Source organism: Lepidochelys kempii, chromosome 27, assembly GCF_965140265.1.
Source record: "Lepidochelys kempii isolate rLepKem1 chromosome 27, rLepKem1.hap2, whole genome shotgun sequence".
Taxonomy (NCBI): Eukaryota; Metazoa; Chordata; order Testudines; family Cheloniidae; genus Lepidochelys; species Lepidochelys kempii.
Genome location: NC_133282.1, coordinates 6679158 through 6740105, shown reverse-complemented (window position 1 = coordinate 6740105; position 60948 = coordinate 6679158). Strand labels below are relative to the sequence as shown.

Here is a 60948-nt window from a genome sequence, read left to right as displayed (position 1 = left end):
CCTTTCTCTGGAAGTGATAGGCACTGTCAGGACAGGACTGTATTCCTAACAGCCCAATAGCACCTTATTTCAATGTGACTAGTTTGGAATGTGAGAAGGTGACCCGTCGCTTCCTAGCTTATGGCTGCCTCTGCTGCTTAGCCAGCGGCCTTAGCCTAAGCACAGGGCCTCAGACTGTGACAGTAAGAGAAGGCCCTTACACCAGCAGACAGTGATTTTTATTCTTTTTTTTATACCTCTAGAACTAGCCAAGTGATAAGAATACACCTAAATTCTTAAAGTACAGGCCTTTGCAGACAGGCCTGAATATCTATATCCTAACACCCACATCAATGAGTAGCCGGGGTAATAGTCAGAGGGTTGGATAATCCTCAACAATCCCTCCATAACGTCTCAGATACAGGCCCCTGGCAGGCAGCATACCTCCCAGGACGCCATGTCTGGGCAACAGATGGGTGCCTCCGTCCCCTCAGAAGAGAGTCATCAACTACCACTACCCTATGTTTCCTCCTGGGAGTAGTGGCTGCGATCCTCCCAACCTTGGGGGTACATGGCTTCGCCTCCTCCTCCTTTGGGGGTGATTCCCCATCACTCGTTGCCAGGGCAACATAACAGTTTTCCATCACCAGGGTGGGGGGGTTGGGAGTAGGGGTGGAGCACTGCTCGCTGCCAGAAGTAACCAGCAGCCAGTGTCCTCCCTGTGACAGAGCCATATCCTCCTCCCCCAGTAGTGTGACAGAAGTCCTCTGTAGCTGGATAGCTTCCTCAGCCTTGGATGCCTTCACATGAATACTCTCCAGGAATTCCTCCTGGGCACGGATGCTCCTCGGCCTAGCCACTTCCTCCTGTAGCTCAAGGAGTGTCGACTGTGTGCTGCAGACAGCTAATAAACCCGACTGCTTTTCCCGCTTTGTCACTGCACAGGCTGAAGGTGGGGTGCCTTGCTGCCTTGGGGGTACAAGTCTCGGCCAGGTGGCCAAGGCAGGGAGCTCACGGTGCCCAGCAGGGGTGCTGACGGCTCCGAGGTTTGGCTGAAGGAGGCGGTGAAGCCCAGGAGCTTGCCCTAGTGACAGGGTGAGACCCTAAGGGAGCCTGGCACACTGAAGGGGTCCTCCCAGGGATTGGTCCAGAGCAGGACGTTGTGGGTGCAGGAAAGGGCTGTGTCACGGTCCCTGTGAAGCCGGTCTGGGCAGGTGCCCTCCCGTTTGCTACCTGACTCCCTGAGTTCTGCCCCTGGAGCAGGTCCTGGCTGGAGCGGGGAGCAGGGGCTGATCCCTTGAGTTCATGCAGCTCCAATCCCTCCTGCAGCATCATTATCCCAGGGGAGCAGGCTCCCAGGGGCGGCGAGATCCGAGGGCCCGGGGCCCATTCAGTCACTTTCCTGCCCGGCCCCAGCGCTTCCGCCGGGGTCTCTCAATCCCCTGGATGGCGCCGCCGCCAAGCCAGCTTGGAACCGCTGCCCGCTCTCCGCTCTGTTCTCCCAGCACCAGCCGCTCTCCCCGCCGGGCTGCCTCGCAGGGACTTTCCCCCGCTGGAACCGGCCCCGCTGCCGGGCGAGACCCCCGAGGTCCCCCGCCCCGCCGAGCCGGGCTCCGGGTTCCTCTCTCGGGAGCTGGAGTCACCGAGCGTCACGAACCCCCCTGCGCGGGCCCCACCCGCCGCCGGGCCAATCCGGGGCGGAGCCGCCGCTCCCGCCCCCCCGCAGCCCTTTGTTCCGCCGGGGAGCCATGGCCGGGGCCGGGGGCCCAGCGCGGCGCCTGCTCCGGCCCCGCCGGTCGCGGGGCAGCGAGGTGGGCCGGGGCCGCGCGGCCGGGGGCAGATCCGGGGTCACAGGGGGCCTCTTGGGGGGGGCTCCGGGAGCAGATCCGGGGACTCTTGGGGGGGCTCTGGGGGCAGAACCGGGGTCACTGGGGGGCTCTGGGGGCAGAACCGGGGTCGCTTGGGGGCAGATCCGGGGTTGCTGGGGGGCTCTGGGGGCAGATCTCCCCGCGCTCCCCGCAGCCGGGGAAGTAACGGGGTGTCTGGGGCCAGGGGACGGGACGGGGAACGAGCCAGACAAGCCCCGATGCCGGGACAGAGACCAGGGAGCGTCCACACCTGGAGCACCAGGGGTCGGCACCACCCTGTTGCCGAGGGAAACTTGACAAAATCACCCTGCTCAGTGACGGACGGACGGGGGCTGGGGGGAGGGTTATGTCATTCGGGTCATTCAACGTTCCTTGAAAAATGACCACGGACTTCGACATTTTTGTCCCCAACGCTTGTGTCTATGTAGGGCCACGTTGCTGGTCCCTGGTGAACGCTGCAGGCAGATCAGGTCACCCCATCTCCAAAAGATGTTTGAGAATTGGGAAAGGTGCAGAGAAGGGCAATACAAGTGAGGAGGGGCATGGAACAGCTTCCCACTGGGGAGAGATTGAAAAGACCCTGAGACTTTCATCTTGGAAAAGAGATAACTGGGGGGGAATATGATAGAGGTCTATCAAATCATGGATGGTTTGGAGAAAGTGACTAGGGAAATGCTTTTACTCTTCCTGCAACACAAGAACCAGGAGTCACCCGTTGAAATTAACAGGCAGCAGGTTTAAAACAAACACAAGGAAGTACTTCTTCACACAAGGCATAATCAGCCTGGGGAGCTCGTTGCCATGGGATGTTGTGAAGGCCAAAAATACAACTGGGTTCCCGCAAAGACATTAGATAAATTCAGGGAGGACAGGCTGGTGAATGGCTGTTAGCCAAGATAGTCAGGGACATGCCCTCCCCCAGCTCCAGGTGTCCCTAAACTCTGCCAGAAGCTGGGACTGGATGACAGGGAGTGGATCTCGTGATAATCGCCCGGTTCTGTTCATTCACTCTGAAGCATCTGACACCAGCCACTGTCAGAGACAGGATACTGGGCTAGGTGGACCATTGGTCTGACCCAGTATGGCCCTTCTAATGTTCTTATGTGGGAAGAACAGCTGGAGCTGGGGATTGTGGGGCTGCTTGGGTTTGGGGGGAGTCAGAGCCAGACTTTGGGATCAGTTGGTGTGAGGGGTCTGTAGATGGGGGAAGTTCAAAGCTGGGCCTTGGGGGTGTTCCAGTGTGTGTGCAGGGGTCAGAGCTGGGTGTTGGGATGTGTGTGGTTTGGGGGGATATTTGGTTTGAGGGGGTCCATGTTCAGATCCAGCACATTGGGTATGTTGCGGTTGGAGCTGGGGAAGTTAGAAAGGAGCATAAACTCTGTCAAATGAAGTGTAAAAATATAATTAGGAAGGCCAAAAAAGAATTTGAAGAACAACTAGCCAAAGACTCAAAAAGTAACAGCAATTTTTTAAAAAATATATCAGAAGCAGGAAGTCTGCTAAACAACCAGTGGGGCCGCTGGACTAGTGCTAAAGGAGCACTCAAGGACGGCAAGGCCATTTCAGAGAAACTAAATGAATTCTTTGCATTGGTCTTCACGGCTGAGAACGTGAGGGAGATTCCCAAACCTGAGCCATTCTTTTTAGGTGACAAATCTGAGGCACTGTCCCAGATTGAGGTGTCATTAGAGGAGGTTTTGGAATAAACTGATAAACTAAACAGTAATAAGTCACCAGGACCAGATGGTATTTACCCAGGAGTTCTGAAGGACCTCAAATGTGAAATGGCAGAACTACTAACTGTAGTAGTTAAATCAGCTTCTGTACCAAAATCAGCTTCTGTACCAAATGACTGGAGAATAGCTAATGTGACACCAATTATTAAAAAGGGCTCCAGAGGTGATCCCAGCAATTACAGGCCAGTAAACCTGACTTCAGTACCAGGCAAACTGGTTGAAATTATAGTAAGGAACAGAATTGTCAGACGCACAGATGAACATAATTTGTTGGGGAAAAGTCAACATGGTTTTTGTAAAGGGAAATCATGCCTCACCAATCTACTAGAATTCTTTGAGGGGGGTCAACAAGCATGTGGACAAGGGGCATCCAGTGGATATAGTGTACTTTGATTTTCAGAAAGCCTTTGACAAGGTCCCTCACCAAAGGCACTTAAGCAAAGTAAGCTGTCATGGGATAAGAGGGAAGGTCCTCTCATAGATTGGTAACTGGTTAAAAGATGGGAAACAAAGGGAAGGAATAAATGGTCAGTTTTCAGAATGGAGAGAGGTAAATAGTCCCCCAGGGGCAAACCTATTCAACATATTCATAAATGATCTCATAGAATCATAGAATCATAGAATATCAGGGTTGGAAGGGACCCCTGAAGGTCATCTAGTCCAACCCCCTGCTCGAAGCAGGACCAATTCCCAGTTAAATCATCCCAGCCAGGGCTTTGTCAAGCCTGACCTTAAAAACCTCTAAGGAAGGAGATTCTACCACCTCCCTAGGTAACGCATTCCAGTGTTTCACCATCCTCTTAGTGAAAAAGTTTTTCCTAATATCCAATCTAAACCTCCCCCACTGCAACTTGAGACCATTACTCCTCGTTCTGTCATCTGCTACCATTGAGAACAGTCTAGAGCCATCCTCTTTGGAACCCCCTTTCAGGTAGTTGAAAGCAGCTATCAAATCCCCCCTCATTCTTCTCTTCTGCAGGCTAAACAATCCCAGCTCCCTCAGCCTCTCCTCATAAGTCATGTGTTCTAGACCCCTAATCATTTTTGTTGCCCTTCGCTGGACTCTCTCCAATTTATCCACATCCTTCTTGTAGTGTGGGGCCCAAAACTGGACACAGTACTCCAGATGAGGCCTCACCAATGTCGAATAGAGGGGAACCTGGGAAAAGGGGTAAACAATGAGATGGTAAAATTTGCAAATGATACAAAACTATTCAAGTCCCAGGCAGACTGCGAAGAGCCAGAAAAGGATCTCTCAAAACTGGGTGACTGGACAACAAAATGGCAGATGACATTCAATGTTGATAAATGCAAAGTAATGCACATTAGAACACATAATCCCAACTATACATATAAAATGATGGGGTCTAAATTAGTTGTTACCATTCAAAAAAGAGATCTTGGGTCATTGGGGATAGTTCTCTGAAATCATCCACTCAGTGTGCAGCGGCAATCGAAAAAAGCAAACAGAATCTTGGGAATCATTAAGAAAGGGATAGATAATAAGACAGAAAATTTCATGTTGCCTCTATATAAATCCATGGTACGCCCACATCTTGAATACTGCTTGCAGATGTGGTCGCCCCATCTCAAAAAAGATGTATTAGAAAAGATTCAATGGTTAGAGGTATGGAACGGCTTTTGTATGAGGAAAGATTAATAGAACTGAGACTTTTCAGCTTGGAAAAGAGACGACTAAGAGGGGATAGGATAGAAGTCTGTAAAATTATGACTGGTGTGGAGAAAGTAAATAAGGAAATGTTATTTACTCCTTCTCATAACACAAGAACTAGGGCTCACCAAATGAAATTAATAGATGGCAGATTTAAAACTAACAAAAGGAAGTATTTTTTTCACACAATGCACAGTCAACCTGTGGAACTCCTTGCCAGAGGATGTTGTGAAGGCCAAGACTATAACAGTTCAAAAAAGAACTAGATAAGTTCACAGAGGACAGATCCATCAATGGCTATTAGCTAGAATGGGCAGGGATGGTGTCCCTCGCCTCTGTTTGCCAGAAGCTGAGAATGGGCAACAGGGGATGGATCATTTGATGATGAGCTGTTCTGTTCATTCCCTCTGGGGCATCTGGCATTGGCCACTGTTGGAAGACAGGATACTGGTCTAGATGGGCCTTTGGTCTGACCTAGTATGGCCGTTCTTATGGTTGTTTGGGATGTGGGTGGGGCTGGGGAATATTTGGGGCTGAGGTTTGGGCTGCACCTGGCACTTCACCAGGGTGTCCTGTGTCTTTCTTGGAAAACCTGGTCCCGCTCTCACTGCCCCTGAGATCTTCCTCACTGAGGCAGAACTGTATCTGGCAAGAAAGTCGGAGTCCCAGGAGTTCTGCACAGGCATGTGCAGTGCAGGATTTGACCCTAAAATCTGAAAGCTCTGAGGCACTTTCGAGCAGTTTGTAACATCCCACCCCGCTTCTTCCAGGAGGCACCGGGAGAGCATCTGGCCTGTCTGCAAAAAGCCGAGGAGGAGAGGCAAAGCGCGGAGCTGCTGGTAGGTGCCCAGAGCCCCTTTCCCCTCAGGTTTGTCTGGGACCAGAGTGCCCTGAGTGACACCAAACGCAGGGCCCATCCAGCCAGCCTCAGACAGGAAAGCATCCCCACTGGAGCCCAGGGAGGGGGCAGGGTCAGACGTGGGAGCAACATGATGTGTTTAGGGTCCAAGAAGCTGCTGGGCAGGAGAGTGTCAGTCTGAGGCCTGGAGAGACCCAGCCCAAGGGCTGGTCAGAAATTATAGTGACCAGGGTTCCTTTCTAGCGCCTAGGGGAGACGGGGGAGAAGGAGAGGAAATGTGGGTGGGCAGAAGAAGAGTTTGGTTGAGTGCAATTTGGTGAGGTTTTGGGAGAAAAGCCCCTCCTGTTAGCCATGGACAGCTCACCCCGCCCTCCTTCCTCCACCCTTCCTGGCCTAACTGAACTCCCGTCACCCGCCGCATCAACAGTGTGTTCTGGTAAATAACTCCCCCATCTGCTGGGAGGCACAGTTCTGATTCTCCCCTCTTACCAAGCTGCCCTCTCCCTGGGTTGCAGAAACAGACTGAAGCTGAGCGGCAGAAGATCGTTGCGGAGTGGAAGGAGCTGCGAGGGTTTCTGGAGGAGCAGGAGCAGCTCCTGCTGTCCCAGCTGGAAGAGCTAGTCAGAGCCATTGTCAAGAGAAGGGATGAGGGCGTCTCCAGACCGGCTGGGGAGATTTCCCTTCTGGGAGGGAAGGGGCAGCAGCAGCCGAGCAGCCAATCCCTACAGGTCAGACTGGCTTATGGCAGTGGTAATACGCTGCTTCTCAGCCCTAGACCCCAATGCACCTCACAAGGTGGGGTCAGGGACATTATCCCTATTGTACAAAGGGGAAAGTGAGGCACAGGACGGAGCACGGTCCTGCCCACAGTCACACAGTGAGTCTGTGTCAGAGTCAGGGATGGGACCTGGGAGTCCTGGGTGCTCTAGCCCCAAGACCGTCTCTCCTGCCCTGTAAATGTCTGTCTGCATTTGCACTTTGAGGGTGAACTTCCCAGCCCACCCTCCCCCCGCCAGGCCCAAGGTCCCATGTTGTCCCAGGTTGGTGGGTTCAGTGGTGTGAGGGGACTTGGGGGAGCTCTCAGCACTAGGGGGAATATTCTCTTCCTGTAAAGTGCCTGGGGAGAGACTTTCCCCAATGGTGACCTCCTAGCAGGGACTTCTGGGGTTGCTGGGGGCAGATGTCCCAGCTGTGGGGGAGGGAGATGTCCCAGCTGTTCTCTGAACGTGAACCCAAGTGTCTGAAATTCCCCAAATACCTGGGGCTCCAGTGGTGACTCCCCTGCAGACCAGGAGGCCACCCCAGTCTGGGACAGGCCCATTTACAGCCTCTTCTTTCTCCCCCTCTGCAGGGTGCAGGATGCACTGAGAGCAGGTACGTCCTGGGCTCCATTTCCCGCGTTCGATTGGAAAGCGATGGTTTAGAATTGGAATTCCACTGCCGACGGTGCTTCCCCCGCTGTGACACACTGGCTGAATGCCTGAGATCACGTCTTTCCTTAGTGGCTGCCTCAGGACGGAGAAGAGCCTCTTACTATCTGACAGCTAATGAGGGCTGGCAAACATAGGGCCTGTGGGCCAGACCCAGCCTGGCTGGTGTATTTATGTGGCCACGTCACGTGTTCACAGTGTGCAGAATCTCAGCTTCTGTCTTTTTAAAATCGGATTCTAGTCTTCAGGGTTGCAAAGAAACCTTCCGAAATGCAAAGGGAGGCAATGCCGCCTTCCTGAGGGCTCGTCTACACTTGAAACGGTGGAGCTGCACTGCTGCAGTGTTTCAGTGTAGACGCTCCCTATGGCGATGGGAGGGGTTGTCCCATTGGCGTAGGTAATTCACCCCCCACCCCCCGACAGGCAGTAGGTAGGTTGATGGGAGACTTCCTCGTTAGACTTAGCATTGTCTACCGGGGCACTCAAGTTGGCTTATCTGCACTGCTCAGAGGTGCGAAAAATCCATACCTCTGAGTAATGTAGTTAAGACCCCCTGATATTCGAGTGCAGACCAGGCCTGAGTCTGTGAAACAGCCTGAAACCCTGGCTCAGAGATGTGTGAACTCCCCTGGCCCATGTGAATCTCATTGGTGTGTCAGCTGTAATGATGTCACTTGAAGGTCAACGTTAAACATTCCACTGCTGATCTCTTGAGCGGAGGGGATGGGAGTGAAGCCCTTGAGAGGTAGGAATAGGGAGTTGCTCTAGGGAGGGAAGATCAGAGGAGAGGCACAAGCTATGTCTACACTGGCAACTGAACAACAAAACTTTTGTCTTTCAGAGGTGGTAAAAAAAAAAAGCCTGAAAGACAAAAGTTTTGTGTGGCAAGTGCCAGTGTGAACAGCACGTTCTTGGCAGGAGCGCTCTCCTGCCGACAATGCAAACACCGCTCGTTGGGGGTGGAAGTGTTTTGTCGGGAGGAGAGCCGACAAACAATGGCTGCACTGCGTGACTTTTAGTGGCACGGCTGTAGTGACACTGCCTGTCACTAAAAGCTGTGTAGTGTAGACAAGCCCACAAAGACAAGGACGGGGGAAGGCAGGGAAACCGGGTAGAAATAGCAGAAGTGGGTGTTTTCCCTCTGAGTGAAAAAAGTTGTGACTTTATAAATAAGAGTAATTAAAAGGGCAGATTCCCCACCTTGATCTTTGTGCCTGGGTGTCCCCAGTTTATGCCCCAGCTGAAGGACAATGATAAAAAGTGGGATACAGTGCTCTCCACCAATGGGGCTGACACTCCTGGGGTCACTGCTTTAGCTGAAGTTCTCAGGGCTTTTGGCATTTGTCCAGGTTCAATCCCTGGGGAAGACCCGGGCTCTGTCTGTGGGCACTGTGAGCACATGGGATACGACCACTTTTTCGTCTCTGTCTCCTCCCTTTCCACATAATCCCAATGCTGGTGTCCCTTGTTACTGAAATAACCCAGAGTGGAGGGTGGCTCTGCACCCCAGCATGTCCCAGAGAGGGCACCAGAACCTGTCTCCATTCCGTGCCTCAGTGGCTCCCCACATCCCATGTCTCTGGGCCCATGGAGAGCACAGAGCTGTGGACAGGTGACATCACAGATGATAAAGCTCAGATGCAGGTTTCCTGGAGTTTGGGGGCTTCTGGGATTGGAGATCGGACCCATGTCTCACCCTTCCTGCTTTCCTCAGCAGGGAGGATGGGCCGTTTCAGAAGCCAGAGCCGGGGTTTGCGGAGCTGGAGAAGAGACTCAGCGATTTCTCTCTGAAAAGTGCCATCCTGCAGGAGGTGCTGCTGGGATTCAAAGGTGAATTGGAGTTTGGCAGCAGCGTCCCTTCTAGTTAGAGGGATCCTCGCCGTGGGGAGGAGTCAGGGCTATAGTGATGTCGCTGACCCTGGGCTCCGTCTCAGAGCTCCAGCTCAGGGAGTTGCCCTTCCCCATGCGAGTAGCCCTGTGGGGCTGGCTCTGCCTGAGTTATCAGCCTCGCTCTGGGTCACCATCTCATAATGAAAAGCAGGCATATTAGTAACCAATAGGAATATGCCCATGAACGCGAGGGCCTGGATTCTCACCTCTCCCATCCTCTCCTTCCCCAGAGACTCTGCGACTGGAGCTGGAGAGCAACACAGGTACGTTTCTGTCTCTGATGAGGAGGTTTCAGACCAAGAACCGTGTTAGCGGCAGGGGATTGCTGCCTCCAGCCCGAGATAAACCTGAAAGCAGTGGAACAGTGACTGCCCAGATCACTCCTGCGGTGATGTCTGGTGGGGGTCAGAGTGAATCCTGAGCTGACAGGCACAGTTCCCTTTGAGGAAAGGAACAAGAACCTGAGGGGTGTGAAATGGGGAGACGAAACTGAAACATCCATACGCAGGGCAGTCTGCAGCTTTAATGAGCAACTGAAAAAGGCCACAGGGCGGCCGCAGAGTCTCAGGAGTGAGGGACTGGAACCAAGCTATCCCTTGTCTAGACTGATGCTGAATGAGACATGGGGCTGCTATACTGTGTACAGACTGGCTGTGGAAGGGAAGAGAGCACTGAGTTGTACAGGGGCTCATCCTGAAAGAGGAGGGGGCTTCGCTAGTGGAGATCAGTGTTTCTCACACTTCACATTGGCGATTCTTTGTCTGAGGTAAAAAGAAAAGGAGTACTTGCGGCACCTTAGAGACTAACAAATTTATTTGAGCATAAGCTTTCGTGAGCTATGCTCAAATCAATTTGTCAGCTCACGAAAGCTTATGCTTAAATAAATTTGTTAGTCTCCAAGGTGCCACAAGTCCTCCTTTTCTCTTTGCGAATACAGACTAAACCGGCTGCTACTCTGAAACCTATCTGAGGTAAGGAATTTTTGCAACTTTCTTACTTTTACTCTAAAAGTAAAAACAGACCTATGGAAGGGTGTTCAGCCTTCACGGTGTGTGTTTCAAGAGGCTGACAGAGAATCCCTGCCCTTGAGGAATAAGAGTGCGCAGGGCCTGAGGCAATGAGATATTCTTTATTTAGGTCCTAATAAAACTTTCAGTATTTCCTGGCCCTCATGACTGTCTTTCCTGAGCCCCCTGGGGGCCATGACTAAGGCTATGATTTAGTCATGGGTATTTTTAGTAAAAGTCATGGACAGGTCACAGGCAACAACCAAAAATTCACAGCCTGTGACCTGTCCGTGACCTTTACTATAAATACCCCTGATTAAATCTTAGTGGGGAGCCCACAGGGAGCCAGCAGCTGGGGAACGCTGAGCAGAGGCTGCTCTGGCCACCCCCGGGCCACTGCTCGGGCGGGTCCCGTGGCCAGCCACACCGGCTGCTGCTCGGGTAGTCCCTGGGGCCAGCTGCCGGGCAGTGGCTGGCCCCAGAGCTGCTCCAGCAGCAGCCATAACCAGACTCTGTATACAGACCCTACTGACCATAACATTCAGAGCATTACAGGCTTTCCTAAAACACCTCACTTGACGTATGTTTATACACAACACCATTGTGTGCAGCCTGCCTCAGAATGGTAATGAGGTGGATGAACTGGAAGGGTGGAATCAGCGTCAACGGAGAGCAGTTAAAGCACCTCAGATTCGTGGATGATAGCGTGTTGATTGCCAGAAACACTATCAAACGACAGAAAATGCTGTAAGGGCTCGACACAGAAAGCAGCCAAGTCGGACTGAAAACGAACCGCTCTAAATCGAAATGTATGCGGTTTGAGGCCTTGCCAAAAGCCCAAATAATAGTCAAGGGGGAACAAATAGAAGTTGTTGAGCAATACGTCTGTTTGGGCCAAGAAATTAACATGCACCACGATCGGGAAGGCGAACTGTCGCAAAGAAAGGAAGCTGGCTGGCGTGCATTCACTTCTATCAAGGATGTTCTCCAAGGAAAAATCAACAAGGCAACAGGTGCCAACTTCTTCAAGTCTACAGTAGTGCTGGCAATGTTATACGGCAGCGAAACATGGGCACTTACCGAGATAGAGGAGCAACAACCCCTCTGTCATGGAGAGGGCGATGGAAAGAAGAATTCTGGGGATTTTAATCAGGGACCAAGTCCCCAGTGATATCATCAGACAGCAGAGTGGAGTGCAGGACGTCATTGTTGAAAGTAGGTACAGTAAAATGTGATGGGCAGGGGAATATAGCAAGGCTCACTGAGAATCGATGAACTGTAGCTGTCGCTGAGAGGTACCTACGGGAACTGAAATGACCACTCTGCCGACCTCCAAAGAGATGGGAAGATTTTATCATGCAGAGACATGGCCTCACCTGGAGAAGGAAGGATAAGAGAAGAATGGAAAGCTACTATTGTGATCGGCGCAATCTAAATGAGCGCTGAAGGACCGATCGATCAAGATGACTACCAGTTGATTCAGTTGCTTATTCTTTGTGGTTCGGATCTCCTGTTCTCCCCTTGGCATGACTGGATCCTGGTTGTCACAACTGTTGTCCAAGGGAATCTGCCAATACCATTTGACGAGATGAATTGTGCTACGGTATTTTGCTTCACCCAAAGTGTCTAACGTCTCATCATCTCTGGCCTACGGGATGCATCAGGGACTGTGACACCATTCTGTTTTCTAGAATCAACACAATACCTCGCAGCTTAGCATTTTTAGGGACCAACATCACAGGAGAGGCCCAAGAGCTGCCAGACTCTTTAATTTCCTGTATCCAGCATTTTGTACTTCTTCACAAATTTGTTTTTGTACATTACCTGGATGCCCTGCTAGAGGCAGGCTGGGGTCCCACTGTGTCAATCCTATGGAATATTTTATGAGTCATCCCGAGCATGTTTGAGAACACTTGCTTGCGGCTTTGCAGAACAGCCAAGATCTCTGCCTTCTGAGTGGGTGTTAGCTCTGTGCATACTTCAGTCCTGCCAAGTGACGAGTCACCCTGGCATTCAGGATGCCTCAGACCTTCCTTCCTCACAGCACACCGTAGTCACAATTGCTTCTCTTTTGTGACAGGCTCTAAGCCTATTAACATAGAATAACACGTAGTGTGGGACCGCATTACTTTGGGGATCATTCTCTTGTTCTACAACTTCGTAGGGTTCCTCCTAGGAGGTTTGCTTTTTGTCTTTGTCGCACTAATACTACTAATAATAACGTCCAAAGAGTATCGACAGGCATTTTTATCATACTTTGCCTTTTGTGTGCTCCTGCGCTCAGTGTTTCAAGAGGCAGGATGTCCTCATTCCCTTCCTGTGAACTTTCCACCCCCCTGTTTGTAAATAGGGTGTTTTGGTTCTACCATGCTTAATTTACAGCGGAGACAGGTAGATAGCTGCCTTCTCTCCTGCCTCGGAGGGAATCGGCTTCTCCCTGTTTGGCCACAGACGTTAAAGCATAATATTGTTGAGTATCCATATGTACTCATACACTGTTAATACAGACATTTCGCAAAGATATTAATCGCCAGTGTCATTAGCTGTCAGAAAAGAGCTCACTCTGTACACAATATTACTGTATTATAAAAATCCACAATCAGTGGATTCAATTGCTTATCACTTTAGGTCCAGTCCCCCCATCTTTATAGACCAGTAACCTTTGAAATGGATTCTTCTGAGGGTCACCCCTCAAAGTCAAGTTTATTCAAGCTGTGAGGTGACATGGAGTCCGGTGGTAAAAGAAGCTCCATGCTCTTTCCTCCACTGCTGTTTGTGGGGAAACAGAACAATTTGCATTTGAGCAATCTCCCCACCCCATCCCACCCCTGTAAGTTTGATGGCCCTGTTTATTGCTTATATGTAATAAACTTTACCTCAATATTGGTGCACATAACAAAATTAATTCCGCACATGGATAGAAAAAATTAGAGGGAGCATTGCTCTCAACCCCTCCCTTTTCCCAGGGGTAAACCTGGATCCCTTATTTACCCTGGACTTCTGCCCTTTTTTCTGTGTCTTGTGCTCACTAGATGCTCTGGCTTGCACATAGGAGTCAGCCAGATTGGCTGCTTCCTGAACAGAACCTAAAGTTTTATCCTCAATGGCTTCTCTGATTTCATCAGAGCATATTCTTGTGAAATGTTCGTGTGCAAAAAGGTAGAATAACTGGTCATAAACCTCCACACCTTTCCCCAAAAGTAGTAACGCATTCCTCGATACAATCTGAATCTTCGTAAGTAGGGCATAGTTTGTCCATCTGGGTGTTCCTTGGGAAGAGAAGTACCTGTGGGCTTTGAGATCTGTCTATGCTTATTCACTGTGTCCAGGTTATACACCTTCTCTCTATCCTTTTCTTGAGTTTCTTTCTGATAGTATCTTTGTCTCCTTCGTCAACTCCCATCTTAAGTGTTTGGCTCTCTGGTCCGTTTCCCATGTTTGGTGTTTACTTTCTTTGTCTCACTGTGTGGCTTTCCATTTTTAGTGTCCACATGCTGTTTTTGCAGCTTCCCACTCTTTATCTTTCTGATGATAGAATCATAGAGTTAGAAGGGAACACAAGGGTCATCTAGTCTAACCCCCTGCCAAGATGCAGGATTTGTTGTGTCTAAACCATCCTAGACAGATGGCTCTCCTGCTTCTTTTTGAAAACCTCCCGTGAAGGAGCTTCCATGACTTCCCTAGGCAGTTTGTTTCATTGTCCTACTGTTCTCACAGAGAGGACGTTTTTCCTGAGATTTAGTCTAAACCTGCTATGCTGTAATTGAACCCATTGCCTCTTGTCCTGCCTTCTGTGGTAAGAGAGAACAACTTTTCTCCATCTTATTTATGGCAGCCTTTTCAAGTATTTGGAGACCGCTATCATGTCCCCCCTCAGTCTCCTCTTTTCCAAACTAAATATACCCCATTCCTTCAGCCTTTGCTCGTATGGCTGCATTCCATCCTTTTGATCATCTTTGTTGCTCACCTCTGGATCCTTTCCAGTTTCTCTACATCCTTTCTATACAGCGGTGACCAAAATAGGACACGCACACAGGACTCCAGCTGAGGCCTAACAAGTGCCAAATAGACCCAAATAGACCTGTAACTTGCGTGATCAGCCTCCAATCTGGCCAGTTGTAACTTTGCAGTTACTTTGCTGTTGCTTACTTTAAAATTCCTCGTTTTGTTCTGTTGAAATAAACAAATAGAAAATAATAAAACTGTGTTTGGAGTGTAAACCTCAGTCAAGTAGCAAGCTGTGTGAAAATCCTGTCCTACTACAGCAGTGTGGTGCTTTGGGGGTTCACCCAGACGGGTAGGGGTTCTGTCACTGCCTGCCCTGGAACCCTGGGTGGTTCTGTGCTGTGCCACTTTGGATCAGAGCTCTGCCATCAGCCGCCTGCTCACAGCATGACAGCCTCCCCCTGGCTTCCCCCAGCCTGGCTACTCCTGGCAGGGTGGCACCAACAGCCCTTCCGTCTTGGGTCGCCCCAAAACTGAACCTGTCTGCTCACAGACCTCGTTAAGTTCGCTGCCTCCAAAGAGACACAGCCCACGCTAGCCTGGTAGTTTAGTTGATGACTTCATGCTTCAGTTTAATACACAGCACTGAGATAGTTTTGTAATAAAACAAGAATAAGTTTATTAACAGACCAGAGATTTCAATGATACTAAATAAGAATAGAAGACACTGGTACGGTTACGGGTAAAACAAAACGAAATACTCTTTCTCGTGACACAAACTTAAAACATCAGCAAGTTCCAATCTTTGTCTCAGCAGGTTTCTCAGCTGTAGTCCATTCCAGCTACCCTGGGTTTTCAGGCCAAAAAGATCCACTTTGCATGATCTCAAAGGGTGCTGCTCCCCCTTTGTCCCCTAGGTAATGGATGCCAGAATGGCTGTCTGCCTTTGGGTATGTGACCCAGAGTCTGTTGTCTCTGTGCCAAGAGCCAGGAAGGCTTCCTTGGTGTGCAGGCTGCATTCCCCGTCATGAGTTCTAAATGGTCTCTCCTCCCACCCCCACCCCACCACGCACTTGGTTTAGCTTGATGGTTTGGTTTATGGCATATGTAGATTGCTTTTCTTTGTCCTCCTAGGAATTACCTGGTTCAATTTCCATTGGAGACACAGGAAAACAAGTTTCAGAGTAGCAGCCGTGTAAGTCTGTATCCACAAAAAGAAAAGGAGGACTTGTGGCACCTTAGAGACTAACAAATTTATTTGTGCATAAGCATTCGTGAGCTACAGCTCACTTCGTCGGATGCTTATGCTCAAATAAATTTGTTAGTCTCTAAGGTGCCTCAGGAAAACAACATTCCTTTGTCTGGGACAGGCTGGGCATATGCGCTGGAATCCGCTTCTGTAGGACTCATTGTCACTGGGCGCTGGGATTCCCAATACAGACCCTGTGAACTCTGAGTTTAGGGTTGTCCCCAGCATGTGATGCATCCTCATGAAGGAGGTCACAGCTTCGCACCCACCCTCATTGACATCGGCATAGCTCCCTCCCTGGCTGCCCTTCCCCCGGCCTGGAGGCAGGTTGACCCTGTCCTCTCTCCTCTGGGGAAAGGTTCGGGAGGAGTCCGCCCCTGATTTTTTCCATCTCTCCAGCAGCTATTTTGGTTTGTTCCCCCTTCCCCAGAGCAGGGGACGACTCATGCCTGGATTCTCTCTCTGTTGCAGCAGGTGATGGGGCAGTGAGTGAGAACGAGGAGGAGAATTCTCAGCAGGGAGATACACAGCACAAGGAACCACCCGGGATGTTTCCAGAAAGATCTGAAAAGAACGTTCACTGGAGTCGTGAGCGGAGAAAAGGGCATGAGAGTCAGCACTGGCCAGAGGGGCAGCCGGGAAATCAGCCAGGGGATTGTCGGGGAAGTGGCAAGGACCTCCAGGAAACCGCAGCCCAGCAGAGAATCCCCACAGGAGAGAGAAAGAACACCTGCACTGAGTGTGGGAAAACCTTCAGTAGCTGCTCAGCTCTTAGTACACATCAGAGAATCCACATGGGCAAGACACCCTATAGATGCTGCGATTGCGGGAAAAGCTTCAATCGGAAATCGCATCTTAGTAGACATCGGAGACTCCACACAGGACAGAGACCCTTTAAATGCTCCGAGTGTGGGAAAAGTTTCAGCGTGAGCTCAAACCTTATTGCACATCAGACAATCCATACAGGAAATAGACCCTTTACATGTTCTGAGTGCGGGAAAAGCTTCAATCGGAACTCAAACCTTATTACACATTTTAGAATCCACACGGGAAGTAGACCTTTTACCTGTGCTGACTGTGGGAAAAGCTTCACTGACAGCTCAAACCTTACTCAGCATCAGAGAACCCACATTGGGGAGAGACCCTACAGATGCTCGGAGTGCGGGAAAAGCTTCACTCGGAGCTCAGACCTTATTAGACATGAGACAATCCACACGGGAGACAGACCCTTTAAATGCTCAGTGTGTGGGAAAAGTTTCAATCAGAATTCGCACCTTATTACACATCAGAGGATCCACAAAGGAGAGTAACCCCATAAATAGTTTGGCTACTGCTGGCCGAAGGTTTTTTTTTTATAATACATTTGCTATTTTCCAATAGTGAGCTTTAAAGCTGTTTGCACCATTTGCTTCACTGTGGTCCCTCAGCTCCCGCAGGTGAGTTGCCTGCTTTTGCCTCTCACCCTTCTTTGGGGTGAAGCCCATCGTGCTTTCTATCAATTCCTTGATATGTAGCTTCACTGTATAAGTCATGGGAGTGTGTGCCCCTCCTGACAAGAATGTCCATCAGTCCCAGATAGGGAGAGAGGGGTGACCTCAACTAGCTACATAGAGGTAAAATCTACTTGGACCTTGTCTCAATGAGGGTTTTCCATGGAGTTAGCAGCTCTGGTAAAGTGGTTGGGGTTAGCTATCACATTTCTCCTTAAGCTGACCTAACCTCCATCACTCTTCCTAGTTCAGACAACCCTAAGCATCACATTTATATTTACTCCTGCGGGAATTCTGTGCCAAAAAAATAAAAATTCTGCACACAATATTTGAAAATTCTGCAAATTTTATTTGTCAAAATAACACTACATGATCATGCCAGTTTCAATTGTTTTGGTAACTTATTTCAAAATACCTGTCAGCAAGTATGACTGTAACAATACAGACACACACAAAATTTCCCCCAGGAGCAGAGAATTAAAGAAACCCCTATGACAACCTGGTTCCAGTTTCTCTGCCTGTACTACCCAGAGCCCAGGCAGGGGGGGCCAGACACCCACAACCCCCCACTCCCGCCCGAGTCCAGCCACAGGCCCTCCCAGCCCAGACACCCATCCCCTTTCTCTCCAGAGTCCAGTCGTGGCCCCCCCTAGTCCAGGCACCCATCCCCCTACCACTCAGAGCCCAGCCGTGGCCCTCCCAGCCCAGACACCAGCCCCCTACTGGCCAGGGATCCACAGGGAGAAACAGCCTGTTGCTGGGTCCCAGGCTTGTATGGAGTTTCCTGCACACCACCCTCTCCTTCCCTTGGGCGTGCGGTGAACTGCAGCTGCCGGAAACTCTCTACTCTCTCCCCTGTCGTCCCCACCCCCACATTGTCGTCTATCTGCAATCAGGGCTCAGCCGGGTCCAGTGGCCCCTGCTGGTGGCCAGCAGCATTGCAGCCCATTTCTCTGCAAGGGAAAGGAAATTGTGTGCAAAAAACATTGATTTCTGCAAAATTCTGCATTGCACAGTGGTGCAGAATTCCCCCAGGAGTATTATTGTTCCCCCACTAGTAGAGTGATTGTCAGAGTAACTGAGTTCACCCTTTGTGGACAGATTGTCTCACTCCTTGTTATTCTCACTTTCTCCAGGTAGTGCACAAAGTTGTTACTTTTGTACCATTTTTCTCATTTAAAATATATTTATAACAAAGAGAAGGTGCAGGGAGACAAAAAAATAGTGTCATTTCTGCCTGTGATACACAAAGGAGACAGGGTGAATTGGAGGGATTCTTTCCTTCCCCATCACCACCATGATACTCCCTCACCACTCCGGCTTTAGAATTTATTCTGTCCCTCCACCTCCCAAAGTGTCATGTGACACACTGTTCTTTGCTCTCCGTGCTTAGGAATCACATACTTGTAAGGACTGGAGATTAAAGTGTCACAGATGTAGAGGGGAAATTTGAGTGGATCCCAAAGCCAGTGTGATCGTTCTGATCTTAAATCCCAGTTTCCAGTTCTTGAAAAAGTGACTTTGGGGCTTTTTCCTGCTGAGCGGATGGAAAGGCTGCCTGTTTTTCCCCATTTCAAGGATGCTAAAACTTTTGAAAATAATAATGAGGTGATGTTGAGTAAAGCAGGTTTGTATGGATCATAGGAAAACGCAGTGGGAGAATTTGTCCTCCTGACTTTTGAATCATTAGATATACACTATGAAATTGGAGAGGAGGTTATTACACTGGAATTCGCAAAAAGAAAAGGAGTACTTGTGGCACCTTAGAGACTAACCAATTTATTTGAGCATAAGCTTTCGTGAGCTACAGCTCACTTCATCGGATGCATACTGTGGAAAGTACAAAAGATCTTTTTATACACACAAACCATGAAAAAATGGGTGTTTACCACTACAAAAGGTTTTCTCTCCCCCCCCCCACCCCACTCTCCTGCTGGTAATAGCTTATCTAAAGTGATCACTCTCCTTACAAAAAGAAAAGGAGTACTTGTGGCACCTTAGAGACTAACCAATTTATTTGAGCATGAGCTTTCGTGAGCTACAGCTCTGGGGGTGGGGGGGTGAGAAAACCTGGATTTGTGCTGGAAATGGGCCACCTTGATTATCATGCACATTGTAGGGAGAGTGGTCACTTTGGATGAGCTATTACCAGCAGGATAGTGAGTTTGTGTGTGTGTTTTTTGGAGGGGGGTGAGGGGGTGAGAGAACCTGGATTTGTGCAGGAAATGGCTCACCTTGATTATCATGCACATTGTGTAGAGAGTTGTCACTTTGGATGGGCTATCACCAGCAGGAGAGTGAGTGTGTGTGTGGGGGGCCCGGAGGGTGAGAAAACCTGGATTTGTGCTGGAAATGGCCCAACTTGATGATCACTTTAGATAAGCTATTACCAGCAGGACAGTGGGGTGGGAGGAGGTATTGTTTTATGATCTCTGTGTGTATATAAAGTCTGCTGCAGTTTCCACGGTATGCATCCGATGAAGTGAGCTGTAGCTCACGAAAGCTCATGCTCAAATAAATTGGTTAGTCTCTAAGGTGCCACAAGTACTCCTTTTCTTTTTGTGAATACAGACTAACACGGCTGTTACTCTGAAACTCTCCTTACAATGTGTATGATAATCAAGTTGGGCCATTTCCAGCACAAATCCAGGTTTTCTCCCCACCCCCCGCACAAACCCACTCTCCTGTTGGTAAGTTTCTCTGCATTGTGGATTTTTCTCTTTCCTGAATACCATTTGGTCACGTGATTGGATATTTTGTTGGACAATGTGGATCAGATTTTGAAACAGATTACCATTTGCTAAAATAGTCTTGTGGGTTTTCCCATCCCTCCATGATGACATAGAGGAAATTATTTCAGTCACCGGGAGAGAATACTCCAATTTATTGGGCATGCTACCAAGGAACTAGTGGTGTATTTTCAATCTCCATATTGAAATGGTGAACAACAGTACACCACAAATGGTGCAACCAGCTGAAGTAATTGGATATGATCACACTGTTGTTAAGTTGGTTGCGTCAATATCGTGTCAGATGATCTGGGGAGAGAATTTCCCAGTAAGTGACTTGGAACTAGGAAAAATATTTGGTTCCCAAAACAGTTGTGGCCCAGGCAGGTCCGGATTAAAGAATTTTGGGTCCACCTCCCCACGTTCCTTAAACTAGACAGAACATGTGATAGACCATACGTAAATATGAGAGCCTCTTCATGTATGATGATGAGTTAGAGCTTTCTCAGCAGAGAATACAGAAGCACCACTGAAAGTGAAATGATTGTGTTCTTATGCTAATTTATACAGTAGCATAGTGTATTTTCAGAATTAGCAGGAATACAAACAGACTTTGAATATAAGAATAAAAATTAGCCCCACTGAGTGAAAGAAAAGTATTACCGGGTGCTGTGCTGCATGTTCATGTACTGGAAGAAAACATGTATGTTTAATATATTTTATCGTGTTTTGTTTGTTTAGGGTTTTTTGTTAACCACAATTCTCCATTTTTACCTCATCATTTGTTCACTTTGTTACCTTTTTTCAACAAACCTAATAATTATTTTTTGTAGACTGCTTCAGAATACAACATGCACCTGGTATTAAACTAAATTGGCTTGTTCAATTCTCAAATAAATTGTTACATCCAAACAGTGTTTCAACCATAGTTTCATGCCCTAGGTGTAGAAAGCGTTGCTGCTAGGCCCAGTCCCTCCGACTTCAGTCTTTGAAATCAGCGGGATTAGTTGGGTGTGCACGGATTGTGCGAACTAGACCAACTCTTATTTTTCAACAGACTTAACAGGGTTTTTTTGTTTGTTTTGTTTTGTGTAATCAGCTGGGCATTGTGCCAAGACTCCAGTGATTATAAATGCAAATTTGTATATGTGTGTGTGTGTGTGACTCTTTCTCTCTCTCTACACTCACAGACATCTGAGAATCCAGGACAGAGCACCAGTCAGTAGTTTAGGGACACCCAAAGCAGGGGTTGCATCCCTGCCCATCTTGGCTAATAGCCATTGATGGACGGATCCTCCATGAACTTCTCTAATTCTTTTTTGAATGCACTTAGGGCTAGTCTATGCTACCATACTATATCTGCGCAGCAGCATTGCTGCAGTGTGTCTGGTGAAGAGCGCTTTCCCGTCGGGATAAGCACTTCACCTCAATGAGAGGTGGAAACTGTATCATCGGGAGAGTGTCTCCCACCAACATAGATTGGTGTAGACACTGCTTCAAGTTGATGTAAGTTACGTCGCTCAGGGGGTGGCTTTTTCACAACCCTGAGCAACATAATTTACATAGACTTAAGCAGCAGTGTAGACAAGCCCTTATATTTTTGGCCTTCACAACATCTCTTGGCAATGAGTTCCACAGGTTGACTGTGTGTGGCGTGAAGGAGTACTTGCTTATGTTAGGTTGAAATCTGCTGCCTATTCATTTCATTGGTGACCCTTTGTCCTTGTGTTATTTGAAGGCATAAATAACACTGCCCTGTTCATTTTCTCCACACCATTCCTGACTTTATAGACCTCTAGCACATGCCCCCTTAATTGTCTCTTTTCTAAGATAACCAGTTCCAGTCTTTTTAATGACAGGTTTCAGAGTAACAGCCGTGTTAGTCTGTATTCGCAAAAAGAAAAGGAGTACTTGTGGCACCTTAGAGACTAACCAATTTATTTGAGCATGAGCTTTCGTGAGCTACAGCTCACTTCATCAGATGAATTTTTAATCTGTCCTCAGGTGGAAGTTGTTCTATACCCGCCATCATTTTTCTTGCCCTTCTCTGTACTTTTCCCATCACTAACAATGCATCTTCCCTCCCCCTCACAGTGACACCCGCACGTCCCCGCCCCCTCACAGACCCTCTCCACAGTGACTTCCCCATGGGGCCACCTCCTCACAGTCACACTCCATAGCCTCTCCTCCTCACAGCCCCTCCCCTCACAGTGACACCCGCACGTCCCCTCCCCCTCACAGACCCTCTCCACAGTGACTTCCCCATGGGGCCACCTCCTCACAGTCACACTCCATAGCCTCTCCTCCTCACAGCCCCTCCCCTCACAGTGACACCCAGCATACCCCTCCCCCACAGCCTCTCTCCCTGACAGCACCCATGTTCCCTCCCCCCCACAGTGATGCCCCTTCCTCTCACAGCAGCCAATAGTACACTAGATCAGCAGCACATTGATAGTCTTGAAGCCTTGAGGAAGCTCTGGAAGGTTGGAAGGAGCTAAAAAAGGGTAAATGGGACAACCCAGGTCCTCGTAAGCCTGACACCGTGACATCGATCCTGGGCAAGATAATGGAGTAGCTGATATGAGATTTGATCAGCTAAGAATTAAAGGAGGGTAATGTAATTAACACAGGTCAACATGGCTTTATGGAGAATAGATCCTGTCAAACTAACTCGATATATTGTTTTCTTGAGATTTGGGGATTTTTTGGCGGCCCCAGAGCTTTTGGGATGTTTGGAGGCCCTTTATCTGATGGGATGGTCAGAGGCCCCTGAGCCTTTGTGATTTTTGGAAGCCCGAGAGTTTGGGGGATTTTTACAGGCCCTGCAGCAAAGGCCCTGGAGCTTTACGGATTTGGGGGATTTCTGTAGGCCCTGGAGATTTGGGAAATTTTGCATTTTTTGTACGTCCCAGAGTTTTGGTGATTTTGGGGCATTTTCAGAGACCATGGAGTTTTGGTGATTTTTTTCTTGATATTTCAAGGTCTCAGGGCTTTGGGAGTTTTGGAGGACTCCAAGTTTTTGGGATTTGGGGGATTTTCTGAGGCCCTAGAACTTTTGGGATTTTTATTTTATATTTTATTTTCTAGCCACAAGGAACTTGAGATTTTGGGAATTTTCTTAGGCCCTGGGGATTTTGGGATTTATGGATGCCAAGAAGTTTTTGATATTTTTGGGACTTTTTGTGGTCTGGATTTTTGGAGGAACTGGAAGTTTTGAGATTTTTTGAGGCCTGGGATGTTTTGGGATTTTGCGGGTTTTTGGAGGGCCCGGTGTGACACTCTGTATCTCGGGGGAACACCCTGCACCTCCATGTTCATCCTTATAATATGATTGTATGGTATCCAATGCAAAGTTTGTCATGTTGGGTGTCTTCGGAACACTCATGATGCACTAAGAATTGTTGTTATAGTGATGTTATAGGTTATAATTTCATGTATATAGTTATGAGGCTGAAAATGTGACCTCATGGCTTAAAACAAGCCCAGGCAAAACTCTCCAGGAGCAGAGGGGTAGTTCACACCTCATCAGGGCATGTATGGGACAAACCCAGCCCAGCTTCACAGGAACAAAGGACACTGGCCCAGGCAGCAACAAAGGATCTGTTGGACTCTCGGGTGAGTCACCCCCCTTCCCTTGGTCAGTCAGGGACTACGATGAGGTAATGCTCACCTGACCCTGAAGGGGGGGCGGAATCCAAGAGGGAAGAAAGAACATGATAAAAGGGAGAGTGTTTGCCATGCTGGCTCTCTCGTCTACCTCCATCTACAGACATCACCACCAGCGACTGAAGCACTGATCAAAGGGGAGAGCCTGGCTGAAGGGCAACCAGCCAGTCTATGGTGAGAAGCATCTAAGTTTGTAAGGGAACTGAAAGTGTTAAGATCAGCTTAAAATGCATTTTGCTTTTATGTCATTTGACCAAACCCGACTTCTTGTGCTTTGACTTATAATCACTTAAAATCTATCTTTTATAGTTAATAAATTTGTTTGTTTATTCTACCTGAAACAGTGTGTTTGGTTTTAAGCATGTCAGAGACTCCCATTGGGATAACAAGCCTGGTACATATCAATTTTTTTGTTCAATTGACAAACTCATATAAGCTTGCAACATCCAGTGGGCACACCTGGATACTGCAAAACAGAGGTTCCTAGGGTTGTGTCTGGGACTGGAGATATTGGCTAGTGTCATTTGGTTGCACAATCCAAGGAGCAGCTTACATGCCAGAGGCTGTGTGTCAACAGCCCAGGAGTGCGGTTTATCACAGCAGAGCAGGGTGAAGCTGGCTCCCAGAGTCGAGGATTGGAGTGCCCTAGCAGATCACTGGTCCAGATAACACCAGGAGAACATCACACCCAGACTTCAGGGATTTTTTCATTTTTTGGAGGCCTCTGCAGCTTTTGGTATTTTAGGGTTTTTTGGAGGTTGGAGAGTTTCTGGGATTTGGGGGATTTTTGGAGCCCCAGAGATTTTTGGATTTGGGGATTTTTAGGTGCCCTAGTGCTCTGGCGATTTTCAAAGGGCATGGAGCTTTTAGGATTTTTGGACGCCCATAGAGATTTTAGGGTTTGGGGGATTTTCAGAAATCCCAGAGCATTTGGGATTTTTTTTATTTTTGGAGTCCCTGCTGTGGAGCTTTTAGTATTTTCAGAGGACCCAGAGCTTTTGGGAGTTTTGGTATATTTTTAGGCCCTGGATTTCGGGGATTTTCAGAGTCCCCCGAGTTTTTGCAATATCTCAGATTTTTTGAGGCCCCGGAGCTTTTCGGATTTTCAAAGGCCCCAGAGATTTTGTGATTTGGGGCAGGAGAGGCAAACAGAGGAAGTTTGTCTGGGAACCGTCCGAGAAGAGCTACTGTGAGTGCTGCCTTGGGGGTGCTGTGTTGTGAGATGGTGGGGTGAATATCCGAGTGTCTGTCCGCTGTGACCATTTGTTTGACTGGTGCTAGTTGCAGCGACTATAAGGTGGATAGAAAGCTGGCTAGATTGTCGGGCTCAACGGGTAGTGATCAATAGCTCCATGTCTAGTTGGCAGCCAGTATCAAGTGGAGTGCCCCAAGGGTCGGTCCTAGGGCCGGTTTTGTTCAATATCTTCATAAATGATCTGGAGGATGGTGTGGATTGCACCCTCAGCAAGTTTGCAGATGACACTAAACTGGGAGGAGAGGTAGATACGCTGGAGGGTAGGGATAGGGTACAGAGGGACCTAGACAAATTGGAGGATTGGGCCAAAAGAAATCTGATGGGGTTCAACACTGGTGAGGCCTCATCTGGAGTACTGTGTCCAGTTTTGGGCCCCACACTACAAGAAGGATGTGGAAAAATTGGAAAGAGTCCAGCGGAGGGCAACAAAAAGGATTAGGGGACTGGAACACATGCGTTATGAGGAGAGGCTGAGGGAACTGGGAATGTTTAATCTACGGAAGAGAAGAATGAGGGGGGATTTGATAGCTGCTTTCAACTACCTGAAAGGGGGTTCCAAAGAGGATGGATCTAGACTATTCTCAGTGGTAGAAGATGAAAGGGCAAGGAGTAATGGTCTCAAGTTGCAGTGGGGGTGATTTAGATTGGATATTAGGAAAACCTTTTTCACTAGAAGGGTGGTGAAACGCTGGAATGCGTTACCTAGGGAGGTGGTGGAATCTCCTTCCTTAGAAGTTTTTAAGGTCAGGCTTGACAAAGCCCTGGCTGGGATGATTTAGTTGGGGATTGGTCCTGCTTTGAGCAGGGGGTTGGACTAGATGACCTCCTGAGGTCCCTTCCAACCCTGATATTCTATGATTCTATGACTGTTTGACCGTGTGTGAGTTTGTTTGAAAAGTGTGAATTGGGAGTGCTGTGTTCCAGGTGGGCCTCGAGTGGTTGATTGGAGGGAAGGCTTTGAGCCGGAGCAACTGCTTTGACCCAGCAGACTTATAAAAAAGCTGCCAGTTGTGAACTGAGTGAGTGGTGAACAAACAGAGGGAGTTTGCCTGGGGGGAGTTCCTACAGAGTTTTTGCCTTTCAGGCTTCTGTGAGTAGTAAATACAACACCTGAAGAGGCTCTTAGAAGGAAGATAATATGGATAGTGAGCGATCAGCTGTTGTGACCTGTTTGTGCCATGGGCCATGTTTGTCTTTCTCCCAGGGGATAGAAGCGACTTCGTCTGTACGAAGTGCAAGCTGGTCTCCATATTGGAAGAGAAGGTTAAAGGACTAGTGACCCAAATATCAACCCTGCGTTGCATCAGAGAAAATGAAGACTTTCTGGATAGAAGTCAGTGTTTGGTATTGCAGGCAAAGCATGCTGAAGAATCAGAGAGGGCAGTGCAGAACGGGGAAGAAAATTGGCAGCATGTGACCTCCAGAAGAAGAAAGAGGAGAACCTATGTACCCCCGATGCAGATAGAGGTATGAAACCGTTTTCAGGGCTCTCTGCACAGGTACTATGGTGGAGAATGGTTTGGCGGGGTCATCTGAGGGATCTTTGCTTATTATTATGCCCTTTACTGTCAATACGCTTCACAGTCTGAGCAGGGCAGCCCCGGGCGAAACAGGCTTTGGATGCTGAACATCCCTCTCGTCCAAGAACTCCTGGCTTCTTCCCTCTGGAAGTATTATTATGGTGAGCAGCACCAGGTGGCCCTTCTTGTTACACGGGCTGATGAGTTCTTGTTCAGTCTCTTTGTAAGACAATCTTGTTCTGCATTCAGTGATGCAGTTGTCCTAAGATAGAAGCTGTGGCAGACGGCAGCTTCTGTATTCGGAGGCAATTCTTGGCACAGAGTAGCTTCCTGGGAAGCAGGCATTGGTGCATGCTGAGATTTCGGGAAGAGGGGATTGCCCGTGTGCTGTTTGCCTCTGTTCCCGGACTGCTGTACTTGTGTTAATAAAGCAAATCACACTTAGGCCTGGTCTACAGTACGCGGTTATTTCGGAATTAGCCGAGTTACTTCGAAATAAAACTGATTCCGTCCACACGACCAAACCAGTTTTTTCAATTTAAAGGGCTCTTTATTCCGATTTCTGTACTCCACCTCAGCAAGTGGAGTAGCGCTAAAATCGAGATCACAGTTCCGTGTTACAGGTACTGTAGACGCACTTCGACGTTATTGGCCTCCGGGAGCTATCCCAGAATGCTCCCTTGTGACTGCTCTGGACAACACTCTCAACTCTGATGCACTAGCCAGGTAGGCAGTAAAAGCCCCGGGAACTTTTGAATTTCCTGTTTCGTCACCATCAGCACAGTCCACCATCACAGGCGACCCTCCAGAGTCCACCATCTCAAGAGATCACGCAGTCCCAGATTTGCAGATGAGCTCCAACATGGTCCGAACGGGAGGTACTGGATCTCATCGCATGTTGGGGAGATGAATCTGCTATGGCAGAACTATGTTCCAAAAAAAGAAACGCAAATACGTACGCTAAAGTCTCCAGGGGACACAGAGCAGTGTCGTACAAAAATCAAGGAGCTCAGGCAAGCGTACCAAAAAGCCAGGGAGGTGAATGGGCACTCTGGGTCATAGACCCATACATGCTGCTTCTACCAAGATCTGCATGCAATTATGGGGGGTGACCCCACCACTGTCCGTGGACACTTGCAAGGGCAGAGTAGCACTGAGCGAGGAGGATGGCTTTTTGGAGGACAAAGAGGAGAGGAGGAGGAGGAGGACAGTGCACAGGCGGCAAGTGGGGAATCTGTTTTCGCCCTGTCATAATATAAAGGGAAGGGTAAACCCCTTTAAAATCCCTCCTGGCCAGAGGAAAAAATCCTCTCACCTGTAAAGGGTTAAGAAGCTAAAGGTAACCTTGCTGGCACCTGACCAAAATGACCAATGAGGAGACAAGATACTTTCAAAAGCTGGGAGGAGGGAGAGAAACAAAGGGTCTGTGGCTGTCTGTATGCTGCTTTTGCCAGGGATAGACCAGGAATGGAGTCTTAGAACTTTAGTAAGTAATCTAGCTAGGTATGTGTTAGATTATGATTTCTTTAAATGGCTGAGAAAAGAACTGTGCTGAATAGAATGACTATTCCTGTCTGTGTGTCTTTTTTGTAACTTAAGGTTTTGCCTAGAGGGATTCTCTATATTTTGAATCTAATTACCCTGTAAGGTATCTACCATCCTGATTTTACAGAGGTGATTCCTTTATTTCTATTTACTTCTACTTCTATTAAAAGTCTTCTTGTAAGAAAACTGAATGCTTTTTCATTGTTCTCAGATCCAAGGGTTTGGGTCTGTGGTCACCTATGCAAATTGGTGAGGATTTTTACCAAACCTTTCCCAGGAAGTGGGGTGCAAGGGTTGGGAGGATTTTGGGGGGAAAGACGTGTCCAAACTACGTTTCCCAGTAAACCCAGTTAGAGTTTGGTGGTGGCAGTGGATATTCCAAGGGCTAAGGATAAAATTAATTTGTACCTTGGGGAAGTTTTAACCTAAGCTGGTAAAAGTAAGCTTAGGAGGTTTTCATGCAGGTCCCCACATCTGTACCCTAGAGTTCAGAGTGAGGGAGGAACCTTGACACCCCCCTAGCCAGGAACTATTCTTAACGCTTGGGCCAATAGCCTCCCCCAGACTCCGAAGGCAGGCTCCCGGACCATGACCCTGGAGAAGGCACTTCTGGTGAATGAGAGCTTGATCAGAGCCATGCAGTGAGGGGTGGGGGGAACCCAGCTGCGCTGGGCTGTTCGTGTTTAGTTTAAAGGGCTCATCCCTGCTCAGAGCCTCATCGGAGCCACGAAGTGTCGGGGGGGAGGGTGTTGTGTGAAGCAATCATCCCAGAGAGCCCGCAGGCCCTCCTTTTATATGGCAAACCTACGAGGCATTGCTTGCTATGGGAAAGGGGGCCTGGCAGTTTGAAAGCATTGAAATGAATGCAGAAGAAGCAGAACCCCACGTGCCCCTAGGGCTTACCATGGCTGCCTGCAAGCTGAATTCTGTTGTCCGGCCACATGCGATGGCTTACTCATAATAAAATGGCAGGCACTTCAGTATAAGTGTGACCTTGTACAGAATGTGACCTTGTACAGAAAGAACATGTGCTGTGTACTATGAATTTACTGTTTCACTGAGAAAGAGTGTCCCCTTTGTTCTCTAAAATGTATCTTTTAAAATACTACCCTCCCTTTTTCTCCTCCCACAGGTGCAAACGCGGCCCCTATCTACTCCGTCCCAGAGGCTGCTCCAGATTAGAAGTGCAGTCCTCCCGCACTGCTAGGGCCCAGCTGAATGCGTGAAGGCAAACAATTCCGGAGTCATGTAAAGTGTTACATGAATACGAAGAGAGGAGGGACACGCGCGATGACAGCAGGAAGGATGCTATGGTTAAGCTCATGGGGGAGCAAACTGACATGCTCCGCTGTATGGTGGATCTAATGCAGGAAAGGCAGCAAGACCACAGACTGCTGCTGCAGCCCCTGTATAACCGCCCTCCCTCCTCCCCAAGTTCCATAGCCTTCTCACCCAGATGCCCAAGAACATGGAGTGGGGGGGAGGCTACAGGGACCCACACACTCAACCCCAGAGGATTGCACAAGCAGCAGAAAGCTGGCATATCCGAAATTTTGATTTCGTTTCTGGACTTGTCCTTCCCCCCTCCTCCACCCCCCTAACCCAATTCCCCCCACCCCCCATCTAGCTTCTGATTTCTCTCAGTGTTTTGTGCAACAAATAATAAAGAACGGTTTTTAAACAATTGTGACTTTATTTCCTTTCTTATATATAGGGGGTGGGTAACTTTAAGAGAAACAAACACAACTGTCACACCATACCCTGGCCAGTCATGAAACTGGCTTTCAAAGCTTCTCTGATGTGCAGCACGCCCTGCTGCTCTCTTCTAATCGCCCTGTTGTCTGGCTGTGCGAAATTGGCCACCAGACGAGTTGCCTCAACCTCCCACCCCGCCATAAATGTCTCCCCCTTGCTCTCACAGATATCGTGGAGCACACAACAAGCAGCAATTACAATTGGAATATTGGTTGTGCTGAGATCTAACCGAGTCAGTAAACTGCGCCAGGCGGTTTCAAATGTCCAAGGGCACATTCTACCACCATTGTGCACTTGCTCAGCCTATAGTTGAACTGCTCCTTACTACTGTCCGGGGTACCTGCGTATAGCTTCATGAGCCATGGCATTAAGGGGTAGGCTGGGTCCCCGAGGATAACTATAGGCATTTCAACATCCCCAACAGTAATTTTCTGGTCTGGGAAGTAAGTCCCTTCCTGTAGCTGTTCAAACAGACCAGAGTTCCTGAAGATGTGAGCGTCATGCACCTTTCCCGACCATCCCATATTGATGTCGGTGAAACATCCCTTGTGATCCACCAGTGCTTGCAGCACCATGGAAAAGTACCCCTTGTGGTTTGTGTACTGGCTGACCCTGTGTTCCGGGGCCAAGATAGGGATATGCGTTCCGTCTATCGCCCCACCACAGTTAGGGAACCCCAGTGCACTAAAGCCATCCACAATGGTCTGCACATTTCCCAAAGTCACTACCCTTGATAACAGCTGGTCAATGATTGCATTGGCTACTTGCAGCACAGCAGCCCCCACAGTAGATTTGCCCACTCCAAACCGATTCCCGACTGACCGGTAGCTGTCAGGCATTGCAAGCTTCCACAGGGTTATGGCCACTCGCTTCTCAACTGTGAGGGCTGCTCTCATTCTGGTGTCTTTGTGCTTCAGGGAAGGGGACAGCAAGTCACAAAGTTCCATGAAAGTGGCCCTACGCATATGAAAGTTTTGCAGCCACTAGGAATCATCCCAGACCTGCAACACTATGCAGTCCCACCTGTCTGTGCTTGTTTCCTGGGCCCAGAATCGGCGTTCCATGGTATGAACCTGGCCCAACGCCACCATGATCTCCCAATCGCCACATGCCGTGCTTCTAGGAACGTCTGTGTCCATGTCCTCATCAGTATAGTAATCGCACTGTCGTCGCTTCCTCGCCCAATTTTGCAGGTACTGCACATACCGCTGGATAATGCGTGAGGTATTTACAATGGTCAAAACTGTAGCAGAGATCTGAGCAGGCTCCATGGCTATGGTAATCCTGGAAAAAGGGCGTGAAACGTAGGAGAGCAGAGTGGCAGTGGAACAGGTGCTGTTCGGTTCACGACAGCTGAAAAAAGGCAGGAAATGGTTGTCTTCTGTAGCTTTCACGGACGCAGAGCCCAGGACAGACAACACGGAGAAGCTCGGTAGCGCAGGAAGAGCGGGAGAGCAGAGTGGGCGGCTGTGCCACTCGGTTCACGATGGCCGAGCGGAGTTGGCAGTGGAAGCGTTCGCTGAGGAAGAGGAAGAGTAGATACTAGAGATTACATAGGAAGATGAGAGGAAATGCAGGGCAGATTCATAGTAGCAGGAGAGCAGCAGTGCACTGTCTGCTGAAAGCAGTATGGCGTCTGCACGCCAAAACGGCGTGAAACGATTGTCTGCCGCAGCTTTCACGGAGGGGGGAGGGACTGACGACGCACACCCAGAAACACCCACGAGAATGTTTTTGCCCCATCATGCACTGGGAGCTTAACCCAGAATTCCAATGGGCGGCAGGGACTGCGGGAACTGTGGGATAGCTACTCACAGTGCACCGCTCCGACATTCGATGTTAGCCTCGGTATTGTGGACGCACTCCGCCAAATGCGCACGCTTTAGTGGGGACACAGAAGACCGAATGTATAAAATCACTTCCGAAAATTTGAATAAAATAATTTTGAAATAATTTCGTACAGTAGACGTACCCTTAGAATTCACGCCGACTCTGTACACTGATTTCTCCTCCACTGGGAAGCTGACTGGCAAGGCACAGGACATCTCGCGCTCACCAGAGGAGCAACCCTTGTATCAGTAGGATAATATGAAGGCTGGTTTTTCAGATGGGTGACCAACCAGGGCACCATGGTCAAGAGACAAGGAGAGGGGTTGGCCCGGAGTGCGAGGCTTCAGAAAGGAGCTCAGGGCAGTGAGGGAGGAGGCAGCGGGGTCCTGGGACAACGGGGAGCCCAGGGGAGCAGCATCGTCCAGGGGTGATGGTGGGATGGGTGGGGAGCTCAAGGAGGCAGTGGAGGCCAAGGGCGATGGGGTGTGTGTGTGCAGGGAAGCAGTGGGAGCCAGGGGTGATGGGGGGACGGGTGGGGGGCCCAGGGAGGCAGTGGAGGCCAGGGGTGATGGGGGAATGGGTGGGGAGCTCAGGGAGGCAGCAGGGTCCAGGGGCGATGGGGGGATGGGTGCGGGGCCCAGGGAGGCAGTGGAGGCCAGGGGCGATGGGGGGCTGCAAGGAAGCAGTGGGAGCCCGGGGTGGATGGGGCGATGGGTGGGAGGCCCGGGGAAGCAGTGGGGTCCAGGGGTGTCAAAATACAAGCTCAACCAGGGCAGCATTTCCCTAAGGCTGGCCCTGGCTAATAAAAGGTCCATAGTGACCTACAGTGCAACCGGTGCCTTTAGTTCCTACCCGAACAGTGCCCGTGGGGGGGTTTCCCTGCTGCCCCCCGCAAAGTGCCCCGGTCCCCGCCCGCCCCAGGAGCAGACACTAACCCTTATGCTCAAACAAACTGGTTGGTCTCTAAGGTGCCACGAGTCCTCCGGTTCTTTTTGCGGACACAGGCGGGCGGGCTGCTGCTCTGCACCCCAGACAGACCGGATCTCATGCGGAGCAGCGTGTGCACGGGCAGCAGCGGGGAACTGGTGCGGGCGCCCGGCCGGAGGGCGATACCCGGCGAGTTGGCAGACGGGGGGGTCTGTTCCCGGCTCGGCACCGGGGGATCTGCCCAGGGGCGATGCAGTGACAGGAGCCGGGAACCCGCCATCGTCCGCCACTGTCCATCCCCCCGCCCCGCAAGGAGACCCGGGGCCGGGGGCGCGGCAGCCCGGGCGGCTCTCCCGGGGCGCAGGAAGCCGCCTGGAGCCCCGGGGGCTGGTGGGGAGCGAGCGCCGTGAGATCAGATCCTGTGCGCGGCTGGGGGCCGCGAGCCCGGCCGCTGCCGCAGGGACCCGAGCCTGGGCTCGCCCCGGGCTCTGGAGGCAGCGGCGCCTGCGCGGGAGGGGGCAGGTACTCGGGAGAGAGCCGGGGCGGGGGGCAGGACCCCCCCGCACAAGGGGGCCGCCCCCCCCCGCACAAGGGGGCAGCCCCCCCCCCCGCACAAGGGGGCCGCCCCCGGGGATCCGAGCCCCGCCGGGGGCAGGGGCCAGCTCGGAAACTGCTGCTCTCAGTGTCCTTCCCAGGGTCTGCTCCAAGGGGGGGGGGGGGGGCAAAGTAGCGATTTTTGTCACTGGAGTGAGCGAGCCGCTGGGTTTCGGGGAGGCGCGTGTCCAAGGGACCGATGTGGAGACCTGCCCTGCGGCGGAGCCGGGGGAGACGTGCCCCCGCGTGTGGCCGCGACCCCCTTCGCCAGGAGCTCAGCGGGGCCCACAAAATCCATTCCGGGCTCTTCCCCCGCTCTGCGCCGATGAGCTGCGAGGGGGCAAGTCCTCCCAAGGCCCCGCGGCCCGCGCTTGCTTGGGCTGAGGGAGGCTGGGAATGAGAGGAAGGCTTTGATTAGGGCTCCTGGTGGCGGAATAAATCCGGGCTGGGCAAACTTTTTGGGCCGAGGGCCACATCTGGGTGAGGAAATTGCATGCAGGGCCAGGGCGGGGTGTGGGGGGCGGGGTGGTGTGCAGGAAGGGGCTCAGGGCAAGGGATTGGGGCAGAGGAGGGGTGCGGAGTGTATGAGGGGGCTCAGGGAAGGGGGTTGGGGTGGGACAGGGGGGCTCAGGGTAGGGAGTTGAGGGGTGCGGAGTGTATGAGGGGGCTCAGGGAAGGGGGTTGGGGTGGGACGGGGGCTCAGGGTAGGGAGTTGAGGGGTGCGGAGTGTATGAGGGGGCTCAGGGAAGGGGGTTGGGGTGGGACAGGGGGCTCAGGGTAGGAAGTTGAGGGGTGCGGAGTGTATGAGGGGGCTCAGGGAAGGGGGTTGGGGTGGGACAGGGGGCTCAGGGTAGAGAGTTGAGGGGTGCGGAGTGTATGAGGGGGCTCAGGGAAGGGGGTTGGGGTGGGACGGGGGGCTCAGGGTAGGGAGTTGAGGGGTGCGGAGTGTATGAGGGGGCTCAGGGAAGGGGGTTGGGGTGGGACAGGGGGCTCAGGGTAGGGAGTTGAGGGGTGCGGAGTGTATGAGGGGGCTCAGGGGAGGGGGTTGGGGTGGGACGGGGGCTCAGGTTAGGAAGTTGAGGGGTGCAGAGTGTATGAGGGGGCTCAGGGAAGGGGGTTGGGGTGAGACAGGGGGCTCAGGGTAGGGAGTTGAGGGGTGCAGAGTGCAGCAGGGGGCTCAGGGAAGGGGGTTGGGGTGGGACGGGGGCTCAGGGTAGGGAGTTGAGGGGTGCGGAGTGTATGAGGGGGCTCAGGGAAGGGGGTTGGGGTGGGACGGGGGCTCAGGGTAGGGAGTTGAGGGGTGCGGAGTGTATGAGGGGGCTCAGGGAAGGGGGTTGGGGTGGGACAGGGGGCTCAGGGTAGGGAGTTGAGGGGTGCGGAGTGTATGAGGGGGCTCAGGGAAGGGGGTTGGGGTGGGACAGGGGGCTCAGGGTAGGGAGTTGAGGGGTGCGGAGTGTATGAGGGGGCTCAGGGAAGGGGGTTGGGGTGGGACGGGGGGCTCAGGGTAGGGAGTTGAGGGGTGCGGAGTGTATGAGGGGGCTCAGGGAAGGGGGTTGGGGTGGGACGGGGGCTCAGGTTAGGAAGTTGAGGGGTGCGGAGTGTATGAGGGGGCTCAGGGAAGGGGGTTGGGGTGGGACAGGGGGCTCAGGGTAGAGAGTTGAGGGGTGCGGAGTGTATGAGGGGGCTCAGGGAAGGGGGTTGGGGTGGGACAGGGGGCTCAGGGTAGGGAGTTGAGGGGTGCGGAGTGTATGAGGGGGCTCAGGGAAGGGGGTTGGGGTGGGACAGGGGGCTCAGGGTAGGGAGTTGAGGGGTGCGGAGTGTATGAGGGGGCTCAGGGAAGGGGGTTGGGGTGGGACGGGGGGCTCAGGGTAGGAAGTTGAGGGGTGCGGAGTGTATGAGGGGGCTCAGGGAAGGGGGTTGGGGTGGGACAGGGGGCTCAGGGTAGAGAGTTGAGGGGTGCTGAGTGTATGAGGGGGCTCAGGGAAGGGGGTTGGGGTGGGACAGGGGGCTCAGGGTAGGGAGTTGAGGGGTGCGGAGTGTATGAGGGGGCTCAGGGAAGGGGGTTGGGGTGGGACAGGGGGCTCAGGGTAGGGAGTTGAGGGGTGCGGAGTGTATGAGGGGGCTCAGGGAAGGGGGTTGGGGTGGGACGGGGGGCTCAGGGTAGGGAGTTGAGGGGTGCGGAGTGTATGAGGGGGCTCAGGGAAGGGGGTTGGGGTGGGACGGGGGCTCAGGGTAGGGAGTTGAGGGGTGCGGAGTGTATGAGGGGGCTCAGGGAAGGGGGTTGGGGTGGGACAGGGGGCTCAGGGTAGGGAGTTGAGGGGTGCGGAGTGTATGAGGGGGCTCAGGGAAGGGGGTTGGGGTGGGACAGGGGGCTCAGGGTAGGGAGTTGAGGGGTGCGGAGTGTATGAGGGGGCTCAGGGAAGGGGGTTGGGGTGGGACGGGGGGCTCAGGGTAGGGAGTTGAGGGGTGCGGAGTGTATGAGGGGGCTCAGGGAAGGGGGTTGGGGTGGGACAGGGGGCTCAGGGTAGAGAGTTGAGGGGTGCGGAGTGTATGAGGGGGCTCAGGGAAGGGGGTTGGGGTGGGACGGGGGCTCAGGTTAGGAAGTTGAGGGGTGCGGAGTGTATGAGGGGGCTCAGGGAAGGGGGTTGGGGTGGGACAGGGGGCTCAGGGTAGAGAGTTGAGGGGTGCGGAGTGTATGAGGGGGCTCAGGGAAGGGGGTTGGGGTGGGACAGGGGGCTCAGGGTAGGGAGTTGAGGGGTGCGGAGTGTATGAGGGGGCTCAGGGAAGGGGGTTGGGGTGGGACAGGGGGCTCAGGGTAGGGAGTTGAGGGGTGCGGAGTGTATGAGGGGGCTCAGGGAAGGGGGTTGGGGTGGGACAGGGGGCTCAGGGTAGGGAGTTGAGGGGTGCGGAGTGTATGAGGGGGCTCAGGGAAGGGGGTTGGGGTGGGACGGGGGCTCAGGGTAGGGAGTTGAGGGGTGCGGAGTGTATGAGGGGGCTCAGGGAAGGGGGTTGGGGTGGGACGGGGGGCTCAGGGTAGGGAGTTGAGGGGTGCGGAGTGTATGAGGGGGCTCAGGGAAGGGGGTTGGGGTGGGACGGGGGCTCAGGGTAGGGAGTTGAGGGGTGCGGAGTGTATGAGGGGGCTCAGGGAAGGGGGTTGGGGTGGGACGGGGGCTCAGGGTAGGGAGTTGAGGGGTGCGGAGTGTATGAGGGGGCTCAGGGAAGGGGGTTGGGGTGGGACGGGGGGCTCAGGGTAGGGAGTTGAGGGGTGCGGAGTGTATGAGGGGGCTCAGGGAAGGGGGTTGGGGTGGGACGGGGGCTCAGGGTAGGGAGTTGAGGGGTGCGGAGTGTATGAGGGGGCTCAGGGAAGGGGGTTGGGGTGGGACGGGGGCTCAGGTTAGGAAGTTGAGGGGTGCGGAGTGTATGAGGGGGCTCAGGGAAGGGGGTTGGGGTGGGACAGAGGGCTCAGGGTAGGGAGTTGAGGGGTGCGGAGTGTATGAGGGGGCTCAGGGAAGGGGGTTGGGGTGGGACAGGGGGCTCAGGGTAGGGAGTTGAGGGGTGCGGAGTGTATGAGGGGGCTCAGGGAAGGGGGTTGGGGTGGGACAGGGGGCTCAGGGTAGGGAGTTGAGGGGTGCGGAGTGTATGAGGGGGCTCAGGGAAGGGGGTTGGGGTGGGACAGGGGGCTCAGGGTAGGGAGTTGAGGGGTGCGGAGTGTATGAGGGGGCTCAGGGAAGGGGGTTGGGGTGGGACAGGGGGCTCAGGGTAGGGAGTTGAGGGGTGCGGAGTGTATGAGGGGGCTCAGGGAAGGGGGTTGGGGTGGGACAGGGGGCTCAGGGTAGGGAGTTGAGGGGTGCAGAGTGCAGCAGGGGGCTCAGGGAAGGGGGTTGGGGGGGCAGGGGGCTCAGGGTAGGGAGTTGAGGGGTGCAGAGTGCAGCAGGGGGCTCAGGGAAGGGGGTTGGGGGGGCAGGGGGCAGGAGGGGTTCGGTCTCCAGCCTGGCGCTGCTTACCTAAATAAGGGAGGAGAGGCTGGAGGAGCAGAAGATAAGTTTCCCCGCAGGGGGAAAGTTTTGATCTTCTACTTAGTAAAAACTAGAGCAATTAAAAAAAATTAATCCGGGTTAATCATGTGATTAATCACACTGTTAAACAACAATAGAATACCATTTATTTAAATATTTTTGGATGTTTTCTACATTTTCCAATATATTGATTTTAATTACAACACAGACTACAAAGTGCACCGTGCTCACTTTATATTTATTTTGGATTTCAAGTGTCTGCACTGTAAAAAAACAAAAGAAATAGTATATTTCAATTCACCTAATACAAGTACTGTAGTGCAATCTCTTTATCATGAAAGTTGAACTTACAAATGCAGAATTATGGACAAAAATAACTGCATTCAAAAATAAAACAATCTAAAATTTTAGAGCCTGCAAATCCACTCAGTTCTACTTCTTGTTCAGCCAATTGCTTAGACAAACAAGTTTCTTTACATTTGCAGGAGATAATGCTGTCCGCTTCTTGTTTACAGTGTCACCTGAAAGTGAGAACAGGTGTTCTCATGGCACCGTTGTAGCCAGCGTCTCAAGATATTTACGTGCCAGATGCGCTAAAGATTCATATGTTCCTTCGTGCTTCAACCATCATTCCAGAGGACATGTGTCCTTGCTGGTGACGGGTTCTACTCGAAAACAATCCAAAGCAGTGCAGACCGACACGTGTTCATTTTCATCAACTGAGTCAAATGCCACCAGCAGAAGGTTGATTTTCTTTTTTGGTGGTTCGGGTTCTGTGGTGTCCACATCAGAGTGTTGCTCTTTTAAGACTTCTGAAAGCATGCATCACACCTTGTCCCTCTCAGATTTTGGACACCACTTCAGATTCTTAAACCTTGGGTCAAGTGCTGTGGCTATCTTTCAAAATCTCACAATCTTTCTTTGCGTTTTGTCAAATCTGCAGTGAAAGTGTTCTTAAGATGAACAAAATGTGCTGGGTCATCGTCCGAGATTGCTATAACCTGAACTGTGCGACAGAATGTGGGTAAAACAGCAGGGGACATACAATTCTCCCCCAAGGAGTTCAGTCACAAATTTAATTAATACATTATTTTTTAACAAGCATCATCAGCATGGAAGCACGTCTTCTGGAATAGTGGCCAAAGCATGAAGGGGTATACGAATGTTTAGCATATCTGGCACATAAATACCTTGCAATGCCAGCTACAAAAGTGCCATGTGAACTTCTGTTCTCACTTTCTGTTGACATTATAAATAAGAAGAGGGCAGCATTATCTCCTGTAAATATAAACAAACTTGTTTGTCTTAGGGATTGGCTGAACAAGAAGTAGGACTCAGTGGACTTGTAGGCTCTAAAGTTTTACATTGTTTTGTTTTGAGTGCAATTATGTAACAAAAAGAATCTACATTTATAAGTTGCATTTTCATGATAAAGAGCTTGCACTACTGTACTTGGATGCGGCGAATTGAAAAATACTATTTCTTTTGTTTATCACTTTACAGTGCAAATATTTGTAATAAAAATAATATATATTTGGGATTTCAATTGTTAGGGGGCTTATCCCTTCACCCACTTACTTCCCTGGTCCTTCTCGCATGAACAGAGAGCAACAATACCCGAAGTCCAAAGGTACAAACAATTTGATGTTTATTGGGGTGAACTTCCAGCAAGCATGATTCCAGTTTCCTTCCTTAGTGTCCCCCTTCCCAGCTCTGACACCACAGAGCCTTACCTGTGTCCCTGTTCCCATTTCTCCCCTTAGCAAAACATGATTCCAATTTCCTCACCCCTGTTCCCATCCCCCCCCCCACTTCCTGATTGACTGCAGACTATATAGTAAAACTTGAGTTCTGCTTAGCTATACCTTAACCAATCATTTTCTTGAAATTTAACTAACCGCTACTAACATATTGTAACATGATTATTTAACCAATTATATCCCACCACCTTAATTAGTTTATACCCAGCAAAATTAATTATACAGCAGACAGAAACAATCACAGAACCAGACAGAGATTATACAGACAAACAATAGGGAAATGGGGGCTACAATGATAGAACAACACAGAAATGAGGATTTCACATTGATAAGTGAGTTCTTGCCAGACAGGATGCTATCAAACTAAGTTTCCTTTTACATCTTCTAGGCACTTCCCTTTCTCTGGAGGTGATAGGCATTATCAGGACAGGATTGTATCCTAACAGCCCAATAGCACCGTCTTTCAGTGCGACTAGTTTGGAATGTGAGGAGGTGACTAGTTTGGAATGTGAGGAGGTGACTGGTCGCTTCCCAGCTTATGGCTGCCTCTGCTGCTTAGCCAGCAGCCTTAGCTTAAGAACAGGGCCTCAGACTGTCACAGTAAGAGAAGGCCCTTACACCGGCAGACAGTGATTTTGATTCTCTCCTTTATACCTCTAGAACTAGCGAAGTGATAAGAATACATCTAAATTCTTAGAGTACAGGCCTTTACAGACAGGCCTGAATATCTATATCCTAACATCAATTACAACAGAGAATACAATATATATGAAAAGGTAGAAAAACACCCAAAAATATTTAATTAATTTCAGTGTGATTAAAAGTGTGATTAATTGTGATGAATTTTTTTGAGTTAATCGCATGAGTTAACTGCAGTTAATTGACAGCCCTACTAAAAATGTTTGTGACCAGGGCAGGCACCGCTCTCTGGGTGAGGGTGATGCAGGAAAAAACGTTTGTCAACAGATCTTTGAGACTGGCCACTGAAACATTGTTAACTGATCAAAATCCCCTCCAAGGAGTGGGAAGCCGGCTTGTGTAGCTGGGCGATTCCTTGGGACTCTGCTGGACCTGCTCCCATTACTACCTTCTGTGATCACCTTGCCCGGGCGAGAGGACACTCCCAGCTGCTGAACAGAAAGCAGGGCCATGCTGGATAGTCTTGGCAGCTGACTTTATTTTGTTATCATTGACTGGCTCTATTGGTATCTCTCAACTGGTAGGGGGCTGGCAAGGGGTTTCATGGCTGTCCTGGTTACGGGGGCAGGGCTGGGATCCCCTCTCTTTCTTAACCTGGCATTTGGCTGCCCCTCCAGCCCTCCCCTCCCGGCTCTGCTCCCTGGGTGTATGGCCCAGATTCCCTTAGCCACGGCAGGGATGAGCTGTCCCAGGCAGAGCGAACTTTGCCTCCTCCGGAGCAGATGTTGCCTTGAGAAACCCCTGCTAGGAAATTTTCTTAAATATTTTCGCTCCTCCATTTTCCTGTTTAAAAAAGCATCACCCAGGGCTCTCTGCTGCCTGTGTGAATAGCCAGCAGGTGGTTGTGGTAACTTTCTATCCATTTATCAAATACTGCTATGAAATCACTCACAATTCAGGGCAATTGCATCTGTATCCCCCCTCTGTGGTCCATCCTGGACATCCATTTTTAGATTTCCCGCTCCCAGCCATCACCTCTCTTGGGTGGAGACCCATGTCTCTCTCCCTCCTGACTGGGGTTTTTCCAGGCTGCTGTTTCCTGCCTGCACTGTGATATTCCCAGCAAGCCAGGCTATCTAAATAGGCCACTGCCTGCTCTTTGTTTTCACTCCAGAGGATATAAACAGTATAATTGCCACTGTTATGAGTTACCACAGAACCCTTTCTAAGTAGGCTTTGCAGAATTAAATCTTTATTTTTTGATGGATAATACTGTGTTGACTTTAATCGTTGTTTTTAGATTTTTATAGATTTAAATTTCCACAGTTGTGGGAATTTGTGGCGGGGTCAGTCAGTAATTATTTAATGAAAGTTGAGATTGAAAAATTAAAGCTTGAGAACTGTTAAATCATGACTTGTCAACATGCCATGTTAAAATATACCAGGTAATATCCTTAAATCAAACCCTTCCCATATTTCAAGCAGCATTTTTCTTACTTTGCCTACCTGTAAATTTTGAGTCTAGTCAATGGAAATGTTTTTTCATTGGTTTGTATGTGTACAGTGAAGTCAACATTTAGCACTAAAAATCTAATCAGGCCAAACCTATTTATAAGCAAGCCCATTGATTCTTTAGGTGAAAGTATTACAGAAAAAACATATTATAAACAATAAAAGAATCTCCACTCATGCGAATAAGCTTAAGGTCCAACAAGGGCTCTGGGAGGAGTCAGTCCTTCAAAGTTCACCAAGGGGCTTTCCTGTGGTTACACATTTATTATAACAGCTTTAGCTCAAGAATCAGAACAACCATGAATAGTTCAGTCTTTCCTTTATACAGCTTGGGCCTTTGATCTTGGCCCCTTGTAACAGGTAATCAGCAGACAAAGGCCCAATCTTGAGGGTGTGGTTTCAAAAGCCTGGAATTTTTGCATAACTGGGGAGGGAGAACTTACATTCACTTCCCCATGATCTTTCCCAGGAAATTCACTTATACCTATTGTCCCAAAAGATCATTCTTATCTGCCACATTGTTCAATATAGTCCTTTGGTCACCTGGGGCCCAAAATAGTACAGACCTTTTGTATCTAATGGAATGGACTCCAAAGATACTTACACTTAATTCAGTAATCTATTTTGAGGATACAGTGCACCCTCGCTATAATGAACCCCTGGGGATTCAAGCCATTTGTTCAGTATAGCCAGGGGTTTGTTATAGTGAGAGATTGCGGGGGGTCAGATCCTCCGGCCTCAGGCTGGGACAGAGCTCTGAGCCCACCCGCCGTGGGCCCAGGGCCGGAGGATCTCTCAGCTCCCCACCACAGCAGGCAGGGCTGGAGGTGGGATCCAGGGAAGGGCAATATAGCGTGGGTCTACTGTATTGCAGGAAATTGCCACATCTGTCACAGTCACGACAGATTTTGCTTCTCTGTCCCCTTCAGAACTGGAGGAACTTGTGGAAAACTGTTGTCCTAAATCCTTATCCCAGGTGTGGGGAGTGAGGGAGCTGGGATGATCTGTTTAGAAGGATTCTGGCCTCATCCCTCCTGAACCACGTTTCTGGCCTCACTGAGACCAGTGTTAATCCAGGGTCACTGCAAGGAAGAACAAGGAGTGACTTCAGATTAACACATGAGGGCAAATGAGATCCGCACTGTCCCTGGGGGGAGTGGTTTCATTGGTGGCTGTGACCAGGGAGCTCTAGTTGTTACTGAAGGAGGGGGTAGGGGGCTGCTCTCTCCTTCTCTCTGCTCAGGATATTTGGGTTGAACTTCCTGTGTTGGAAGCTGCTGCCCCCATTGTGATCTGCGAGCCCAGGCTGAGCAGCTGCTGCTCCTTGCCCAGGGCCTGTACTGGGGAGTGACCTTAATTAAAGCTTCCTCTGTGCCCCTCCAATGTCACAACTTTCTCCATGTGGTACTAGCTCCCTGTCGACATCAACTCCTGAGTCTAGGGCTGCCCTGGGGATTAGTACGGGATGGAGAAGGTCCTCACCTGGGCGGGGCCCAGAGGAACTCTAGGTCAGTGAGAGAGACCTCAGAGACAGTTGCTGGGGACAAGCATGAAAGTGACTCTGCATGAACAGCCCCTCTTAGGATCAAACTTAGTCCTGCCACGAGTGCAGGGGACTGGACTAGACGACCTCTCCAGGTCCCTTCCAATCCTTTGATTCTTCATCAGTCGTCTCTTCTCCCGTTGGCAACTGGAGGAGCTGATCCAGCCATGGGAGAGTGAATTCCCCGATCCAGAGGGACAGGGGAAAGGAGATATAGAGGAGGGAGAGACTGAAGGGGGAAGTGGAAGAAATATGTGGGAATGGAAGTCCCCAGATCTCTAGCCTATGGAGACACACTTATTGCGGACTCGCTGGGTAGATTCACTTTCCTGTTAACAAGGTGAGGAGCAGAGAGAGGGAAAGCTAGTTCCTGGCTGTCCCAGTCTCCTTGCTGGGAGAGTGTGCTGCCCTCGGGGACAATGTCAGGGGGAATCCCCCCAAAGGGATACCTTTGGGTCTGCTCTTTTCTAGCATTTGGTTCCTAGAATGTTAAAGGGAGGGTTTAAAAATGTCTCAGTGGGTTTAGTCCTGTGGGAGGGGCTGGGTCTGCACTGTGGAGGGGGGTGGAGGGAGTGATCAAGTGTCGTTTTGGCGTGACAGCATCTCGAACGTCTGGGGAAGCGTGATGTGAAATAAAGTAAAGCCTGTTCTGAAATCTCCACAATTGTCTTTCTCACCCTGACAGGCTGCAGAATAAAGCCCATGTTTTGCTCCAGCTCATCCCACCCTCCCATGGGACAAGGAAGGGAAATGGTTTCAGTGGAGCCAGTTCAGGTAGGGATTATCCAGGAGTTGCTGGACAAAGAGGGACAGTAAATATATAGGAGGTGGGAGCTTCTGGGGAGTTTGGTCTGGAGGTGGAAGGGGCAGGAAATATACAGGGTAGAGAAAGGGAGGGAGACAAGGTGTGACAAGCCTGGTGGGACTTGTTTAATTTGGAGCCTGGATTGTAGGAACAGATCCCTGAGGTTGGAGGTGGAAATTCCCTAATTTGTGAAATTGGAAAGAACCCTCCTGGACTTGGCTGGGAAAACTGACCAGACTCCCAGTGCTGGAGCCTGAACTCACTAGCCAGAGTCTCCTGTGAAATATGAAGGGGGAACCCACCAGTGAGGCTTAGGGGACATGCCTCGTCCTCTCGCACCCATCTGCTGGCAATGGGAAGGGTGTCTGGGATTCCTACCAGGGGTCCATCTCCTGTATCAACCTCTGGCTGGTAGGTGTGTGATGAATGGCAGACTGCCTTCCCCCTTTATCTGCGGGGAGTGCTGCGGGGCTCCTCTTTTTCCCCTCACCCTGATGCCTCCTGGCTGCTCTGAGTGGGGTGGGAAGGGACTTTGTTCACTGTCTGCCTCCCAGAGCTTCCATTTGATTGGCCCTGCCCCCCGTGAATAGTGGGGTTGTCAGCGCGGACGCTGGTACAAACCAGGAGACTCTTGCTCTTTCAGGGGCTGGTGACCTTCGCAGAGGTGGCTGTGTATTTCACCAAGGATGAGTGGGGTCTGCTGGACCCCACTCAGAGAGCCCTCTACAGAGACATCATGCAGGAGAACTATGAGAACGTGGCCTCGCTGGGTAAGGATTCCTGTCCCCTTGGCTATTCGAAGGGGAAGTGACGAATAAAGGTTCACTTCAAACACACAATGCAACCTCAACTCTGCCCTGTTTCAGCAACACCCCAACATACCAATGACACACGCACTCTGCCCTCCTGTGACAGAACACTTTGGGAACAGAGCACAGGTGCATTACAGTGCAAAGCCTAACATCTCCTCTTGGCTAAGACAAAACTTGGGTTTAGGTCCAGCATAGTGAAGAGACGTTACCCACACCTGGCCTGCACTCAAATACAGAGCCCACTCCCTGCACACTATCTCAAATGTGCAAACTGTTACCATTCCTTTACCCTTGCCCCGAGAATTCCTTCTGAGTCACTGCCTTCGCTTCCCCCTTACTAAGCCCTGGATACCACTAGCATGTATGTCACCACCGTGCTGACAATCCCCCTGGCAAGAACTCATCCCTACGCACCTTTATCAAAACAACCTATAGCACTGAATTGCGGCATACTTGGTCTCTCACATGGGTCCCTCGCGGTTCACCTAAATTCACTCACAGCTCTGGCAAACTGCTCCAGTGAGTCCCTCGGCTGTTCAGTTACAACGACAGCTGACACAGTGAACACAGCTGGAGGACATGCAGATAAATGCCAATATTCAAATCTGTAGAACACAATGCAAGTAATGGCACGTTCTGTTAGTCCTTCTTTGCACCTACTACAGATCATAGATTTGAAGGCCAGGAGAGGCTTTTGGGTTATCTATATAACCCTTGTGAAGATGTGACGCAGTAGGGAGGGGGAAGTGCTGACCTGGGAATGTGCCCTGGGGATGGGAGACCTGAGAGCCTGTCACCTGAGCCAGGAGGGGGAGGGGGAGGTAACACCTCTGCCCAGGAATGTGAAGACAGCCTGCAGGAGAGAGCCTGCTGGAGGGGGTTTAGTTTCAGTTTGGGGCTGGGTGGAGGAACACAGGGAACCCCAGGGCTGGGGTCTAAGCTCCCTGCTCCCCTAGAATGACTTGACTGAGGGGTCCTGGGTGTACCCACAAGCTCTGTTTTGGACTGTACAGTGTACAGCAGTACAGTGTGAGAGAGCCCAGACTGGTGGATCGGGGGGCTCAGTGGTACCCCAGTTCCAGATGGCAGCCGTGGGGTGGTGGGGGGGGGACCCATCACAATAGTACAACTCTACTCAGTGCTGGTTAGGCTTCAGCTGGAGTACTGTGTCCAATTTTGGTTACCAATGTATAGTAAGGATGTGGAGAAACTGGAAAGAATCCAGAGGTGAGTGACAAAGATGATCAAAGGGATGGAATGAAGCCGTACGAGCAAAGGCTGAAGAAACGGGGTATGTGTAGTTTGGAAAAGAGGAGATTAAGAGGGGACATGGTAGCGGTCTCCAAATACTTGAAAGGCTGCCCTAAATAAGATGGAGAAAAGTTGTTCTCTCTTATTACAGAGGGCAGGACAAGAGGCAGTGGGTTCAAACTCCAGCATAGCAGATTTAGATTAAATCTCAAGAAAAACTTCCTCTCTGTAAGAAAAGTAGGACAATGGAACAGATGCCTAGTGAGGTTGTGGAACTTCCTTCACTGGAGGTTTTCAGAAGGAGGCTGGAGCCATCTGTCTTGAATGGTTTAGACACAACAAATCTTGCATCTTGGCGGGGGGGGGGGGGGTTAGACTAGATGACCCTTGTGCTCCCTTGTAACTCTGAATCCCTGCCCAGACCCTCTTGATTTAAAGCCTGCACTCTATTCTTTTTACTGTCTGGTTTCACTTTGTTTTACATTATTTTTTTCAAATTATTATTTTCACTCCTCTCTATCCATTGGTCAGGGCTTACCTTCCCCCACACCTCTTCCATACCCATTGTGAGCCCAGCCAGCATTGCTGAGTCCTTCTGTTCCTCCCATCACAGGACAACCCCTTCCCTGGCACAAATGTGTGCTTCCTTGACGATGTCATAGGTTGGTAGTCACCTTCCTGAGGACACGGAGGGTCTCACTCCCTGCTCTCCATCTGCAGCAGCAGACACAATCTCTCTTCCCTGATGGCTTTTTGGATCTCTGAGATGATCTCTCCTGAGTCCATGTGGCCTGAGTCTTATTTTTCATATTATCCTTTTTCAGAGGAATTAAGAGTCTCTTGCTCCTGAATTGTAGCATCTAATTCCCAAGCCATCTCCTCACACTGGGGGATTTTCATACTCCCTTCAATTACACCTAACTCGCTAGATTCCCTAATTCCTCTAAACCTGCTTTCCTGCCATTTGGTGTCCCTGAGATTCCGGATTCAGTGACATCCCTTTCCATCCCACCAGCCCATTGTTTCTGGGCCTCTCGCTCTTGGGGAGAAGCAGTTCCAGAGTGACTTCCCTTGTGGCTGGACATGTCTTCACTTTTGGGCCAGGGTGTTACTCTCTCTGGGTTTCAGGGGACCCTTTGATGATGAACAACTGGCTGTGTGTGTTCCCAGCAAAGATGGGGATAGTTAAACCCTCATAAGCAGCGTGTTCTGCACCTTTGAGCAACTGGGGAGCAGGCCCCAGAATTTTACTGCTTTAAAATGACCTGGAGTTAAAATAATGGAACTTTGTTGTGACAAATGTCCAATGAATTCACCTGATCTCACTTGTTTTCTTTCCCCTGAGCAGGGTTTCCAGTTTCCAAACCTGATGTGATCTCCCAGCTGGAACTAGGGAAAGAGCCATGGGTCCCAGATCTTCCGGGCTCAGAGGAAAAGGGGATCCTAAGATGTGCCTACACCGGTGAGGAATCACTAAACCAACTCAGGAACTGTCTGAAGTAAACAGCTGGGATTCCCTACAAAGACCTTATGAGAGCTCTGAATTAGGATTGTCCCCAGATGTCATATCCTCAGGGAAGATATTGCTCATGGTCCCCTGGCAGTAGCTTCCTCCCTGATCTCCCTTCCCCCTGAATGTTTGGTTGGGAGGTGGAGGGAGAATTGATTCACTCCTCTCTCCTATGGAAAAGAGTGTGGGCAAATTCAGTTCCTGATTTTTATATTTTTCAGTCTCTCCCGGTCTTATTTTGGTTTGCTCTCCCCTTTCGCACTCCCATTTCTGAGGTTTCTCTCTCTGTTCCAGCAGGTGATGGGCTGGTGAGGGAGAATGAGGAGCAGAAGCCTCAGCAGGAAGATGCTGAGCAAGTGGAACTATCTGGGGCATTTTTGCAAAAATCCAAAGGGAACGTGCCCAGGAGTTCCGAGCAGGGAAAAACCTGTGAGAGTCAGCACAGGCCAGAAATGCAGCAGGGCAACCAACCAGGGCAGAAAGTGGGTAAATCCATGAATTGTCAGGAAACTCATGAGGACCTCAAGGAAACCACAGCCAAGCAGAGAATCCCCAGAGGAGAGAGAAACCACATGTGCACGGAGTGTGGGAAAACTTTCAGTAGCCGTTCAAGCCTTATTACTCATCAGCGGATCCACACAGGAGAGCGACCCTATAAATGCTGTGAGTGTGGGAAAAACTTCACTCGTGGCTCAACCCTTATTACACATCAGAGAATCCACACAGGAGAGAGACCTTATGGATGCTGTGAGTGCGGGAAAACCTTCAGTCAGCGGTCACATCTTATTACTCATCAGAGAATCCACACAGAAGACAGGCCCTATGAATGCTGTGAATGCGCAAAAAACTTCAGTATGATCTCACACCTTATTAGACATCAGAGGATCCACACAGGAGAGAAGCCCTATGAATGCTGTGAGTGCGGGAAAACCTTCAGGTACCGCTCAGGCCTCATTACACATCAGAGAATCCACACAGGAGAGAGGCCCTATGAATGCTGTGAGTGCGGGAAAACCTTCAGTCAGAGCTCACACCTTATTACGCATCGGAGAATCCATACAGAAGACAGGCCCTACGAGTGCTGTCAGTGCGGGAAAACCTTCACTCGACATGCACACCTTATTAGACATCAGCAGATCCACACAGGAGAGAGACCCTATGAATGCTGTGAATGCAGGAAGAACTTCACTCGGAGCTCACATCTTATTACACATCAGAGGATCCACACAGGAGAAAGACCCTATAGATGCTCCGACTGTGGGAAAAGCTTCCATCAGAGTTCAGCTCTTATTTATCATCAGAGAATCCACAAGGGAGATAAAAACCATAAAAACTTTGTCTAGGGCTGACAAAACAATTGGTTTTAATATTTTTGCTGATTCCCACATACTGACCTTTAAGCCTATTTGCACCATTTGTCATCGTGGTCTCTCAGGTCCTCCCAGCTGAAAGGCCTACTTTTGACCTACCTTTTGGTCAACTCCTTTGTCCTATGACAATTGTATAATCATAAGACAGCACTGAATGATGCAGGTTTGAATAGATCACCGGGGAATGTGTTGGGAGAATCTATTATTCTGATTTTGAATAATAGATGCATGGGGAGGAGGTGACCAGCCCTCTGTGGAGAAAGAAGTGGTTTGGGACTATTTAGAAAAGCTGGATGAGCACAAGTCCATGGGGCCGGATGCATTGCATCCGAGAGTGCAAAAGGAGTTGGCGGATGTGATTGCAGAGCCATTGGCCATTATCTTTGAAAATTCATGGCGATCCGGGGAAGTCCCGGACGACTGGAAAAAGGCTAATGTAGTGCCCATCTTTAAAAAAGGGACGAAGGAGGATCCTGGGAACTACAGGCCAGTCAGCCTCATCTCAGTCCCTGAAAAAATCATGGAGCAGGTCCTCAAGCAATCAATTCTGAAGCACTTAGAGGAGAGGAAAGTGATCAGGAACAGTCAGCATGGATTCACCAAGGGCAAGTCATGCCTGACTAATCTAATTGCCTTCTATGACAAGATAACTGGTTCTGTGGATGAAGGGAAAGCAGTGGACGTGTTGTTCCTAGACTTTAGCAAAGCTTTTGACACTGTCTCCCACAGTATTCTTGCCAGCAAATTAAAGAAGTATGGGCTGGATGAATGGACTATAAGGTGGATAGAAAGCTGGCTAGATTGTCGGGCTCAACGGGTAGTGATCAATGGCTCCATGTCTAGTTGGCAGCCGGTATCAAGTGGAGGGCCCCAAGGGTCGGTCCTGGGGCCGTTTTTGTTCAATATCTTCATAAATGATCTGGAGGATGGTGTGGATTGCACCCTCAGCAAGTTTGCAGATGACACTAAACTGGGAGGAGAGGTAGATACGCTGGAGGGTAGGGATAGGATACAGAGAGACCTAGACAAATTGGAGAATTGGGCCAAAAGAAATCTGATGAGGTTCAACAAGGACAAGTGCAGAGTCCTGCACTTCGGACGGAAGAATGCCATGCACCGCTACAGACTAGGGACCAAATGGCTCGGCAGCAGTTCTGCAGAAAAGGACCTAGGGGTTACAGTGGACGAGAAGCTGGATATGAGTCAACAGTTTGTCCTTATTGCCAAGAAGACCAATGGCATTTTGGGATTTATAAGTAGGGGCATTGCCAGCAGATCGAGGGACGTGATCGTTCCCCTCTATTCAACACTGGTGAGGCCTCATCTGGAGTACTGTGTCCAGTTTTGGGCCCCACACTACAAGAAGGATGTGGAAAAATTGGAAAGAGTCCAGTGGAGGGCAACAAAAAGGATTAGGGGACTGGAACACATGCATTATGAGGAGAGGCTGAGGGAACTGGGGATGTTTAGTCTACGCAAGAGAATGAGGGGGGATTTGATAGCTGCTTTCAACTACCTCAAAGGGGGTTCCAAAGAGGATGGCTCTAGACTGTTCTCAGTGGTAGCAGATGACAGAACGAGGAGTAATGGTCTAAAGTTGCAGTGGGGGAGATTTAGGTTGGATATTAGGAAAAACTTTTTCACTAGGAGGGTGGTGAAACACTGTAATGCGTTACCTAGGGAGGTGGTGGAATCTCCTTCCTTAGAAGTGTTTAAGGTCAGGCTTGCAAAGCCCTGGCTGGGATGATTTAATTGGGGATCGGTCCTGCTTTGAGCAGGGGGTTGGACTAGATGACCTCCTGAGGTCCCTTCCAACCCTGACATTCTATGATTCTATGAATTATCAAATGCAACCTTCTCTGGATTTTCACTTTATGTGAAATTGAAAGTGTCTTTTACCTCTTACGTGATGTGAGTTTTTCCTCTCTTTCCTGAAGGCCGTTTGGGCATTAGTTTTGTTTGACAGAATGTAGCTCAGATTATTGGGAACTTTGAGACAAATAACCAGCTGCTAAAATACTCATTTCTCACTTTATTTTAGCTTTTCCCCCACCCCTCCATGATGACATGGAGAAAGTTCAAGTGCAGTTCAGTAAAACAGGAGAGACTTCAAGTTATTGGACATGATAGCACAGAAACAGAAGTATTCTTATAATGCTCCAGTATGAAATGGTGAACAGCAGCACACCCCAAATTGTGCAACTAACTGAAGTAGCTGCATATGATCACAGTGTTGTTCAATTGCTTAGGTCAATATTGTCTCAGATAATACCTGGAGAGAATTCCACAGTAAGTGATTCAGGAGGAGGCAAAATACCCATGTATTTGGTTCCCAAATAGTTGAGACCCAGTACCTACAAGATCTCTTAACTAATCCTATGATTTGGGACATGTTGTCCCTAACTACGTAGATGTGGAGGAAACAGAAGTGGTGTTTTTGTTGAACTCACTCTTTGTAATGCAAATGTGTATCATATTAACTCAGTGTTGAATGTGACATAGCTGCAGAAAAATAATTACTTTCAAATTGAACCCCCCCACCACCACCTTTGGTAGATTACAGAGATTCTGATCCAGGCCTGTATCTAGTTCCTAACTTCGATCTGTGCAAACAGATTAAAGAAACAAACTTGGCCATTTGTCACTAACACTGCTAAAATTTGGAGTGGTTTGGTAAAGGATTCTACTCCAGAGAAGTGTAAATTTGCCCTGACCAAGGCCAAGGATTTGGCAAAGAACTCAGGTCAAAATAGCAGGCAACTAGTTGTTGGCGTTCACACCAGAGAAGAAAGCTATGGTGAACTATGGTCCAGGTAAAACATCCTTCACCAGTGTAGTGGCATTGACTACAGCCTCAAGGGATGCCATAGCTCAATTGGGAACAATTCTCCTTTACCATTTGGATCCAGAGTTTCACGAGGCAAAGAAAGAAGCAGTTGGTGCCTTCAGAGGACATGCCTTCCCATGGATGCCAATCTGGCTGCTTTGTTGGACACTGAAGACTTTTATGCTATTCAAGTGCTGATAACCAATGAAGGAAATCAATGTCTCAGCCTCTAGATCCAGACTGAGTCCGATTACATGAATGCTGACTCCTGATTCTAGGCTTTTGTTTCTTAGTTTTGCTCTTGTGTCTTATGCATTTGCATCCCTTCTCATCCCCCTCCTGCTACTTTGAAAGATTAAAATGTGGGGAAATACAACAGAGGTACTTGTTCTCATGATACAAACTTCCCCACATAGCTCGAGATCCCCTTCTGCGAACACTCATGGCAGAAGGCCCAGCGACAAAGAAACTCACAGAAGTGGCAGGCCCCGATGGTGGGGTAAACTACAGCTTTACACAAGGGTTCACTTGGTGGAAGTAGGGATTAAAGGAAACCTAATGTGTATGATAAGGGTGTGCAATCTTTGATCCTATTGCTGTTACCAATGGAAATGAAATTAAATATGAAGTTAATTATTGGTTAATGAGTAAAGATTAATTATATGATCATTGAAATTAGATTGGAAAACTGAAAGTTACAGCTTTTCTTTTTGTTAGTAATATAGGAGATTTGATTATTTGACTAAATTGATTACTTGATTCCTGTACAATATCATTAACTCCAAGTGCAGTGATAGCATCAGTCAGCCACCAGGAGGAGCCAAAGGGCAAGTGAAGGGAGACCAGAATGAAAGAAAAGTCTTGGATTTATTTTTTCCCCTCAATATGTTCTAACAATTTGATTTTTTTTTTTCTCATCAAAAAACGCTTCATGTCCAGGGCCATCCCAGAGCAGTTTAAGCTCTCAGGACAAGCTCGATTTGATGAGTTAAAGTGCTGATGGACAGAGCTGACAAAAGGACATACAATAATTAAGATGATGAAAAATAACCAAGTGTAATAATATTTACTAGGGCTGTCAAGCAATTAAAAAAATTCATCATGATTAATTAATTGCACGATTAACCAACAATAGAATACCATTTATTTAAATATTTTTGCATGTTTTCTATATTTTCAAATATACTGATTTCACTTACAACACAGAATACAGAAAGAAAAGGAGGACTTGTAGCACCTTAGAGACTAACCAATTTATTTGAGCATAAGCTTTCGTGAGCTACAGCTCACTTCATCGGATGCATACCATGGAAACTGCAGAAGACATTATATACACAGAGACCATGAAACAATACCTCCTCCCACCCCACTCTCCTGCTGGTAATAGCTTATCTAAAGTGACATGGGCTATTACCAGCAGGAGACTGAGTTTGGGGGGAAGGGGGGTGAGAAAACCTGGATTTGTGCTGGAAATGGCCCACCTTGATTATCATACACATTGTAAGGAGAGTAATCACTTTAGATAAGCTATTCCCAGCAGGAGAGTGGAGTGGGAGGAGGTATTGTTTCATGGTCTCTGTGTATATAATGTGTTCTGCAGTTTCCACAGTATGCATCCGATGAAGTGAGCTGTAGCTCACGAAAGCTTATGCTCAAATAAATTGGTTAGTCTCTAAGGTGCCACAAGTACTCCTTTTCTTTTTGCGAATACAGACTAACACGGCTGCTACTCTGAAACAGAACACAGAGTGCACAGTGCTCACTTTATTGTTATTTTCAATTACAAATATTTGCACTCTAAAAACCCAAAGAAAAATAACATTTTTCAATTCACCTAATACAGTTACTCCTCCCTTAATGTCATCCTGGTTAATGTTGTTGATCAATTAGAGAATGTGCTCGTTTAAAGTTGCACAATGCTCCCTTACAACATTGTTTGGCAGCCACCTGCTTTGTCCGCTGCTTGCAGGAAGAGCAGCCCCTTGGAGCTGGTGGGCGCCTGGAACCAGGGTGGGCCAGCAGCCCCCCTGTCAGCTCCTGTAAAGTTCCCTGTGTGGCAGCCACCCAGTAGGCTGGCAATGGCCAGGCAGTTCAGGTGTCCCTCCCCCCACTGCCATGTGCTGCTCCTGCCCTGTGCCTTGGAGCTGCTCCTGGGAGCCTCCTGCTTGCTTGGAGGGGTTTGGGGGGGAAGAGGGGTGCTAGTGTCAGGGTGTCCCCCTCCTCCCCACTGCTCCTTTACCCCATCTCCACAGAGCAGTGGGGGGACACAACAGGGCTCAGGATGGAGGGAACTTGCTGATGTACTTAAAGGCAATGTACTTAGAGCGAGGTCAGCATACTTAAAGGGGCAATGCGCATCTCTCCCTCCCTCCTCTCGCTCACACACCGTGTGACTCTCGTTCTCTGCCATGTGGTCCCCCCACCTCCATTTTGCTGCTGTGACAAAACTCTGTCCTTGCCTCCGTGGGTCCCGCGTTTCCTGGCGGATTTCACTAGCCTCAGAGGCTCACTGTGACTCTCCCCGTAACCCTTCTCTCTCTAGAGACAAGGGTCACAGTCTACTGAGCCATTTCACTTATCCTGGTACCAGAGATTTGTTTAGCCTGGAGCTAATATATCTATCTCCCACTACTTTTCTATAGCCAGCTGGCCTTGCAACGTCACACTGCATACAGTATTAAATTGTTTGTTTAAAACTTATACGTGTGTGTGTACACACGTACGTGTGAAAAATAGTCTTTTGTCTGGCAAAAAAAAATTTCTCTAGAACCTAACCCCCCTCCCATTAATTCTTATGGGGAAATTAGCTTTGCTTAACATCGTTTCACTTAAGTAGCATTTTTCAAGCACATAACTACAACATTAAGTGAGGAGTTACTGTACAAGTACTAATACAATATTAGTCCTATTTCTTGTTCAGCCAATCGCTCAGACAAAAGTTTCTTTACATTTGCAGGAGATAATGCTGCCTGCTTCACAACATCACCAGAAAGCGAGAACAGGCATTCAAATGGCACTGTTGCAGCCAGCGTCACAAGATATTTACGTGCCAGATGTGCTAAAGATTCATATGTCCCTCCATGCTTTATCCACCATTCCAGACAACATGTGTCCATTCTGATGATAGGTTCTGCTTGGTAACAATCCAAAGCAGTGCAAACTGACACGTTAATTTTCATCATCTGAGTCAGATGACACCAGCAGAAGGTTGATTTTCTTTTTTGATGGTTCAGGTTCCATAGCTTCCGCTTCAGAGTGTTGCTCTTTTAAGACATCTGAAAGCATGCTTCACACCTCGTCCCGCTCAGATTTTGGAAGGCACTTCAGATTCTTAAACCTTGGGTCGAGTGCTGTAGCTATCTTTAAAAATTTCACATTGGCACCTTCTTTGCATTTCGTCAGATCTTCAGTGAGTGTTTTTAAAATGAACAATGGGTGCTGAGTCATCATCCAAGACTGCTATAACATGAAACGTATGGCAGAATGCGGGTAAAACAGAGCCAGAGACATGCAATTATCCACCAAGGAGTTCAGTCCCAAATTTAATTAATGCATTTTTTTGTAACGAGTGTCATCAGCATGGAAGCATGTCCTTTGGAATGGTTGCCGAAGCATGAAGGGGCACACGAATGTTTAGCATATCTGGCACGTAAATACTTTGCCATGCTGGCTACCAAAGTCCCATGCATCACTCTCTGATGACATTGTAAATAAGAAGTAGGCAACATTATCGCCTGTAAATGTAAAACTTGTTTGCCTTAGCAATTAGCTGAACAAGAAGTAGGACTGAGTGGACTTGTAGGCCCTACAGTTTTGCATTGTTTTGTTTTTGAGTGCAGTTACCTAACCAAAAAATAAATAAATCTACATTTATAAGTTGCATTTTCATGATAAAAAGATTGCACTACGGTACTTGTATGTGATGATCTGAAAAATACTATTTCTTTCATGATTTTACAGTGCAAATATTTGTAATAAAAATATGAAGTGAACACTGTACACTTTGTGTTGTAATTGAAAGCAATATATTTGAAAAATGTAGAAAAACATCCAAAATATTTAATACATTTCAATTGGTATTCGATTAACAGTGCAATTAATCACAATTAATTTTTTTGTTAAATCACGAGTTAACTGTGATTAATTGACAGCCCATATGTTTACCTAGTAAAAGAAAACAATACCTTCATTTATTTTGAAATTACGAATTTCAAGCAAATAAAGTATTAAGCAAATAGAAAATAGTTTGCTCAGTCTGTGACTTTCTAGGACCTCCATGACTTCTGCAGCTTGGGTGGCCCCCAAGCCAACTGCACCTGCCGTTGCTGGGGCAGTCTCGGACAACCATGCCCCTCCCCCCAGCAGCAGCAGGAGTTTGGGTGTAGGAGAGGGCTAAGGTAAGGGAGGGGGTGGGGGCTCCACGGAGTCAGGTAGGGAGCCTGCGCCAGTCCCAGCTCTGGGGAGGGGAGGGCTGGCGGGCAGCCCATGGGCTCCACAGCCACCCTCCCCCCTGAGCACCCACAGCACAGTCCCGCTGCCCCCCGTACCCAAGAGTTAGTCAGGGGTATATAGTACAAGTTATGGACAGGTCACAGGCTGTGAATTTTTTACTGCACATGACCTGTCCATAACTTTTTACTAAAAACAGCCGTCACTAAAATGTAGCCTTAGTCATAGTCCAGTGTCTGGGTGACTCAGTCTGGAGCTGGGGACCTCAAGTCTTGTGACTCAAACTTCCCCTGATGAAGTGAGCCCAGCCTCTCCAAGCTCTGCTCACATAGCCATGAGCATGTGCAGACACACTCAGCAAAGTTACATGAATGCTTTCCCTGGCATTCCGGAACAGATACAGAACCCACCTCATAGCCCACAAAAGCTTATGCTCCAATAGGTCTGTTAGTCTATAAGGTGCCGCAAGTGCTCTTTGGTTTTTTTAGACTTTTAATGAGTTTACCCTGTTCGAGGGGGGTGTGTGTGCACACGCGCGTGTGTCCTGAGCAGCATAAGATGTGCATTTCTGAGTTGCAAAGCTGGGGCTGAGGGCTACGAGATGGGTTCTGTATCTGTTCAGGAATGCCAGGGAAAGCGTTCATGTAACTTTACTCAGTGAGGGACTGTCCTTCAGGATAGGTTATAGATCCTTGATGATGCACTAAAGAGGTTTTAGTTGGGGGCTGAAGGTGACAGCTAGTGGCGTTCTGTTACTTTCTTTGTTGGGCCTGTCCTGGAGTAGGTGACTTCTGGGTACTCTTCTGGCTCTTCAATCTGTTTCTTCCCTTCAGCAGGTGGGTATTGTAGTTATAAGAATGCTTGATAGAGATCCTGTAGGTATTTGTCTCTGTCTGAGGGATTGGAGCAAATGCGGTTGTATCATAGAGCTTGGCTGTAGACAATGGATCGTGCGATGTGGTCTCGATGAAAGCTGGAGGCATATAGGTAAGTATAGCGGTCAGTAGGTTTCCGGTATAGGGTGGTGTTTATGTGACCATCGCTTATTAGCGCTGCAGTGTCCAGGAAGTGGATCTCTTGTGTGGACTGGTCCAGGCGGAGGTTGATGGTGGGATGGAAATTGTTGAAATCATGGTGGAATTTCTCAAGGGCTTCTTTTCCATGGGTCCAGATGATGATGTCATCAATGTAGCGCAAGCAGAGTAGGGGCATTAGGGGACAACAGCTGAGGAAGCGTTGTTCTAAGTCAGCCATAAAAATGTTGGCATACTGTGGGGCCATGCGGGTACCCATAGCAGTGCCGCTGACTTGAGTCCATCAAAGGGTAACATGCCCCAGCCTTCATTAATCTGAGAAGAAATCCTTGAACACTTCAGTCAAATCACACTGGTTTAATGAAACCACTAAAACAAGTTTATTAACCAGAGAACAATAGCTGTTAAGTGACAAGTAATAAGTGAACTGGTTACAAAAGTGTTACCAAGCTAAATAAGATTTGAAAGACAAAGGTATCTCTCACCCCCAAACTTTCAGCAGTTCATCCAGTTAGGACCAAACCTCCCAGTTCAATGATGGTTCTTTGTCTTTCAAACGATCTTGCTACCGGACTTACCCTCTGGCTATCCAGGAGTCCACCAAATGGCCTCACTTAGATCTTGGCCTGGCACCTTCCTCACAGCTTGGGGTGCAGGTAAAGACATTTCCCCCCCCGCCCCCCAACCCCTGCTTATCCAAGCTATGCTCCTTCCTGCCAGCAGTTAAACACCCTCACTGCACTGCCATAAAACTTTGTGTGGCATCTGTGCTAACCCCATTAACATCCATGGGAACCTTAGATTATAAACTGGGGGTGCACCTGACACCCCACCTGAGATCAAGGGGCCATCAGACACCCCATCCCTGAGACCAGGACTCCTGGCATGCTTGGTGTCACACAGCCCTAATGAAAGACAGTCCCTACCCTAGAAAACATGGTCTGCTAGGTGGGGAGAGGAAACTGAGGCACAAAAGGGACACCCCCCTCAAAGCCATGGGATTGGGCACAGCTCTGGCCAATGAGGTAGGTGTAACCCTGTGCCTCCTGGGTCTTGTTGCAGAATGTCAAAGAAGCCCTTTAAAGCAGGCTCTCTCCTTCACTGTGGCTGCAGGGTCAGTGCTGTTCTCCTCACAGGGATTGTGAAGCTAGACTGGGGCCTCAAGCCCTGGCTCCTGAAGTCAGATTGCTGCATGAGTTTACCTTTCAGTTTCTAGCCTGCAGCAAGCCTGAGCCAATCGTTCAGTGAGGGGGGGAGCTGTCCTGAGCATGAGTGATGCTGCCTAGGTCTGCAGAGAGCCTGAGCTGATCACTTGGCAAGGGGGTGATACGTCCTGAGCGTACACAACGCTGCCTGAGGTGATCACTCAGCGACACAGGGAGAGCTGTCCCAAGTGTAACTGCGCAGCAAGGCAACATGATTGTCACTGGGGGGAGCTGCAGGCAGGGAGGAATGCAGCAGCTGCAGACACAGCCCTGGCTGTCAGGTAACATACCCAGGACCATCACCAGCCACCAGAACCAGCACTGCTTAGGGGGGCTGCTACAGCACACTGTTTGCTGTACTCCAACCCTCTTACAAGGTGTGTCTGGAGGTGTGCCTGGAGCTTCTTCCTGGGGACACTCATCTAGGCCCCCTCCCACAAACAAGCACCCTTTCACATGGGCAGCAGGCAAGAGCTTAGTGTGCTTTTGGCCTCCAGAAACTCATCCCCTGTAGTTAAAATCCCACTGCAGAGAATTGCATACTGCCCTAAGGGGACTTTATTTGAAAGCGTCATGGGTGGATCACAAGGGTCAGAGGTCATGTCAGTGCCCAGCTCTGACCCAGCTTGTGTGTGTGGAGGAAACCCACTCCATGGCAACTCCGAAGGGAGGGGTTCCCACAAGCTGAGCATGCCCCTCTCCAGAAAGGTGAGGAGGGGTCTCTGCAGCTGAGCTAATCAATATACAACAATCAAACTGCACTGTACAACCCATTTGTCCATAGGCCATGCCTAAATGAGGCAGGTGGGCTGAGATCAGGAGGGCAGAGGCAGCTGCCACAGTGGACCCTTGGGTGCTTGATGCTAGGCTCAGCATGGACAGAGGCCACAGCTCCCCTGCTCCTAGGGTCTGCTGGTTCACAAGGCAGACCACCTGTGGATGAAGTGGATAAGATTCACCAGTTCCTCCTCCGTGCCCCCTGGCTGGCCCCACCAGTATCTTCAGGGGTGCTAGTATCTTGGGACAGGCCACCCACAGCTGCCTCCTCAGCTGCCGCCTCATTGTACTGGGTGCTCCAGGCCTTGGGGTCCTTGCTCTGGATCTGATGAAAAGAGATAGGAAGAGGGGATTGAGAGAGCTGGGCTGTGATCTCCCCTGGGGCCTGCATGGGCAGCAGCAGCCCTTAGGGAGCATATGTCTACTGCCCCTGTGAAGGACTCCCCTGCCCAGGGACCCTGAGATACCCCCAAACCTCAGTCCCCTTGGTTGCCTGGGGACTGTCCCCCCATTTCCCCAAGACCTGCCCCCTAGGGTTTTAGTCTTCACTTCTCCACAGTCCCCTATTAGTGACCCCTCAACCTCCAGGCACCCAAGCCTTAGTCCCCTTGGGGGCTCAAGCACTGCTCCCCCTAAATCCGAGCCCTCCCCTTCCTTAAGTCCCAGCAGGCAGGTACCTTGGCGACAAAGCGCAGGATCTGCATCTTGGAGGTCTCCCTGGCAGCCCGTGCCCCCCACTGGAACTCAAACTCGGGTGGATCTGTGTGGGGTATGCGGTTGTATTCCAGGTACCTGATGGGGGAAGGGCATAGCAATCAGCGACCATGACCCCTTCCCCAACCCGTCAAAACACCACCCACCTCTACTGTCATTGAGCCCACATCAATCCCTGCTTTTCCCCCCCTCCCTCCACCTCCCAGCCCACTTCCTCCTGAAGAACAGCTATATGACCCCAATAACCTGCTCCCAGCATGGCCAAATAGGTAGAGCAGTAGGCTCAGGACACCTGGGCTCTAGCTGGCCTGTTACTCCTGTGCTCACAGCCCCTTTGGGTGTAGGCTCCACTCCCGACTGCAACTCCATGCCCCTCCCCTTCACAAAGGCCTTGGGGCCCTCCATTCTCCAAAGCCCCTGAGGCCAGTCCTCCTTCCTGTTGCCCAAGAGAAAATGGGTTGCTGGATGTCCCCAGCCCACAGAGAAGGGCAAAGGGCTAGCCCAGCCTGTGTGCGTGTCCGATGCCCTCCGGCACAGGGAGCCAGCCTCCCGGCTGACTGCATGAGGGGGCAACAAGATAATCTGCGGCGTGGTATAAACAGCAAGGCTATGGGCTCCGCCATGGCTGCTCTGTGCACGCCGACCACGTGGGATTTGAACTGCCTGCCCCCAGGCTCGCAGAGAGAGCAGCCATCCAACCTGCTGGGCCACTGCGGCACCCCGGACAAGACCCAAATCCACTAATGTGCAAGGACGATGAGTGACAGAAAGACTCCTGGGTTCTGTGCCTGGCTCTGGGAGGGGAATGGGGCCTACTGGTTAGAGCAGGGGGCTGAGCGCTAGCTCTTCACCTCCCCTATCCCACTAGACCATGTGACATTTTTTATATTATAAATGTGACATATAACATATTCCCCATTCATTCTTTTTTAATTTATATTAAAATTATATTTTTAATATAAATTAAAAAATAATGAATGGGGAATATGTATGTAATTGTGATATTACATATAAAACAGGCCATGTGAGATATTGGGGAAAGGTTTTGATCATCTGAATGTCACTGATCTAAATATGTATATGATTTTTCTTAACTTCATATGCATTACTGTGTTGTATGGTTGTCACTAAAATATGCTGAGGGTTTGGAAGCGACCAGATACTAGCTCTCCAGAGACAATGCCAAGGAAAGCAACCAACGCCCAGGAGGCTGTCAAACAACTATTAACAGCCATTGTCCACCAAGGGAATTACAATTCAATGACTTACTGAGACACACTGGGGTACTGCTTCACCTTGTGAATCAGCAATGCCCAGACATGTCTGGACTTGTGTTCTCCAAGCATATGGACTAAGAGTATAAAACAGAACACCACAGCCACATGCTGGGCCTTTCTCCTGATCCCACCTATGCTGCAAGCAACAAAGACATTCAGAAGACTGAAGACTCCAACAGAGGCGGCTGGCTCAGGTTTAAAGGACAAACCTGTATATTAAGGACTGCAATATCCAGTGGGGTGAGAAAAACTGCTTTACCTAGATGTTGCCCAGTCTAACAGAGTTGAGAGTTTAGACCGAGTGTTTATATTATCTTTTGGTAACTGACTTTTTGCCTATCATTTAAAATTTATCTTTTTGTGTTCAATAAACTTTTTACTGTTTATCTTTACCAGTGAGTTTGCCTGAAGCGTGTTGTAAATCTGTTCAGGTTTGCAAAAGCTGGTGTATATCCACTTTCCATTCATGAAGTGGTGAACCAATTAATAAATTGGTATATT

At 49.6% G+C, this 60948-nt stretch overlaps 2 protein-coding genes and 1 long non-coding RNA gene across 5 annotated transcripts in view; 1 reads left to right on the top strand and 2 right to left on the bottom strand.

Annotated features, from left to right (window-relative positions):
* The first annotated feature begins 1661 nt into the window (after positions 1-1661).
* On the top strand, positions 1662-51629 carry LOC140903910 (uncharacterized). Its single transcript, XM_073325859.1, has 9 exons — positions 1662-1790; positions 6026-6094; positions 6630-6842; positions 7466-7488; positions 9259-9374; positions 9665-9697; positions 16107-16703; positions 46633-46746; positions 47089-51629. Exons 1-9 carry the CDS (start codon positions 1728-1730, stop codon positions 48135-48137), a joined length of 2277 nt encoding a protein of 758 aa, XP_073181960.1. The 5' UTR covers positions 1662-1727; the 3' UTR covers positions 48138-51629.
* Positions 30626-32992, bottom strand: LOC140903911 (uncharacterized). The gene is made up of 3 exons (XR_012156382.1): positions 31568-32992; positions 31411-31475; positions 30626-31114 (listed from the first exon to the last, which is right to left on the bottom strand). It is a non-coding gene; the product is annotated as an uncharacterized lncRNA (long non-coding RNA).
* Positions 51630-56830: 5201 nt separating the features above from the next.
* The window catches only part of LOC140903908 (non-structural maintenance of chromosomes element 3 homolog), a 7477-nt gene continuing 3359 nt past the window's right edge, over positions 56831-60948 (bottom strand). For all 3 annotated transcript variants that reach the window (XM_073325856.1, XM_073325857.1, XM_073325858.1), the window contains 2 exons: positions 59134-59248; positions 56831-58781 (listed from right to left, as the gene is read on the bottom strand). In XM_073325856.1, the coding sequence (XP_073181957.1) occupies positions 58635-58781; positions 59134-59248 (262 nt within the window). In that variant the 3' untranslated portion in view covers positions 56831-58634. The remainder of the gene's footprint in view (positions 58782-59133; positions 59249-60948) is intronic.

Coding starts and splice junctions, on each gene's coding strand:
- LOC140903910 (XM_073325859.1), top strand. CDS start 1,728: ATGGCCGGGGCCGGGGGCCCAGCGCGGCGCCTGCTCCGGCCCCGCCGG. Junction 6,095..6,629: donor GGCAAAGCGCGGAGCTGCTG/GTAGGTGCCCAG, acceptor CCTGGGTTGCAG/AAACAGACTGAAGCTGAGCG. Junction 9,698..16,106: donor GGAGCTGGAGAGCAACACAG/GTACGTTTCTGT, acceptor TCTCTGTTGCAG/CAGGTGATGGGGCAGTGAGT.